General features: G+C 50.5%; 1 protein-coding gene across 2 annotated transcripts; it reads right to left on the bottom strand.

Moving 5' to 3' along the window:
- Nucleotides 1-14,415: 14,415 nt before the first annotated feature.
- Nucleotides 14,416-55,149, bottom strand: TMEM121 (transmembrane protein 121). 2 transcript variants are annotated; one of them, XM_064664396.1, is made up of 2 exons: nt 55,070-55,149; nt 14,416-21,364 (listed from the first exon to the last, which is right to left on the bottom strand). In XM_064664396.1, exon 2 carries the CDS (start codon nt 20,721-20,723, stop codon nt 19,785-19,787), a length of 939 nt encoding a protein of 312 aa, XP_064520466.1. In that variant the 5' UTR covers nt 20,724-21,364; nt 55,070-55,149; the 3' UTR covers nt 14,416-19,784. The 2 variants fall into 2 exon arrangements, with proteins under 2 accessions (XP_064520466.1, XP_064520465.1); XM_064664395.1 differs by lacking the exon at nt 55,070-55,149 and adding an exon at nt 54,609-54,722.
- Between the last annotated feature and the right edge of the window lie 1,936 nt (nt 55,150-57,085).

Here is a 57,085-nt window from a genome sequence, read left to right as displayed (position 1 = left end):
CTTCTTTACCCAGCACTTTAATAAGCTAAACAGCTTGAGCTCCTTAAATCACTCTTTAGTGTAAAGGCATTTGAAGAGCTAATTACCTTGGAGGCAGGATGTGGGACAAAAAGAGTTTGAACACAGCTTGGCAGAAGTGACTTTTATCCTGGCTTCCTATGGAAACCAGCATCAATATACCCACACTGCCTATTAGTTGTCTGTCAGTCCCATCATATCCTGTCCTCGTCATCTCAACTTATTGCAACCCTATTTTTCAGAGGGACATAGTGCCAGAGAAAGCCATGCAGGAAACCTCCTGGCTGCCTGGCAGAGAGACCTGGCAGTTGTAGCCCCCCAGGTGTAATGGGGGGGACCTCATGTCCCAAGGACTGTGGTTATCCGTGGTTTCATTGTCTGCCCCTCACAGCACTGAGAGCACAAGGGCACCCTGCCCAGAGAGGCATAGATTAACTGACTGCAGCTAGGCTGAGGTGAGCACATCTTGGAGTGTGGCTAACTGCTAGCCCAGCTCCAGAGAGCAACTTGGTAGAAAGATGAAGCCTCCTCAGATCCTCCCGGGACCCCAACTGGTATGAGAGAATGGCTCTGGGCTGAACATCTTCCCAACTGCACTTCACTGCACCGACCAGTGTTCCAGTCACACCAGAAGGACCCCTGATTTCCCTGCTGCCTTGGCCAAAGACCAGGTTTGCCTGCTCCAGCCCTACCAACACCAGTGGAGGGTGTGGACACACCAATGTCCAGTGTCTGTGGTGCAGCATCATCTCCATGTGGTCTCTGGCCTGTCACTGGGTGAGGAAAGCTTTGGGAGGAATCTCCCTGCTGCAATTTCCTGTGGGCTACCTGGCCAGCAGCAGATGAGGGGGTGAGAGGGAACATCTTGGCTCAGAATTCCTGCTCTCCCAGAGGGACACTCCCCTGCCTGACATGGCAGGAGTGCAGCTGCAGCTGGAGAGAGTCTCGCTGCCGGTAATCCGTCCCTCCCTGTGGGATGTATCTCAGCTTAGCCTGGCATTGTGACACTGCAAAAACCTTCTGCCAAAGCCAGCTTGTGCCAGAGCCGAGAGGGGGTTAAAAATAACCTTGCATCCATGGGACTGAGGCAGGAAACTGCTCCTGGGCAAAGCATGGCTGTGCTTCCAAGGGATCGCAAGGGAGGACGTGTGCACCAGAGGCCAGGCCAGCTTTTGGAAATGTTACTTGGATTTGCCATGTTGGTCTCTGGGCCAAGATTTCATCCCAAGAGCTGGGGCTGGCAGGCTCTCTCCTGCCATGCAAAATGGGTGTTTGTCCAGCAGATAGAGTTGGCATCACTGCCCCAGCTTCCCAGGTGGCACATGCAAGCAGAGCCAGCACAAGGGTCAAGGGCAGGACACTTCTTTTGCTCCCACAGCTTGGCCTGAGTTTGAATTTGTGTTTGTTTCAATTTTGACCATCCAAATCTATTTTAATTGTCAGCCCACCTCAGTGGGTACTCAGCGGAAGCTGCCCCAGCTGGGTAATTTGATCCCTTGTTGCTGCTTGGGACGTGGGGGTGATGCAGGACAAGGCAATGGGTCCCACAGTGCCTGGGGGAAAGGACAGCTCTTACCAGAGCTTGGTCTCAGCAGGGCAAGCAATGCTGCACTTCCACCCCATTGCTGGAAATTTAAATATTTCATTATGCAGTTCTTATAATTTAGTCTCAAGCTAGCCAAGTGTGTTATGAGTTGTACCAGCACTGACAAAGGGAAAGGTGTCTTCTGCTTGTCATTGGCTGTTCACCACCCCCTGTGTCCTCAGGTGATGAGACTGCCCTTAATAGGCAGGGACACCTTGCTGCCTGGTGATCTCTCTAAGGACAGAGCCACTGGCCATCAGGCTTGGGACTACCAGTGCTAGCACAGGACATATGAGAACTGCTGGCAGTGGGCAGGGGATGGCCACAGTGTGGGAATGGGCAGAGAGAGCAGCTCTAGGGGTGATAGGGTCTCACCATCACCCTTCCAGATGGCAGGCAAGCAATGGCACAGTCAGAGCTACAAAAGTCACCAGGACACTCAAAAGCCATGCTGCAGTGCCCAGGAGATGCTCCCTGGGGAGCCCATTGTCCTCCTCATCAATCTCTGAACCCCAAACAGAGCCCCTGGGGTGGTGATTGCACTTCAGGGCTCTCATGTGCCCTATCAAAAATTGGAGGGCAGTGAGAGCCTCTGGACAGCATCTTTTGGGGATCACAAGGGCAGAGGCAGTCTTTTGAAACAGCTTGCTGCTGTCCCCAGGCAATGTTCATGGCCCAATCCTGGGAAGCTAGCAAGTGCACAGGGGGAGGGAGGTGAGAACCTGGGCATTGCTGCATGTCCATCGTTTTGCCTGTGCCCAGGTATCACTCCCCATGGCCATTGCCACTCTGAGTGCTATCCAGGAGACATCTACTTCTCCTCTTCCTTCACTGCAGGAAAAAAGCATTGGAAGTAGGGGTGGTATCCCACATAGAAATGTTGTTCTTCAGGACAGGATGCTCTAGGGCATGGTTTCTGTGCCTGTCCCTCTGGTGCCAGGCTGCCAGGTCTCTCCATCATTTCATGAAGCACCAAACTGGAACCACTGCCTGGATAGTGTTGGCGTGCAGGGAGGTGGTGACACTTCCCACAACACCATCCCCCCCCTCGGATTTGGAGCATCACCCCAAAATCTGTTTTGGGGACTGTCCAGTTTGGATTATTTTCATCCAGGCTTGATAATGCAATTAATTCCAATTGCTGATTCATGATGTCTGCTTCCTGAACCATAAGAGCTTTAATATTTCATTTTATGTGGCTTTCAGTGTTACACAGTTTATTCCACAAACAAGAGGTTGGGACAGTCATTACCTTGTGAAATCAGAAATGCATGCATCAGTAACTATGGCAACTCTGAGAGAACAGCAGCTTCCAGTAAAACCAAGAGTTAAGCTTACATGGAAATGCTGAAGTAGGAGAGATCCTATCTGCTGAGGGCTTAGCATACGTTTATAAAAGAAAGGAAAGTTCTAAAATACTCAAGTGAACTGGACCCACCCTAACTCCAGACCAGAGGCTTTCCTGTAATCTGGTCGTGCTGGTGCATCCCTGTAAAAGGATGAGCCTACTCGCATCCGAACAATAGATGCAGGTAACTACTGGGCCCATCAGCCTTAACCAAAGACCCCCCCGTGCTGACCTTGTACCCCTCCCCCTGTTCATGGGGTCTGTCTTTCCCTGGAGCAAGCCGATGTAGTAGGGTAGCTCACAGACCAGCATAGCTTAAAGCAGAGGGTGTCTGCCAGGGGATGCTTGGAGCAGCATCCATAATTAATGCTGTAAAAACAACACTGCTATTTTGGGCCCTCTCCTAATCTTTGGTGTCAGATGCCAATGAAGCTGCTTGCCATACAGCTTGTAGATACGGTGGTTTGCTGCACTCTGTGCTGGTGTCACAGAGCTCCCCCTAAATAATTCAGGCCATCTTTTTGACAACTTCAGTGTGTAAGGGCTTTTCCTCGCCACAATAAAGAAAGTCTTTTCTTTGTTCTCCTGAAAGCTCATTGCCACAGAATTTCCCTTCCCTGTTACGTACTTGGGTACACATTAACAAACTAACAGCACCAGTGAGAAGTTCTGAGGCATCATCCCCTCTGTGGAGCAGTGAGGGCTGAGCCCTGTCTGTGAGGGCTGGTGAGGTGACACCTGTGACAGGTTGCCGTTAATCTCTGAGCAACTAGGTGCCAAGTCCAGCTGCTGCTCTGTGGACAGCATCTGCTTGAACTGAGCAGGGATTTTAATACCAAACAAGGTGCTATAAATACATCAGCAGCCCAGCAAAAAGCAGGAATTAAAAGAAACTAAGTCTTTTGGGACAGGCTGCTTTTTCAGAGCCTGATTTAATGATGCTCATACTGCTACCTGTGATTATGTTTCCCCTATTCCCAGTTGCTTTTCCAGTGTAATCAGCCTCGAAGCGTTCAAATGGAAATCTTTCCTGCTGCTTTCCGCTTCACATTGATTTGGGAGCAGGAGAGGGAAGGAAAGAGCTGCTGGCTGATGGGGGCCATGGGGAAATCAGGAATGGTGTTGGCAGGTGGCAGGTGAGCAGCAGAGGATGCAAGGTGAGCAGCACACAAGGGGAACAGCCTACCCACAGCAGGACCCGGCCCGTGCTCACCCTGGTACATGCTCTGGTATCAGGATGTTGCACATGCTGGTGTCAGGATGCTGAATGAATGCCTGCTTAGTCCTTAAAAAAAATCTATATATGAAACAGAGCTCTGAAGAAGTGACCCTGCCTGTTTCTATCACATTACAGCTGACACGACACAGGCCTTTCCTGGCTGCAGCGGATGACTTTTCCATTGGCTTTTCTCTCTGAGCCAGGAGACACAGCTCTGCACCCAAGGGACTTTCTTCCAGCCCAAGCTTGTTGAGGACCACATCACCCACCATGGTCCATGTGCAGACAGTGAGTATGGGATTGCCCAGACTGGCCCAGCAAGCACCTGGCATGCAGACCAGCTTCCAGATGCCTTTGCCCGAGGGTTGACATGGTCAGACTGCGTGGTCTCCATCTTCTGAAGCACCAGAAGCTTGTGAACTGCCTTCTCCATAAATGCACTGCCAATTTTCATCCCCAGACATATTTTCAGGTATGGACCCCAGGATGCCCCAGCATGGTGGACGCTCAGAAAGAAATCACAGGGACTTAGCACAGTGGCCTTGCACTCCAAGAGATCAAGCTTTTAAAAAGAACTTGTATATTTGAGCTGAAAAATATTCAGGAAATATTCTGATGGTGAAAACTGTAAATTCCTTTGAACCCTTGAGATTCAGACATCCACAACCCATTTGTTGTGCTCATCAGAAAGGCGGTACCACGCGCATGGACTGCACTTTGCAAAGGCACTTAGCATGAGCTTGAAACCCTGACCCAAATCCAAATTAAATATTTTTCCCGCAAAAGAGGTTTATTTTAGATGAGTTTTTATCCTTACTGAGAGCACCTTGTCCTCTGCAAATTATCTGCAGGCTGGAAGTCTGTACAATTATTGTACTTATAATAAAAGGAGCTTTTGCAAATGGCAGGAAAATTTCTTCCCTGTTTTTTTGCTCTTAGATGTGGTGCATTTCCTTTTCACCAACGTCACAATAAGCTGATATTTTTGAGCATTAACAAAGAAAAAGGGTCATAAGTACTGAATAGACAAAGCAGCTGTGTTCCTTTGCAATAATATTGCTCAAGTAGGCAGGAGCACCCCAGCTGCCCAATGCCTTCACTCTCTGACAGAGGAAGGAAGCTCAGAGGTCTCTTATTTTTGCGGGATTAACTCCTCACTTGTCCTTGGCCCTGGGAGACATCTCTTGCTCTCCTGTTTTGCTGGATCTGTGGTGGCAGAGGTTGCCCTCACTCGCTTTGTGCCTTGGGCAGGAAGAACCCAGTGTGATGGGCAGGAGAAAGTGATAAAAAATAGATTCTCTTTGGATCCATGCCCAGTGGCCTACGAAGGCTCCTTTCTCCCCCCACTGTTTTCTCCTTTGATGTGGTTGCTTTGATTTGCACTGCAGAGGCCATAGGAGAGCCCTCCAGGCTGAAAGGGAGACAGGGTTTAGGGGAAGAGAATTGCCCTGCAGCACGGCCCGACCTGCTCTCTCTCCTTCTGCAGCATCCCACTGAGAAATGGATGCTGCAGGCAGCAGCTCGAGGGGAGAATAAATGTGGAGCTCCAGAGAGCAGCTCTCAGCCTGCTCCTCTTTTATTTAAAATTACATTACGCCTCACTTTGAATTATTTCAATAAGAAAATAATGCAGGAGAAGACTGGTATCTGTGAGGTGCCATGGACTTACCCACATTCGGTAAAGCTTGTGGATTCCCAGGTATTTTGGGATCTATGAGTCTATTTTCAGACTATAAACTGCACACATTCATGCCTCGTGTATTAATCTTGATGATGAGTGATACCATGGCAGATGCTCATGTGTAATGTCAAAACAGTTACTTTTATCAATCAAGCTTGTATCTACATGGAAAAAAACCCCCAACATGCAGGGTTTGAGAGGCTTGATTTTTCATTTAAAGCTCCAGACTGGAAATAATTTTCCAGTAAAGCATATGGACCACTGGCCAGGGTGCTCTCACATGCTTTGCAAGCTGCTCTGCCCATTGCTGGCATTCATCCTGCTATGGCTACTCCCTCCTTCTAGCCTGTCATTCTTGTCTCCTAGGGACATAGCTGTGAAACTGCTTTTACAGAGAACTGATCAGATTCTTCAGGCATGTCAGGTGGAGAGGCTGTCACATAGCCAGTCTGTGTGACAGCAGCAGAAGGCACCTTTATCCCAGATGTCTTCCTTCATCATCCCCAGCTAGGGAAAATGACTTGAAAAGTGACTGACAGCTCTGGAAAGAAATCCCATTTGGAGAAAATTTGGCATCTGCTTCATGAGTTTGCTTAATTTTCCCGCACCCCAGTTGTGCATGTTAACATGGAATAAGAGTCTTTGTCATCAGCTCATCAATGCCAATTATTGACTGTTCTACTCATGACAGCGTTTGATGGGGGGCTGTAGCAGCAGAGACCAGCCCGAAGCTGCAAAACCCCATATGTGGTCCATGCCCCACTGGCAGATCTGCCACAAAGCTCCAGAGATGGAGCTGAAATAATTCTCAGTGTGTAACCTCCTCCTTGGTATGACTCAGGATCTCAGTGTGTCCCCTGAAAGTGGCAGGGTGAAGTCAGCAGAGGTGGAGTGCAAAAGCAGAGGGTTTGGAGAATGCAACCCACTCACTGATTGCAGCCTGTCCGAGCTGTGAGTGACAGACAGCCCAGTCAGTCTGACACAGATGGCTTTCTTGGGAGGTAATGTGACTCTGCTTCCTGGGCAGGAGAATGGCAGCATGATGCTGAGAGCCCAGGAAGGGGGTGTTTTGCAGAGGGAATGAATAGCTGCGTTGGGAAGCTGGTATTGGCCTCAAATTAAATGGAAAGATGACTCTGTGTCTCAACACCTATATGGATTGGATGGAATGTTAAATGAAGAAGAATTTTAATGCAACATCAGGGTTCTGAGTTTAAGGTGAGAAGCACAAGCCCAGGGAACTGGGAAGGGCACTTCTGGGAGCTGGTCTCTGAGCTCCATGGCAGAGGACAAGCCAGAGACTGCCAGTAGCATCTTCCCAATAGGGAGAGGCTCATCATGCCTTGAATTTCAGGTAGCTGTAAAGCCTGCAAGATTAAGATTTAGTACCTAGAAAAACTGCACTTTGTGAAGCCTGGAGACTGAGCACTCTGGGCTTGCAGCTGGACTTTTGAGGAGCAGACTCTGCATTCGTCAGGGAGATGCTGATGCTCACGAGGAGAGGTGAGAGCCCATGATGAGCACAGCAAATGTACTGTGAGAACGGACAACGTGGCCCTCTGTGTGAACACCAGTGTGCTGGAGGCTGCCTGTGGAATAAAGCAGATAAAATTTCAGAGCTCTATTTTCATGATCTGAAAGGCAAGCATGTCTCCCCTCTCCAAATGAGGACTGCTGGCCAGCCCTGCAAGCGTTGATGGCCCAGAAAAATCTCACTTGTAAGGGTAGATGCAGCAGGAGCAGCAGGGAGGTGATGCTGTGAGATGTTGGTGATCACTTGAAGGACAAGCAGCCGGATGCTGCACTCCATAATTTAGCTGGGGAAAGCCCAGCTCAGAGAAAATCCCTCATCCCCGGGATGGGAGAAAGGAAGACGGAAGCCTGGGGGTGAGCAAGGAAGAGCTTGTACCCAATCTGCAGGGACAGGCCTGCGTGGGTCCTGTACTAGGTGGATACCAGATGAGGGCTTTTGCTGGCTCCCTGCAGCATGAACACCCCTCTTCTGTATGCACCCGAAGCTTGTGCAAGCTGCCTCTCTCCTCAGAGATTTCTGCCCAGTTTTCTCCCTGGAGAGTGCTACAGCTAACATGTCTTTAAGGAAAGCAACAGCTCATGTTCCCTGATCTTGCCAGGTCCTTTGCAAACCCTCTGGGACAGCAGACTGTGCAGTGAATACTGCTGGCTGTTGCAGGGCCAGAGGGGTTTTCCTGTTGGCTGGCAGGTAGGAGCAGGGACAGGAGTTCTTTGCTGGTGCTGCAGCATCAGGAGTTCCTTGGGGAGCTCAGCCAGCTGCAGCAGCTCCGGATTCTCCAGACTGGAAGGCCTTTCAGTGCCTTTGCCCAGGGACAGAGGACAGATCTTTCAGGAGCACCTAAATATCTCAGGAGCCTGTGTGCCCTTGGCAGCCCTCGTGATGCCCCCAGTCTCACAAGCACCCCACAGCACCAGTGGCAGGTGGTGGGACCCGAGCAGGCTCCAAAGCCTGCCATCCCTCCTTCCCCTCTCAAGGAAGGCAAGGCAGTGGCCACTGCGGCTGCAGCAACTCTGTCAGGCTGTGAGATGCCAGAGTCCTGTCTCTCTTCATTTCCTTCCTCAGCATGACCGACATCCTCTATAGGTTTTCCAACACCTCTCCAGCTCTGGCACTTAGTTTCCCTTGAAAGAAACAATCCTCCTGCTCAGGATAACTTTCATAGTAGACCAGCTGGATTGTTCCATGCTGACAAAGCTATGCAGAGCCCTGATGTGAAATACTGGAGATCATTATCTATCTTCCCAAGTAGAATGAACTACGGAGAGCTCCCAGATATGTTTTAGCTCCTTGTCAGCTTCAGCAGAGGAGACCAACCTTAGCCTGGGAGACTGGGGGACTATTTATCAGCCCACCGACTGATCCTGTCTCTGTTTGTCGTAGTTCAGGGAGAAAACACAGCATCCAGACTGCTCCAGCAGCCAAGAATTGCCTCAAGAATGCAGCCCACAGGTGGAAAACAGGACACAGTACTTCTTTGTGTACAGAAGTACTCCTTTTTTAATTCGGGGGCATTCTGGGGAATTCTGACATTGCCGCTGTGAGAGGAAATGCAGTGTTTTATTTGATAGTTTGCCAAGAAGACATATATCTCTGAGAAATCCATGCCCTCTCCTGTGCCTCCAGCTGGACCCTTTAAACACATGATGTAGAGCCAGCCCTGTGCTTCTCTTCTTCTTACCTGCTTACAGTGAGGAAGAGAAGAAGGATTTGGGCTGGATTCTGTGTTTCCACTGCCTGCTTTTCCCTGACTTTGCAGAAACATGAGCCCCTGAAAAACCCAGCAGACAGAAGAGTGTAATTAAGGAAAGGAGGAGCTCCAGATGACGTTGGCACTTGAGATTGGTGCTTTCGCCTCCCTCTTGGTGCTTATTTACTGCATCACTCTCTTGCTGGGGGCATGAGTCACATTGGGTCTGGTGATGGATGAAATTAGCTCCAATGTGAAACGGGAAATAAAAAGCCATTCACCAAAAAGACAGCTGCACAGGCACGAGGCTCATGGCAATGATCCTCTCTGCCTTTTTCTGCTCTTGCGCTTTTCGCAAGCAGCTCCCTTTTAATTAGATGGTCAGCAGTTCTAAGTCAACTTATAAATGATACCATCAGACTAATAGAATGTGACCATATCCTGGCTTTTATCGGTCTGGGAGCTGCTGCTGGCTGCCATGGGAACTGTATTTTTCACATAACTCCTCAGCTCTGGCTTTTAGGCATCAGAAGGAGGGCAGGGAAGAGGTAATGTGAGTGTAGCACAGAGCCCCAGCTGGGCTGTCCCCAGGACCAAGGCTTGGCCTCACCTTGCTCTCCCCTTCTTCTAGGATTTCAATTGCTCTAAAGAAAACCTACCTTGAGCAGAAGGGGTTTGTTCTAACAGGCTGAAAGTCTTCTTCTCTGCCTACTCACCCCTGCTTCTTGATGTCCCTTTGTCCCCTTTGATGTGTCCGTGCTCTGTTAATGAAGGCAGTGAGTGTGAAGTCCCAGGCCCTGCTGAGATCTCAAACCACCCCCCTGCTGCATTGATTTTTTTACATGGGACTAATTTATTAAATCAGAGTGATGTAGGACACGATCAGAAGCAATTAAAGGCTGTCAGATTAATTAGTGTCAATCAGCACAGTTTATGGGTATTTGCTGTGTCAATCAAACTTGATATTGTATATTTATAGGATTGCTTTTGGATCTCAAAGCTAATGCTTTGCAGAGAGCTTTTCTTTCCTGAGATGCTTATTAAAATAGTACAAGTCCTTTAGAAGCAAGTTAAATGACATATTTAATTGTCCTTTAGGCACTGACAGTTACGGATAGATCCTTTGCGAAATCCTTCCTGGTGCTACAGCACATTAAATACCAAACTTGCTCCCATGCTCCTGAGAACTGTGCTGGATTGCATTCCACCCCTCCTGGGGCTGTCCTGTTCATGAGTATGTGTCTGCAAAGGCTGGGGCTGAAGGACATGAGTATGGCAAGATGCTCAACCCAGGAAAGGAGGGATTAAATTGTCACCATGGCAAGGCTTAAGAAGGGCAAGGGCAGGATTTCTTCCAAGGACAGACTGGAAATCTGATGTGGGTCATTGAGTGGTGTTCAGTGGGATGTCTGGGAAAAAGAGAAAGAAGCAGAAACCTGTTGTAAGCTTGATCCTGACAAAAGCAAATGCCAAGGGTACACCCCTTGGAAAGGTTTGGTTTGGAGGCAAGGAGATCTGCTGCAGCCAGGGCATCCAAAGCACCTCTGCTGATGTCTCCACAGGGCTCCAGATATTAGATGGCTGTGGGCATTGGCAACCTTTCCAGCATCCCATATGAACCCATGGAAGAAGATCAGTGCCAGCCATCCCTTGCAAGTCCATATGCCCTGAACATCGTGCTGCTCTTGTTAGTACAAAAAAACCCAAGGAGTATGTGTTAGGATGGCACAGACACAGCTGCTATGAGCAAACACCACCTTTTAAATCCAGCGCCCCACAGCACTTGTGTTCTTTGCACTTGATAGTACTACTTTTAAGAAAAATAAATAAAGGAAGAATTCCATCAGTCACAGCCCCTGGAAAGTGCCTGATAGAGGTGTGAGGTAAAAGAGAGAGAAACGTGCCAGGCAGAGCCAGCCAGGGAAGCAATGCTCAGAATTCCCAGCAGCCCAAAGCAGGGATGGCACAGGCTGCAGGGTACACCAGCTTGATGGCACTGCCTTCCCAGCAGAAAACACCTGGCCTGTTGACAGTTTTGTGTTGGCAACATGTAAGACTCATGGGAGCACCATGCCAGCTCCTCCCTACACAGAGCTGGAGAAGGCTGAAACACTGATCTCTGTCCCACTGACTTTTAAAGTCCTCCTGAGTCTGAGAAAGACTGGTGTATTATTCAGCAGCCTCGTCAAATATTACAGTTCAGCCAGCAAGTCTGTAAGTGGTCACCATTAAATTTGTCTGCGTGATTGCCAGGGTTCATATTATTAAACTTTCAAGCTGTATAATTTCATCCTTTCTGAAAGGCTCACAGTCCTTTACCACAGCCTGTCAGGTGGAGATGCCTGAAGGACCATGGCAAGATTAACTCAGCGAGCTGGGAAGTGGAGTCATAGAATGTTTCCCAGCTCCAACACGCAGGGAATTGGTCTCCGTGCTGTGAATTGCCAGGAATGAGGAGAGGGCAGCCATTACATGGGATTAGAGAGATTTTTGTGACACACTTATTTCTGTAGTACAAAATCATGTCTTAACATCATGGTGGGAGATCCTTTGCCAAGGTACTGCTTGAAGGCATACATTTTATCTAAGGAAATGCTTAATTGCTCCTCACTGGACAGTGGTCACGGGATATTAGGCACCAATAAAAGATGACTTAAAATACGGGCTGAACACTGTTTCCAGCACAACCTGGTGGTTATGGTCACAGAACAGATTTGCTTCAGTGCATTTTTATTTTTTCCTTAATTTCCTATTTGAGGAAAGTGCGTGGTACGTCTACCATAAGCACATCCCTTCTTCCCAGCCCCAGCCTTTGCCCTGTAGCTTTCCTGATGCAAAATGCCCCATCTCCAAGGGGGCCACTGCAGATAGAGCCACACATTTTATTCCTAGCTGACATGGGAAGAGCGTGGCCCTGACAGATAAAATGAGGCTGCATGATGCTCACCAAGAGCATGGAGATGCCAGTTGCTCTGAGGAAATGGATGCTGGAGGAAGCATTAATATTCCAGGCCACCATGTCTCCCTGCCATCTGTTGTACCAAAAAAGGATGCCGAAATACACTTCAAAATCCCCTGCAAGGGAGAAATCTCTGGATGCTATTTCTACAGCAAGCTGTTAGAGACTTGCTAAATCATCTTTCTCCCTTCCAAACAAACCATTTTCCAGAGCTGCCGTGCCTTGAGGAGATGGGTTTGGTAGCTGTGAGGCGCATAGGACTGTGATTATATGTGCTGGAGGTGCCTGGTGTGCTCCAGCACACCTAGCCCAGCTACTGCTGCAGAGAAGGATGAGATGGAAACCGCGCGCTCTCCAAAGCAGCAAGACGGGATGAGGCAGGGATCTGCAAGCTGGCAGTCCTTGTGGAGCAGTTTGCTCCTGAGCAGGTAGTAACATTTAAAGCTTTTGTCATTTCCTGAAATGTCTGATGGAAAAGATGCAGACATCTTTTTCAGCAAAAAGCACCTGCAGACTGCTGGAGGCCCCTGTGCTGCCCTTTCTCCTGCTAAAAGCCCTTCCACCAAGGAGCCATCTCCTCCAAATGCTGATGTCCTCTTGACAGAAGGAGATCAGGAGGAAAATATTATGAGATTTCCTCTTTATTTGGCATTGGGGAGTCTCCCAGTATAACACGCTTTCTGACGATGGCCCATTGCCCTGTCTCCTACTATGTGCAGGTAAAGATTTATGCAATTCCAGGTGCCAGCCTCACTGAAGAGATTAATGAGAGATAATGTCTTACAAAGAGGTTTATTGAGTTCTCTGAGTTCATTCACCAGCTGTGAAGTGAAACATCTGAAAACAGTTTTTGAATACTAAGTTCTCCCTGGCACTAGTGAAGAAAAAGGAAACAGTGCCTTTTTCTGCTCAAGGTATTTATTCTGCTGGACAGAGCAGGATTCATGTGCAGAGCCCTGGGAGATGAGATGCTGGGTTATTAAATGCCTGCTGGCATGGCCCACCTGGGGTGCGGGAGAATGTGCTTGGTGGCAGTCCAAGGTGCTGAACTCTGGTTCTCAGCATCCTCAGCCCCTCAAGGTCCTGCGAGTGATGGCTTGTTATTTCATGGCAGATTTGAAGAAGCAGGGGAGCCCTGGAGAGCAAGGCAAGAGTGATCACTCACCTGTAGCGATGTAAAGGCACTAGGAAATGGATTTGTGGCTACAGCACCCTGGAGACCTTGCTTCTGCTGGCCTTATGGCATGAAATGTTGATTTGGTGAGGCAGTATGTCTTCTGCCTCATTATGCTTCAAGGGTGGAGAAGGAAGGTCCTTCCTTGGACCTCAGTCTGTGCCTGGCACCTCATTACATGGGTCTTCTTGACTTGGTTCTTGGGACACAAGGAAGCTTCTTGCTCCTTCCCTCTGCCCTACCCAAAAGCCAAGCAGGAGCCCGGTGCTGCTTCCTGCACCTGCGTGCTGGGCTGGTGCAGAGGCCAGAGCCCTCACTGGCATCACCCAGCAAAATACCATGGAGCCACACAGACAGAGAGGCTGCTGGTTTGCACTGGTTTTTTACCTCAGTGCATGGCTTCTTTGAACAGAAGGCACCCTTGCTTGGGTTGGAGGAAATGGGTTGCAATCAGTAAAATGTCTTTTAAAAAAATCTTCCCCCCCATTAGCAATTGGGCAGGTGGTTGTGCAGGGGCCTCTGGGGTACATCTCTGTATGCAAATACTAGTCATGAGGCAATAATTATGCTCCTCTCCCATCTCAGGCGCATTCCTACCCTGCCAATGGATCATTCTACTAATTTTCACCTCTGTTGCTCTTAGTGTACCATGCCCATAATGTGTTTGTGTTTCTGCACAGACATTGGGGTGCATTATCTGGGAAGAGTCAAGCGAGAAACCCACAGCTGTAAGGATGGATTTTGGCAGATTATTTATCATTTCCCATGTTACAGCAAGTCCCCAATGAGGCATGTGGGCTTTTCCTCTGGGATACACCACTGGGAAGGATCTGGGCATTTTCATCCCTTATTTTTTTATTTACACTTTGACATCCTTTCCTTGGAGGTGACTTCAGTACTATGTGCAGCAGTTTTCCTTCAAAATCGCCCTCCTGACAGCATCCCAGCAAGAGGACTGCTGCTTCTTCACATCCTGATGAAGAACTTGCAAGAAATTTTTTTGCAAATGCCTTTTGCTGTAACATCAGCAGAGCTCACATAAAAACCATCTACAACACTCGCTCTTTCCTATGACTGGTCTATGTCTTCCAGCAGCTATAAAAGAGGGCAATCAATATACCTTGCCAGGGTTTTTTTAATGCTTCTTGAGCCCTTATGGTCATAATGCTTCTTCAGGCTGCAGTGTCAATACACTTGAGACATGAACATGTCAAAACCACATAAAATCTTTATTAAGGTGAAGTTAAATGAGCAAGCCCAAATCAGTAACTTAAATGGATATTATCCTTCAAGGATGCCAGACCTAAAAACCAGACACAGCTGAAAAATCCAGGGCATTCAAAGTTAGGATTGTAATTGATGAGAAACTTTAACTTTTGCCAGAGAGCCTGGGCAGGAGGAATTTAGGAGGATGGGAATTGCTGTCAATGTGCTCTGGACACTTGCCCTTTGTTTTCTATTGCAGCATTGGCCTGAAATAAAAAAAGTGCAGCAAATCTGGGGCAGGCACGAGGAAAGCAGTTACTATTCAGTCTCTCTCTGCTTAACAAATAAACCCAGACTGAAGACAAAAAAATTACTTATTTATATATGGTTTGAGGTGACAGTGCATGGAGCTGCACCAGGTGGCACCAGGATGCACGGCATCCCATGGGGAGAGCATATGAGTTTCACGAGGGGGAATGGAGAGCCTCTCTGCCCTGCCCAGTGAAACACAACCTGACAGCCTCGATCCCTTCAGTGTGGTGCTCCTGCAGCTGGGCTGTGCACACAAGCACACGGTGCACTTGAGGGGGGAAGCAGAGCAGTGCAGGTTAGGAGGCAAAGTATCCCCCTGCTCCACCCCCCATGGGACAGCATTTCCCTGTGCCTTGCTGGGGTTTCCTGTAGGTAAGGCAGCCTCTGCCCCCCACTCTTTCCTGGGGCTGCTTTAGAAGGTGATGCTCTCAGGTACCTGCAGTGTTTGTCTGGGGTTAGGGCTCTAACTGCTCCCCTAACTACTCCCCTGGCACCCGTGAGCAGTTGTGCCCCGGGTCTTCAGTGGAGGCTGGGCTCTGGAAGTTCCAGGGTGGGAGTGGTAATTAAACTTCAGGAAACAGAAGCAGATGTTGGGCTGGGAGAGCAGCCTGTCCCAAGGCACCCTGCTCTTGATGTGTGGTTTGCAAAGTCTTACCCTGCAGAGAGCCTTGCAGGGCTATCCTTGTGCTGCATCGCCCTGGGGGGTGTATTTCTTCTCCAAAACTCTCCCACGCACTTTCAGGCCCAGCAAAGTCACCAGTGCCAGGCCCACGTGGAGAATTTGGCTGCAGGACTGTAGGGTGCTTTTGGCTCAGTGCCTGGTACCCTCCTCCAGTCTTGCACGGGGCTGCAGCATCAGATATTTTCATCTGCCAAAAGGAGACTTTCAGAGGACAAGAAGGACATGTGAGAGCTGCCAGTACCCCAGGAAAGGAAAGCTACAGCTCGAGCCCCAGTCGGCATCCTTGCCTTGTGGAGCAGGCCAGCACACAGGTCAGTGGAGCATCAAGGGGCTTGGGCTGCTGTGGGCTGGATGTGAGCTCCCAGGAGGATAAAATATCTTGTTATTCAGCCTGAGGCAGTGAGGAGGTAATGCAGGTACCATGAGGCTGTTGGGACACAAGAGCTGGGTCCAGGCTCTTCTCAGATGGTGTCAGGCTTGCAGCAGTACAAGCCCATTGCTGCCTCTTCGTCCAAATGTTGGACAGGGGGACAGAACCCAGCTGGATTTGTCTGGGCTTGATGTGTCACAACAGCCTCCATGGCTTGCTTTGCTCCACTTACTTGTGAGCTCTTGTTTTGCAGTTCTGCAATGGTTGGGACGTGAATGGGTACAGTGCAGCCCACTGCCACCGCCCAGGGATCATCTGTGGCTGTGCAGGACTGAGACAATTTGCTGACCTTTGAGAGCAGTCCAACAGGAAGGCTCAGACAGGCTTGAGTTTTGAATCTCCAAAGGTTGCCATCGCTCAGTGTCCACTGCAAGCTACGGGGTGGACCTGGCTCCTTCAGGAGTTGTCACTTGGCTTGGAAGGATGTGTAGCTTCAACACTACCCAGTGAGTCAGTGACAGGTAGGAGAGCACCATTTGGGCCTCCAAAGCACCACTGGCCTCCCCCCACCAAGGGCTCCCTTGTACTCATGGGCTGTTTTTGAATGGCAGCGAGGGATCCTGCCCCCTTGGATTTTCCACCGGAGGGCTGGGAATTTGCATCCCTTCTGCATTATTAATTTTCTGCTTTTGCTTCAGCAGGTGGGATTCTATAGCTTGCCAGGAGGATTTCGTTTTTCACAAAGGAGCTCCTTTGCCAACACACCTCCTCAGTGGAAAGCTGAAAAATTGCTTGGTTCCAGCCTATTTAGTTTTAATTGTTACCTTTAGTTCTCATTGCCCATGGCAAAATATCACCTTCCCCTAACAACCAGCCAGGCTGGGAGCCAGTCACCCTGCCCAGCCACCATGCCATCCCTCCTGCTGGTCCCTCGGCTTCCAGAGGTCTTTTCTCTTCTGGCAGGGGTGGATTTCAGGGAGGAGGCATCACCCTCAGAAAACACCGGGCAGGGAACAGTTGCACTGCTGCCACTCCTGTGCTCTCTCCACGTCTCCGAGGTCTTTTCTGGCTGCTCTGACTCTCCCCCCTGCTCACAGATAATTTCCATGCTGCCTTTCCCAACTAGCTCGCCTCTCTCCTGGTTCCCATCCTTCCTCCAGCAGCTGCTGTGGAGGGGCCAGCTTGGAACTCTTCCTTCCAAGAAGGCTTTGAAAAGAAAGTGTTGTGTTGCTGAGTAAGAACACGCACAGAGCCCCTGGGGACGCTGAACAGCAGAAGATGAGAAAAGCCTCTTCTCCCTCCCCTCACCACAGAGCTCATGGGCTTTGAGCACCTGTGAGCTCAGATGCCTTTATGGGAACAATGCCATGCACAGCATCCCAGGTGAGCATCACCTCCAGGACCTCTGCTCTCACTTCTGCTTCTAATGCAGCCCTTCCCCAGGGACACCCCTCTCCACAAAGACAACAACCCCATGTCAGCAATGGAAAGCAGGGTCTTGCAACCCCAGGGAAAATCTTGAGGGGACTCCTAAGCCTTCCTGGAGGTTACGGTACGAGGAGGATAAAGCACTATTCCCTTTCCACACAGGCTCCACTCAGGGGGCACAGTCAGACATCCCCCCAAGCAACCTTAGCAATAGATCAGGCTCAAGGAATAATATATTTGAATATATTATTATAATATATATTATTCAAATATAATTGGAATATATAATAATAATAATATATAATAATATATTATTCCACTATAAGGCATGGATGCAGAGCTAGATATCAGGGTGAGACAGAACAAAAATACACACAGTGACCTGTCACAGTAACCCCCAACATAACTGATTTTATCCCCAGGATAAAACACCACTGTATCAGGGTGGAGCCTAACGCTGGGCACTGCCTGAGCTGGCACATCCCAGACAAGGGCTGCACGGCACCATGCCAGAGATTTTCCTGAGGGTTTTCCTCTGCTCAGTTCTGGGGACGAGCTATAAAACAAAAGCTCATAAATTAATGACCTAAAGAGCAGCAGAATGCTATTAGATACTAGGGAGTTAATTGCACCAATGCTAATCACATGTATTTTAATGGAATCAGTAGAGATGTAATATGTAATTCCACAGGTATTCCAGAATAATTTAGCAATTTAATTAATTCCTGCTAATACCTTTTAAATCACCTACCCTCTTCCTCTCATGTTCTCTGAGGAAAACAGAGAAGAAACTTTTCCAGTTGGCTAAATCTATTGCAATCTCACTATTATTGGTAAAGATATAATTTTATTTCTCAGTGGATTTCTTACCACTAGAGTCATCCCTGGGTGACAGGGAGGCCAAGCAGGACTGTGATAGTCTGGTCCTAAATTTGGAAGTCTTGATAAGGGCTGGTTGAAATGTTTTGGACAGATCATGATGCGCTGAAAAGATGGAAACAAAAATGACTTGTGGATTTAGGTCAAATTCAATGAGCAGAGCCAAGTGAAAATATGGAAGAGAAATGTAAACAGCACCAGGCATTTTATTCCATCTCCTCAATATGAAATGTTTGGTTTAGAAAAAGCAAAAATATCCCACTTCAGCATGTTTGAGATGCAAGTTTTCTGCTTGTCTCTTTGTGCCTCCCCCCAGGCTCAGGCAGCTGCGAGGCACCCAGCCCCAGGGCAGCATTTCAGCTGGAAAAATTATTTATTTCCTTTTTGCACTCACCACTCAATGACTTCAGGGCACAGCACCTTGTGACAGCACTTGGTGGTCCAGGGGAGATGGATAGAGGAGGAGATAAGTGATTTGGGTTGCATGGGAGCTGCCCCCATCCCTCCCCACACTGGCAGGAAAGAGACCACCAGAAGCCATTGCTCTCATGGGGCTTTTATTATCTGTCTGGCCCTCACCTCCCACCCAGCTGCTCGTGGCCGGTTGAGCCCATCAGCACCACCCATGCCAGCAGAGGAGACCCCAGCTCGGCCATCCCCAATCCCAGCCACCTGCTCAGGGCACCACATCCTTCCAGGCTCTTTTTTTTGGGGATTTTTTTTTTTTCCAAATATTTATTTTAAAAATATAGTAGCTGTGGAAAGCAGCCCTCTTTAAAAACGCTCAATGCCGGAGTGAAATGCATCATTGCCATCCTTATTACTAAGCCCTCCTGGGTGCCCGTTCCTGCCAGCAGCAGTGCTGGGGGTCTGGAGCATCTGCACCGGCTGCTGCAGGCAGGGAGGCTCACGATGGCAGGGAGACAGAGAGGGACCCTTCTGAAAATAGAAATATTGTGCTGAGTTGTTTGGAGTCAATGAAATACATAAATCACCAGCATTAGATTAGCTCCAGCTTGTCAAATATTGCTCCCATCAGAGTCGGCGTAGTGCGCCAGTGGAGGCACGGTCCCCCTCATCCCAGGGCAGGAGAGCCACGCCAGCCTCCCGCCCTGCTCCCCACTGCAGGGCTTCCTGCTCTTGCCCACCACAAGGACACCAGCCCCCAGGGCAGCCCAGGACCCCCGGGGCCCATATAAATAGGAAACTGTAAACACAACCATTGGAGATAAGAGACAGCTACGATCACAGGGTTTACTGCTTCAAATGTCCCCCCCTTCCCCCCCCCAATCCACACCCCTATGCCCCTGTCCCCACTCCATAAAAAGGACTCCAGTTACAAAATCTTCGATCCAGGCTTGGAGTAAAGGTGAGGTGCTCGGGGAGTAAAAAGGGACGTTGGAACCTTAGCGGTCTTTGCTCGGGAGGGGAGATTGTGGCAGGAGGGAGAAAGAGGGTTAGCTGGTTCAGGTCCTTTGCAAGTACATTTGGTTTGTCTGGAGGACTCCTAGGGTTATACCTGAGATGAAGACGTCTAGAGGACACTCCACAGCTCAATTAAAACGCGGTTGGTGTTTCTGTGCCCAGAAGAGCCCTCCCTGCCGGGACGTGTCGGTCGTGCTCGCACCAGGCAGCAAGAAAGCAGCATCCCTCCTCTGCTCAGCACGGGGCTATCTGAACCAGCGCTTGGCTGGGGCATCCCTCATGTGTCGAGGATCTCGCTGGTGGGCGACGGCTCGTGAGGGATGCCCTGCGCGCTGTGGATGGTCTGGTTGTGCGAGAGGGAATTCTGCTGGAGCTCCAGGGCAATGGCATTCTGGGGGAACTCCTTCACCTGCCGCTTGTACTCCAGGAAAGTGCACGCCTTGGTGGCAATTGCGATGATGTTCTTGCCAATAAAGATAGTGGAGACCCTGCTGTCCTGGAACAAGATCATGTTGATGGCCCGGATGAAGATGGTGACAATGTTAATGGTGACCAGGCTGAGGACGGGGTAGAGCATCATTTTTTGTGGGGCAATGTGCTCCCCTTGCATGCTGATCTCACTGAGGGACACGCAAGGCAGGATCAGGAGGAGTATGTAGCAGTAGAAAAACATGAGCCCCTCTGCCCAGATGGGCAGGCCAGTCCTTTGTGGCTCCCACAGATTGGCCTGTATGTCCAAGATATCCAGCAGGTCAAGGGCCACCCAGAAGAGGCGCCCCCGCAAGTCCTCTTTCTTCCGAAAGGTCCGTATGTATTCCATGCTGTCCAAGGCCACCAGCACCAGGTAGAGCCCTGGCACACAGATGGAGAGCAGTAGGGTCAGGGCTTTCCTGGCCACTGTCTCCAGGTTCTTCTTGTCTGCTTTGTAATTCTGAAAGATGAAATACAGCTTGATCTCCAGCACGAAGATGTAGAGGAACCACAGGATCATGGCGTAGCCGCGCTTGGCTGTCTTCACCTCGGCCCCCACCCACACGGCCACGTAGCGCAGCACGATGAGGAAGCAGATGTCCCCCACCAGCACGATGATGCAGACACCGATCTTGCGGGGCCCCTGGTTCTGCTCCACCAGGTAGGCGTCCATGAAGGCCATGCTGGTCATGATGACGATGGTGGTCAGACAGACGTGGCGCTTGTCAGGTGGTGGCAGCACCATGGTGAGGCGAGCGGCCCTCCGTCCCTCTGCACCGGCACTAGGGGAGCGATCCTGCCGGCGGTGCACGGAGGGACATCCACGGTGAGCCCAGGGACCAAGGGTCGCTGAGTCCCCCACCCCCACCCCAGGAAGAGGTGCCTGGAGGAGCAGTGGCTCTGCTGGCAGCCCCGGTCTCCCAGGGCTCGGGCCTGTCCCTGCAGACCCTACCCCAGCTCTTCGCCCTTCGCTGGCTGTGCCCTGCAAGCACCGCGGCTCTGCCCCCAGCCCAGGGCTGGGTGAGCAGCCCAGCCCCAGGCACCCTCCGCCACCAGCAGCCAGGGCTCACGGACGTGCAGGCCCTCCTGAAGGAATGTCCCTCCTCTGTAGTGCATCCCCCATCGCTGTCAGGCTCTTCAGCAATCCTATGGTACTAATATTCTTCCAGGCTCCAAGCCCTAAATCCTTGTATAAATCCCTGGAAACACAGTAGGTGAATGGGCAGCAGGCAGAGAGGAGCTCTCCCTCTTCCCAGCAAGACTCCACGTTCCTCCAGGGCCTTGGGAGGTCCCACTGTGTCCTCACAGGGAACCACCTTCACGCCTACCCCCACAGGGCTGTGCTGGGCTCCTGCTGCTCTGACCTGTACACGCATCCCTCCATCCCTGGAAAAGACAGAGAATGAGTGTTAGGGTCCCTCTGCGTGCTGAGCATGGGATGGTGAGGATGACATCCCCCTCAGCTCCCAGCACACCTTGGCACGAACTGGGCTCCCACTAGGTACCATCCCACCGCAGGGGTACCCACCACTGTGCCCTGTGTGTGACGATGCAGAACAGCTCTTTATTGAGTATGAACACAGCACAGGGTGTCCTGCATGGAAACACAGCATGCTGCCCTTACACAGGTACTCTCTGTCCAAGCTCATGCTCTGGGTGCTCCTGCTGTCTCTGCAGGAGACACACGAAACCACAATGCCAGTGGAGACAGGCAGGCTCACAGCACCCCAGCTCCAGGTATCCCAGCCCAGCCATGTCTCAGCTGCAGTGCAGAGAGAGGCTCAAGTGCTCTGCAGAGGTCCCAGGCTGGGGACAGTTCTGCTAAATTATGGCCATGGCATTCCAGTTACTGAGCAGCTCACAGGGTGTGGGGCCATCCCTCCTCAATTAAGGGTGAGGTTAGGGCTGGCACATGGGGGACGAAGCAAATCTGTCCCAATGGTGGCATGAGGTCCCAGCAGCTTTCTGGACTGGTTCACGGCCACAGCTCCTTTTCACCATGCTGCACTTGGCTAATTAACTTGTTAATCTTTTCTGTGGAGGGAATACACTCCCAGAAGTGAACAGGGCCAGTGCACTCAAGAGTGCTACCAAACTGCTCAAACAGAGATAGATCATGATCACAGCCAGAGATGCCCATCACATGCCATGTGACAGCTAGTCCCTATGTGCATAGCAGCTCCTGGGAAGCGTGTGACCCCACAGATCCCCCTAGAAATCCCCCCCAACTCATCCTGTGGGACCTGGCCGCTGTGGTTGTGTACTCCCATGGATCCTCATCTCTCATGCAACTTGCACCTTGCCAGTCCTCCATACCACACCCACTGGTGGAAAGGCTGCCAGGCTGCTGGGTCTGTGAGCACTCCCTGCCCAGCCTGCTGGGGTTAGGCTGAGTCTTGACCTGGATTTGGAGGGCTGCAAAGGTGCCAACCTGAACCCTGAACATTCCTTGGGGCTCAGGAGCATCCCTTCTTACAGGAGGGGAACCAGGACCTGCTGAGAGCCCTGGGAGCTGCCAGAGATACTCAGTGGCACTGCTCCTGCTCCCCACCACCAGCTTACCAAGGACACTCACAAACCTGAGAACTCTCATCTTTTAGGTGGTGGTGGAGATAGAAGGGAAGAAGCCAAGCCCAAGGAGATGTAAGCCATTAAAAACCTGCCCTACTTTGCAGCTGCTTATGTTTATGGAGGCTCATTTAAATTAAAGCTGGATTCTCTCCTGCTTCAGGGAGAAAAAAAGAACAAAGAAGAGAAAGTGGGAAGCCAGATGAGTCAGAGCCAGCCCTGCCGTGTGCCTGAGTAGGTGGACAGCAGGGAAGTGTGTACCTGTGCCCTTGTTCCCAAAGGATGTGGCAGGAGAGGATGCGGTGCTCAGTAAACGTCACAGCACGGGACTTAAATACACTGCCCCAGCCAGGACCTTCAGTTGCTCTTCTGCCGCCCTACTCATGCCCAGCAGAAAAAACTGGTGTGTTAAAACAATTTCTCAAGCAGGAATTGCTCAGAAAGAAGCCTAAAATGATGTGGGAAGTCATGACTACCGCTACACGGTGCTTCCCAGGCAAGGCATTCCCTGCAGCCCCGCTCTCACCAGCGCAGTTCTCTGCAACGTCTCGTAGCTGCTGTTTGGGGCTTCAGTTTGTTCTTTCTTGAGCTTTCGGATAAAAATATACAGCCATTGCTGTAACTGCTTTGAAACTCATGCCAAGTTTTACAGGGGATTTATAGCCAAGGATGGATAATTCCAGATAAATTAGGTCTTTCAGGAGGGAATGGTGGGTTTTTTCTTTCACCCTGCAAGTATTTATGCCTTCAAAAGACAGCAGTTATTTAAAGGGCAGTGGGTTGCAGCACAGCACGGTAAGGTTAGGAAGCAGCTTGCTGGTAAATTCTGCTCTCTGCCCTGTGCGTTACTCGTGTGGTCTGGGAAGCTCGGGGAAGGCACAGCTCCCAGTCCAAGCTCTCCTCATGCCTTCATGAAAGCAGACTCAAAACCCCTTCCTGCCTCTCAGCAAATACCCAGGGCGTTGAACGGTGTTAATTCACCGTGTTTACAACAGCAGCCAACAAGTCTTTAACCACCGGTGCTGAGGAGATCACATGGCAGATTCTTCCCTCGCATCTGCTCCTGAACGATTCACGGCAGCTCGGGATGGGTTTGATAAACATGTCCCTTTGTTGTGGTGACCTTTTGGAGCAGAGGAAGGGGATGGAAGGGCTGAGATGAATCACAGGGCTCGAGAGCTGCTTCCTCTTGGGTTAAATCGTACCTCACCCAGGGTGAGCACCTCTCTTGCCTTTTGCAAACAGTTTCTAAGCACTTGCTGTGGTGCAAGCCCTTCTTATTTTCCAGCTGTGCAATAGCTGTTTTCCCCACCTCCTGGGAAATATGTCTCTGCCCATCCATGGAGCAGATCTTGCCCATTTGATTGATGTGTGACCATCCTACCAGGGAGGGGGCACGTAAAACTCTCAGAGGGCTATTAGAGAAAAGTAGATAGTTTTTAAACAACCATTACTCCAGGAAATCCTGATTTATAACTTTTAAATGACTGCATCCGACAATACATTCAGAAACTGAAAACTGTGCTGGATAAACAAGACAATAAGCATTACAGAGAGCCACAAGAGCACATCTGAGGCAAATATTTGCTTAGACAAGTAATCTCAAAACTTTCTTCCTGCAGAAATTCTTGTAAATAAAAGGCAGCTCACCTGAACATAACAAGCTTGGAGCGTTATGCCAGTGAGCCAAGCTGGCAGCTTCCTCTGGGATAGGATCTAACAGCCTATGTATCCTGCTTGGTGCCAGTACCCCCACAAGCAAGTACTGCAGCGATGCTTCAGTCTTGGCAACCATGGGCCTCCTTACCAGGACAAAATTCAATCCCTAATTGCATATTCTCCTCTAATTCTACCCTACACAAACAGCTCCATTGCACTGGAGCGAGCAAATGCCCTCAATAACACCCACAGCATCGTGGGACCAGCTGACGAGGCTCAGCCCAAGAGCAGCATCCAGTCTCACCAGTGAAGACCAGCAGCATGGCATGGGGATAGGCAGCATCATGTCCCTTCTCCATTTCTGGGGTGTGCTTGGGGGTTCCCCATTTCCCAGCCCAGCCTGCCCTTTCCCAGCTTCCCCGAAGGATGGGAGAGGCTTCAGTGGGAATGGGGGAGCTGTGATTTCCTGGAAAGATTCAGGGGTCCTGCAGATGGGTTCAAACATAACTGAAGGGCAGGGTTTGCACTCTCATTTCTGCCCTGTTTCCTCTGGCACTGAGGGAAAGTGAGCAGCATCAGAGCAAGCCAGCCCCTCCCCTATTACTCTGGTGCCTCTGCTCTGGCTGAGGAATTATTTCTTGGTCTTGCACCAATTTTTCCAGCCTTCCCGGACACTATAAAGCACCTGTGGTTACCCAAGGATGTGCAGTCACAGCCTTACTTCACCACCAGCCCAGGCAGTTTGCAAGAAAATTAAACTGTGCTTTTTCCTGCAATGCTGGTGGCTCATTGCAGTGTGTGATTAATTACTACCAGCTCTGCCCTTACCGGTGTCTGCAACCCGCAGACACCCATCACAGTGCCCTCCTGCACCCTCTCCTGCCTCTGCCCACTGCCTGTGCCCAGCACCACTGGCACAGCACCAGACACTGCACCCAAGAGCGGTGGGGGTGCAGGGACATGCCAGCATCCCCATGCACCTGCACAAATCCCATCTCCCTGTTTGGGGAGCAAGGGGCCACAGACAAGCCTGGAGGCCTTGTGGAGCCATTGGCAAAACAGTCTCATTAATGCCAGCAGGCACTTCCCAAACGCTGGCTCTACCCGGCAAATTAATTTAAATTATTTAGGTAATTTGAATTCTGTCTATAAAAAAAAAACGGGGGAGTGAGACAGAAGTACACACAACACACTTCCCAGGTAGTTAGGATGCCGCATTGCTTAAGGCTTCATTTGCACTTTAATTGCTTTGATTTATTCCAGCTTTCCTGAGTGTAAATCTGAAGCTCCCCCTCGCTCAGTCCTTCAGCCCCCTGGAGAGCTGCTGCTCCACCGAGCCCTTTTGCTGGCTGCCATGCCCTGTCCCCAGTGTGAGGCAGGAGGAGGACTTGCTGGGGACTAGGGGGCAGCTGCAGCAGAGCCACCAAGGCCATGGCATTGCTCTCTGGCAGTCGGCTGTGCTCCAGGGAGCAGCTGAATTGCAGCCAAGCGATCTGCTCTTGGCAGAGGTCAGGGCAAGGAAGCCTGTTCAAGGCTGTACATCTCTTTCATGATTTGTGACCCCAGAATTATTTGTGAGCTTCACGCACGATGTAAGGATGGGGCTTACAGGTGGGGCAAATTCTCCTCTGACTGAGAAAAAACTATAAACTATGTCATCTCCATGCCATTGCATGTTCCTGGTTCACCTCACTGACAGTCAGTGCTGGTGGGTGTTTGGTTCAGCCTCACTGACCTGCAGGCTGAGATTTCACCTGCCTCCCCCCCCAGCAGTCCCTGGGGACTGGCAGAAGGAGGATGCTCATACCCTGTGGGAGGTTGCTGCTGGGCAGCGGCTGCACCCTGCCCCCTCCAAGGCATCCGGGATCTCAAGTGCATCCTGTGAAGGAAATGAGATTGAGGAAGATTTTTCCGGACCCTGCCCACTAATTGTGTCTGAAGGAGGAAACAGCCCACTTGCTAATGATTACAGATAGTTTACTGTGTAGGCACATTAAGAAATGGGGAAAGAGCTGCAAACTGTTCCCAGAACCTGCCCAAAATAAACAATGCAATGTCAGACAAAACCAGCTCCTGCTTACACCAGTGAGTGCATCAGCTGTGCTCTCATGCTGCAAACACCCTCAGTCCCCTTTGGGGTTCACTTCACCCCCCTTTCCCAAAAACAAATCGATAGCAGAAGTATCAGAACTGTTCCCCAAGTCGAGAAAAAATAAAACCACCCTCTCGGTTGAGATCATTTTGGTGATGGGGTGGGGAACTGCTGCCTGCCCAAAGCAGAGCCCTGCACAGAACAGATGGATGGCCTTTTTGTTCCCAGTCCTGTCCCCCGCAGCCATCCTGGTCAGGGCTCTCCCACCAACACAGGCAGCTGCAGCTGCCGGGAACATCTCCCCATTCACAAACACACTGAGTTTGACAATATTTGACAGATGTGTCACAAAAAAAAAAAGGCTTTTCAGATGTTTCAGGTGTTTAAAAATAGTTAAAGAAGGTAAATGATTCTGACTTGTATGTAAAATGTGAAATTATAATATTATGTTTTGACTCTACCAAAACAATTTACCATTTTCTAAGTAAAATGTTTCTGTAGAGGAATTTCTTGGTGTTTCCAAGTTGGATGCATTTTTAAGATTTTGTTCTGATCTGGATCAAACCCCAGATTTAAAAGTGTCAAAATCTCCCACAGTTTGTTGCTTTCTTGCCAAAAGGGGCATGTTTGGCCAACATCTGTCTGCATGTGCGTTTGCCACAGTGGGAGATGCACGTGGACCTCAGTGCCTGTGGAGTGCAGGTCCTGATTTTGGAGTTGTCCCCATCCTCTTCTCCCTACTGCAGGCTCCTTCCACCCTCTGCTCTCCCTTCAGCAGAGCTTTCCTCACCGGTTCTGGGGCATTTCCCTCTCTGCTACCTTGGGGGTCCTTCTGAGCCTTTTGCTCCTCTGCCAAAGTCCTTCAGCACTTTCCCCAAGCCCCTGCACTCCCAGCCCCAGTGCTCCTGCAAATGCTGTGCTCAGCACTGGCTCTCTCAGTGGTGTCAGACTTGCCCCTGCCAGGAGATTTTGACCCAACTATATCATTTTTTGTTTGTTTGTTTGCTTGTTTTTTCCCAGGCTTTTTCTCCACTTTTTTTGAGATGCTGTTGGATTTTAGGTATTTCCTCCAGTACGCTTCCAGCCCACCCTACAGTGTGCTGCCAGTAGGTATAGCAAACAACCTCACTGGTTCCCTAGCCAGATCACTTGTGACAGTGCCAGCTCCCCAAGCAGCTCCTGTCCCCTGCCTAGGAAACTATTTTGCTTTCATCTGAAGATGCTGTGCCATCCTTGTGCTGGGAACAAAGGCACTCAGTGCACAGAAGCCTTCCTCCTCCAGGCATGGCAGGGCTGACAGTGCACCTGCAACTTGCATTTGCACAAGTCATGTCACTAAAATACAGCAACACATCAGCAGCTTTGACCTCTGCTGGTACCTTCCTGGATAGAAAGGCCTCACCCAAGTGGTCACCAAGTTTCACCTGCACACAAAGACCACAGGTTGGATTTTCCCTGTGCTATCAACAGGCAGGAACACAAACACCACAAGCAAGCCAGGCCAGGAGCATAAAACTTGGATCTGATGTCAGTAGCCTGAGGATGTACTTCTGCATGTGACTTGCTGCCATGTCCTCAAATAACCTCACACTCTCAGTACTGGGGGAAAGGAAAACATGGAGCCAGAGCACAGTCCTCACACAGATGCTTTCCTGCACTGCATGCTGGAAAACACCCCCATCCCTGCTTTTGCTCATCCTTGTCCTCACTCTCCTGGGTGCTGGCGCAGAGGCACAGACTTTCCTGGGAGTGCTGCTCCCAGCATCCTCATTTAATGCACCAGGTGCCTGAGAGCCAGGTGGGAGAGGGAGTCAGCTAATTAAAATAAAATGGAAGCTGGTGTGTGAAGCTATAAATAGCAAAGCGCTGGGAGCTTCCTGGTGCTAAAAGCATGCTTATAGGGAAGGAGCTGCTGGGAGCTCTGGGGCAGAACTCCACAGATCTACTGGGGAAGATGCACCTGAAATCCACAGGCATTTCCTGCCTCTGTAAGAGGGTGTTCAGACAGGGATGACTCTGAAGTAGGTGGCTGAAGGGATGAGGGGCTGGCTTGCAGGCTCTTCTAGAGACCTGGGCAGAGAGTCATCTGCTGGCTCCTTTGATCTGGGGCCAGGCTGGCTGTCAGACTTAAGGCAGCAAGTGAGGCACCTCTCCACTTATCTCCTCCCTCACCCACACCACAGAAGGAAGGGGTGTAGGAGGAAAATGCCTGATGCATGTAAAGCAGGGCAAGCTCTAAAGGGAAAAGTTGGGAGGATAGAGGTGTCTGACTCTTTTGAGTCCCTCCCTGGGAGCTGCCTCCAGCTTGTCCCTGTCGCCAGGCTGCGGTGGCACATTGCAGCTGGGCAGCAATCGCAGAGAAACAACTATGCTCCTGTTATTATTCCCTCTCTGTCCTGAGCACAGCATTAGCAGAGGTGAGATGAGCTGGGCAGGCTGCTACTGCTGCCATCGGTCTGGCCTTTGATTAAGACTGATTGTTCTGCTCTTAATTAACAGGAGACAGCTGTTGGCTGCTCTGGTGGAATGGAGGAGCAGAGCCCAGTGGCTGTGATAAAAGGAGATTGTGTCTGCTGGTTCCTGCTGAGCCTGGCAAGGCCACCCTCTGCCCAGCCATGCACAGGGCTGTGGGCAGTGCCACTGCCAAACCTCACCGAGGACCCCAAACACAGAGAGGGGGACTCTGTCCCTCCAGCAACCACCAGGGTTCAGCCTCTGTGTGAACTGCCAGCAGAGATGGGGGAATCTGGATAATCCCTGGGATGATTTTGTTGCTGGCTGTTTCCAAGCCACCCTAAGGTGGTACTGCTGGCTGGTCCCCCCAGGGTTTATTCCCCTATCTCTACTCCTCAGAGACCTTCCTGAGACAGAGCCTCTCCTGTGACAGCAGGTCTCATCTTCTGGTGACACCTGCCACGCTGCTGCTCCCGCAGGTCTATCCAGCCATCTGGCCTAGCCTGCACAAGGTGATGGGCTCCCCTGAGAGGAGGTGTGGAGCTGCTCAGCCTGTCACACTGACAGCTGATCCAGTTCCCCATGAGATGAGAAGGCAGCTCGGCTACTTCTGCTCCCTAGTGAAGTGACTTGTGAGCAGGCAGCAGGGCATGGGTGTATCCCAGTAAAGCTTCACTATTGTGCCACTTTTCTGAGTTCAAGTGCTGCAAAGTTCACCTCAAATCTTCATAACACTGGGACAGAATGCAAGAAAGAAGTGTTGGGTAATTTGCAAAATCAAGGAACCTTTGCCCTGCCATGCAGTCAATGAATTTATTTGGGCAAGGCTGGTCCAATGTTAATTACTGATGACAATAACTCAATGTTGTTTATCATGAAACCTTAGCAGGATGAGAACCTGGTGGTGCATCTTCCAGCAGACAGCTATTAACCTGTTTTAAATCACAGTTGAGTCACAGTAGGGGGCTGATGATGCCACAGGCTGGAGATGGGCCTCAGTTCTACACTTGTGCTCCACCATTTAAGTCCATGCCACTGCCAGATCCTTCTGGAACAGGTTTTCTGGCACCAAGCTTGGGGTTACCCTCCCCATTCTGTGCATGCCTCAGCCTCTGGGGTGGAGGCAATGGTGGCATCTGCTGCTCTGGCATCACTTGGGAGAAGAGCATTGCACCCACCTGACACAGTGCAAGAAAAATAACACCAGCCCGGAGGTTGCTGGGGAGACATTTCTCTTCCTCTAGCTTCTAGCCTTCTCTCTACTAGTCATCTAATAAATCTAATAAAATCTGTATTGGTGGTGTTGAATTCAATTCCAGCACCCAGAGACCAGGCTTCTTATGTCACTCACAGACCGAACCAGCTCCATCCTTGGCATACAAGCCAGACCAAGGGGCTGCTACAGGCTCCTCCAAAAGAGAGCAACTACCTAGGATCAGGACTCACTCTCCCAATGAATTATATGCTTATAGGTTTTCCTTGGGTCACACCTACTTGAATTATTTAGATATTTGAACACAACGGTCAGAAGCAGCTGTTGACTTCTAGACTGAAATCTGAGCACTAAATGAAGTGCCTTGAGTTTCACCTCAAAGACGATTCACCACAGCCCCTTCTGTTCACACCCTCAGGCAGCACCAGCAGTTTGCAATATGTTCAGCCTAATGCCACCTTCAGCGAGTAGCTGGGCTTTGATGCCTACTCTAAAGGAAAATGGCTTCAAGGTCACACAGAACTGTGACCAAGCCTAGTTCCCCAACTTTGCTCCAGAACCTGGAAACGCAGATGGCGGCTCTGCTCTGTGGTGCATTTTCTGGTCGCTGACCTCAGTGGTTCATCAGTGCTGGGAGGGTCACAGAGCCAGGGCTGCAAATGCCCTGATCTGAGCTTCGAGGAGTGCATCTGATGAAGGCTTCTGGTCCCATCATCTTTAAAAGTGGGGTCGCCCATGCGGTGTGACAAACTGCTAAGGAACCACTGCAGAGCTCCCAGCAGGAGTGATTTGGGTTTCCACAGTGCTGCCCTCCCAGAGGTTCTCCATGTGCCTCCCAGGCAGCGACACAGTGATGCTGGATGACTGGAGAGGTGCTGGGAACTGCCCACAGCCCTTTGCATGGGCACCAGCCAGCACACAAGCAGGAAGCGACTGGGGTGGTTGAGACGAGCGTGACCCCAGGGATTTGAGGTAACAACCTGTGTATCTCAGTCAAGATCTCTGGTACCCTCTCCTTTGCATCTGTCCTGCGGTGCCAGCCAACCGGGGACACTTCCATGGACCCTGTGCAGCTCAGACCACCAGCGATCCAGCTAAAACAACTTCAGGGTGCCCCTGCAAGGATCTGAGCTGTTGGTTAGGCAGCACCCTGGGGTGCAGAGGTGTTTGCTGCTCATTGGGATTAAGCCGTTACTTCGCACGAACTGTGGGTTTTTCGGGCTTTCCTTGCTAATGAAATTCTTTCCCTCCTGAGAAATAAGAAAAAAAAAAAATCATCGATCCCTGTAGAAGATTCATGCTTGGAAGGATCTGTTTGTCATGCTGGCCCGTGGAGCAGTGTGAGATGGGGAGGGCAAGCAGACAGGAGCAGGAGCCTGTCCCTAATGTGGGGAAGCTCCTGTGCTCCTCACTGCCAGGTCCCTGGTGAGGAGGGTGCTCAGTGCAGAGGCAGCATGGAAATTGGGAGATGCTGCAGCTTCCCCATCCAACAGCACAAGCAGGCATCCTCTCCCCCAGGAGGATGTGACAATTTGCTGTGCTGGAGCTCATTGCCAAAGAGATAAAATATTTATGGCTGCTCTCTCTTGCTTCCTGTTTCAAGCCACCGTGACTTACTTGTTCCAAATTTACATGCATGTTTAAAGTCATCTTTACATTCCTTCTAAGTATAAAAGGTTTATTTTCCCATGTAGCGTTTTGCCAGTCAGAATCAGCCACCCCATCTACTATGTGACTGCATTTGTGCCTGGCTTCAGTGCTCATTTTCCTCTTGGTAATGATTATCATTATATGAAGAAAAATGGGTCATTTAGAGCAGTTTCTCCCCAAATGAAAGGCTGTGGGATACAGGATATCATTAAAATTCTAAACCTGACTTCCAACCTCAAAGGCAGGCTCTTGCTATTCGGTATCTCTGTGGAGGGAGGGAGGGAGGGAGGGGGAGAGAGAGAGGGCGCACGATGAATGTGCTTTGGCCGTGAAATGACTGGCTGAGTCCGGACGGCCGCTGCTGCCGACATCCGCACTGGCATTAAGGCCCCCAGGCTGAGGTTATCGCCTGTGCTGATCACACACGGACTCCCTGCCCAGCAGGGGAGGGCAGAGGATGCCTCCCAGCCTCTCCAAGGCTTTCTTCTGGCCAGCACATCCCCAGGACTCCCACTGCACCCGCTCCCAGCCACGGTGTGCGTGGGACAGTACAGCCAGAGGAGGCGATGGGAGCTAATTCCTACCATAAAAAGAGCAATTTAGCTCCTGCCAGGAGGATGTGGCCGGGTGAGGTCCCCTGTAGAAGGGGAGGCTGGCAAGCTTAAAAGCTGGTGCTTGGACAAAGGAAGAAAGCAGGCTGAAGTGCTCAGACGCAGCATCCCTGGAGGCAGCGCTTGCCTTGCCCTTACCCACTGCTAAAGTAACCCCCATCTGAGAGTGTCAGTGCTGTCCCACGGGCCAGCTGGCTGAGGCTAGGACCTGCCACCAGTCCCTCTGACACCCCTGTACCCACAGCTACAGGGGCCCAGAGGAGGAGGAGATGCTTGCCCAGGGTCTCTCTTCACTTCCTCAGCCCTGAATCCAAGCTCCCAGCATCAGGGTCCCCTCCAGGCTTTGGGCTCACTCCTTCCCTCCTCATTCCTGCTGACAGGGAAGTGTGCTCTGCACACATTCAGTGCTAGCTTTGTACGTGACAGCAGAGGTCCCACTGCCTGGTGTTCTCTGCTTCCCTGCTCCGCAGCACGCTGCTGCCTCAGAGTCTCATTTCTATCTTTTGGTATCCCCAGAAGGGGCTTCACAAGAAATACTTTGCGTGGAAAGGCTATGCAACTTCTGTGCAAGCCTGAAATTGCTGTGTACAGAGCTGTAAGGCAAAGCTAATCCATTTTGCAGCTTAGCCTGCTGCTGAAAGATGCTATTTAAGAGTGAGGAACTGCTGCTTTTCTCCCCTTCATGAAATGGGAGGGACAAGAGGATGAGAGATGGAGACTGACCCAAAATGGCTAATTTAGAATCGTCTTTTAAGAAAGGAGACTTGCCCTGAATTGTCAACTTTTGAAGTTGTTCCTTTCTAACTGTGCTCAGAATGGACTAATTTTTCATTCTCTTTTTTTCACATTTTAAATCAAAATGTGCATGGAAGGCTCTCTTGCTGCTGATCCCAGCCTAGCAAATGCACCATGGCTAACACCACGCCTCATCATGGGATTTGGGAACAACCACTCCAGCCCATCCTGGTGACTACATTAAACCAGCTCCACGTGGGTTTTTAAGCAAAATAAAAAAATTACAAAGAATGGTTAGGAGCCCACTTAAGACGCTTTGTTCAGCCTCAGAAATGCATCCATTCTCTCCAGGGTTATTTTACCCTCCACCTCCCCTTCCCTCTGCTGATAACTTTAGATTGACTTTGAAATAGCAAATGGTTTGAACTTTTCAGGAACAATGAATATAGTTTGCTAGAAAACACAGTTCCAGGGGAAGATGATTAGGATTCAAACCTCATTCCCAACTGATGTCAGGCAAAGGCAAGAGCAATAAAACCTCCTTCTATCCATTAATGGCTACAAAGTCATCATGCACCTTCTCCCCTGGTGGAAGGGAAGCTCATCCCTTGGGAACTGGGAATAAAGTGTGGAATGGAGCTGATATTTCCCAGTTTTTCAGAGAAATAACATGAAACACAGTAAATGTCTTTCTGGCAGGTGTTTCTCACTGAATTGTCAAATCTAAGAGGCACAGGAAAACTGGTGTTTGCAGGGCAACAGGCATCCCTCCTGTACAATGATGAAACCCTGCTAAGGTGAGATTCAGGGAGACCGGGGGAGACTGGGAGAGAATGGGACCACCAGTGCTCTCCCACGGTATCTCCTGCAGCCTGATCTGTCTCACTAGGCAACCATTTCTCAGTAGGATTCCTGGAAGCCCACCTCCCCGCATGGGGGACCCAGGGGATCCTCCACCACCGCAGCTCCGGGGGTACCTGTCTGCTCTGACGCCCCATGTGCTACAACAGCACTTCCCGGTATTTACACATTTGCATGAAGTAAGGACGGCCCCACTCTGGGTGGTCAATTCCTGTGCAATTAGGTAGCAAACATCTGCCACAGTGCCCGCATGAAGCCTGCATCTTGTAGCCACCACCACCAGGCAGCTTAGCTCCTGCCTGTAGGGATGTACCCATGTCCCACACAGACACTGCTCTCTGGGCTGGTTATGAGCACAGAGGACAAATACGGGACAGAAAATCATGAATTTCTGTTGTCTGAGGGATGCAGCAGAAATTGAGTTGGGGGGGGATGCTCACACCCCCTGGTCCTCACCTAGTGCCTGGCTGTCCTGGTGGAGTAGGTTTTGAGGCAGGGTACAGGCACCAGGCAAAGACTCAGCTCACCACAAAACCATATGAGAAGCGTTCCCACCACGGAAACAAGCTGTGCTAAGCTTTCCAACACAAAACCCGCTACAGCCGACCTCTTCCAGGGAAAGTACCAGAAGCTTCCTGCTCTCTCCAGACTTGGAGCATTTCTAGCACCCTGGGGACTGATTTCAATGCGATTTCTGTTATTTCAGGCCTTGGTGAACCAACTAAGCACAGAATGGCAGCTGGGTTGTTTGCTCCTGCTGTGCACCATGAGGGTGCACTGTCTGGGGGTGATGGTGCTCCCCGTTGTGGTGCTTGCCCACCATGGCTGGGGCCTGGATGCTCTGCTAAGGGGAGCTCTGCTTTTGGGATGGAGCTGCCCCGCTCCCCAGTCAAGCAGCACCCACCACCAGTACAGTGGGGTAGGACACGGGGATGGTGGGACCCTCCTTTCTCCTTGCACCGTGTCCTACAGAGCCCTGCCCCACTCCCGAGGAGAGCACAGCTTGAGCTGTTCAGTACTTTGCTGTTTTCTGCTTACTCAACTGTGGGCTCCTGCCAAAGGAGGGACTGTCCTCCCAGACTGCGTCTGGCTGACACCACAGCACTTGTGCTTCCTTCCCAGGGGACATCCATTAGTGCCATTAGCTCTGTCCCACTCTGCTGCTCTCCCTGACAAGTGCTGGCCCGGGGATGGGACATCACTCAGAGGAGACCTTGGCCAGCAGGGTATCTCTTCTTCTGTGAGATGCTCTTTGGGCTGCTTCCCCCAGTATTTTGCTTCAGCTTAATTTCTGGGTGTTTATTCCTGCCTTGGGAGCCCTAGAGCCCTTCTCTAGACTCCCTTCTTTCAAACCCTCTCTTCCAGCCTCCTTTGTGTAGCACAGCCATCACTCTACTCCTGTGTGATGGTGGCTGTCCATCTTGCCTGTAGTGACAATTGGGTGTTTCTAACCATGTAGCTAAACTCTGCAGTCCTCCTGCAGGAACAGAGTGAGCTGACCTGGGCAGGGCTTGCTCCCTGTCCCCAGAGGGGCAGCTCCAGCTTGCAGTGTGAGCTGGGGGGGATACAATCCCCCCCTGGTGCTCAGTCCTGCTTCCTGCTTGGGGTGGTGGGTCCTCTGACCCTCCAAATCTCCCCTCTTCCTGGAGGGATGAGGACCACGCTGATTTGAGTGTTCTTACATGAGTACTGAGCCAGCTGTGGCTTTTTGGGTGCACCTTTGTGTTCCATTCCTGTGGAAAGCTGATTTCTTTGTGTTGTACTTCAAAATAGCTCCAGTGTACTTGTAGGAGAGATTGTGGAGAGCTGGCTTTTCTTTTCTCTGTGCTGGAACACAAGTGACACTCTGCACGATGTTCGTGTGAGCTATACCCTGCAGGATACCCTGTAAGCCTCAGGCCCTGGGCTATGGCAGGATGGGGAGAGCACAGCTAGATTCAGGCTTGCACTAATTTGATCTCAGTTCAGCTTTAAACTGATTAGGGCACATACAGTGCCAATCCTGAATTACTCCAGTTTATACCTGAATAACTATACACAGCTTTCCACTGAATGAACTGCATGTGTATAAACATACCCCTTCTGTAAATTTAAACAAGGTCTTGAAGCACAACTAACCATTTTTCACCACACAGATCTGCCACTGTCAGATTGCTCCTAATGCTGGGATCCCCTTCTCTGCTGAGCAACAAGCCAGCCCTGCAGTTAGTCCATGATTTGGCCTACAGCACCCAGCTAAGCATCTTCAGTAAGAAAACAATGCAGATAAAGAGGAAGGAAAGAGTGAACCTTGCACAATAAACAAAGGGCACATCTGTCCCCTCCCTGCTAGCTGATAGACATGCTATACCAAACACCAGCTCCTAGGAAGTCATCACTTATCCCTGTGTCTTGCCAGACAGCATCTGCTACAGGTGAGATTATGGATGGACTGTTAGAAGTGATTGTAGATGCTAAGATCCCATTACAGGTGTCATTTCATCTGTCAACACATGGGGAGCTTATATCTGCAACTTCTGTTGGGTGATGGTGAGCTCCAGCGACAAGGAGGCTCCTCAGTGTCAAGCAATACATGTTTCTGTGGGCTGGAGATAACCCATAGCAGCAGTAAGTGTTTTGGGACTCCGCAGCCAAAAGCAGCATTACTCATTTTGGGCAGTCCCTGGAAAAGTCTCCATTCTTGGTACGAACACTACATACCAGGAACATGGAAAAGAATCATGAAGTCCAAGCTGAGTGAGGCCACTCCACCTTTCCTTCCCCTACTGCACTAAAAGTAGTAGAAAACAGCTTTTTTTTTTTTTCATTATCTAGTTGGAAAAAACCCTAAAAACTAAACAATCCATGGTATGGTCATGTTCAGCTGTAAGCTCTGAACCTGACCCTTGCACTGCATCCCCAATTTACCCAAGAACCAGCTCATTGCCTGAGAGAGCCCAGCAGCCGACGGGGTTTTGCTGGCAGCTGCTTCCTCTGGCTCTCTATATCCATGCATACTAATATGAAGGAAAATGGGATGGTAATTTAATCCTATGCCACTAGAAGCAAAGCATCACACAAGCCTGCTCATCCTCTCCTCTAAGTTTAGCCCAACAGTGTATTAAAAAGCTGCTACTGGATTCTCGCCAGCCCCTACTTAGCTAAACTACCTGACTCTGCAAAATAGCAGAAAATTCTCCATTCTGTGTTATTTCTGATCCTTGGGAGAACAACCCACATCTATCAGGGAACTTGACCCCCTGGGCCTTCAGGAAGCCAGTGTAATTTGGGAAAATGGGTGGAGCGACAAAGGTTTTCTTGTGACATTGGGCATGTTTCCTTCTGCCTGGAGCTGAGCTGCTGGAATCTCAGCTCAGGGCTCCTTCCATCCCTCCACTGCAAGCCCATACACAGTAATGAATAAATCTGCCCCTACTCACTTATAAATAGTTTATAAAAGGTTCATAAATAATTTCTAGATGTTTTAATGAATAGTTAATCAATTGTTGCAGGGCCCAACAGGTCAGCAGATTGCTTATTGTCATCAATTACAATAACTGCTGATGAGCTTATAAGCACCAGTAGGACTCTACTGATGTCTGTGACAGGCTTGCAAGCATCTATAAAGAGTTAATAAATAATTAATAAATGATGCAAGTGCTTTTAATTAAAAGCTGTAGAAGGCCATTGAAAAATGCATTCTTGGAAAGCTATGGGCAACATGAGTAAGCAAACATCTGGACCTGGATTTGCATCCCTGCCTCCAAGAAGCAAAGCTGGCAGAGAGGTGCCAGCTCGGCCCAGCAGGCAATCCGGCTGCCTGAAGAGCAGCAAATTTCCTTTGTTCAAGGCAATCCAGCAGATTCCAGAGAAGCTCTGTGCCTGCCATGTGCTGGACCAAAGCAGACTGTTCCTGGTCCCCTCTCTGAGCCTGGTGCCTGGACCAGGGGGCTCTGCCACCTCATCCAGTTGCTCCAGAAGCATTCTTGGTGCACTGGTGCCAGGGGTAAGGTACCAGAAAGGCAGGAAACACGGATGCTAGAGAAACCAAGACAATTCCCATTTTAAAGGTCTTTGGTCCTAGCCTCTGGAAAAGGGCTCTTCCCTTCTGGGTGGTTTGTGGTGAGCTGCTGCTCCCCTGGGCTCAGCATCCCCCTCTGCCCAGGGTGGTGGGTGACACACGACGTGCTGTACCGAGGAGCTGTGCACTGGAGCACCATGAGGCAATAATGGCTGTGGTGTTTGGCCTCCTTAACAGACACTCTTTATTATCATTAAACGCTGAATATTTCTGGATGATAAAAGCAATTAAGTGTAAAAAAAGGTAATGATCCATTCCATATTGCATCCAAAAGATATGAAAATCCCTCATAAAATTATCACCCTAGCACAGAATTGGACCTAAATATCTTTATAATGTAACACGGAGAACTTTGCTTACAGTCAGAACATTTATAAGGCATTCAATTAGCCACCAGAGGGTTTCTTAGTGTTACCCAATTCTCCACGAGTGCAGAGGCAATTACAGGAGATTCTAACTTTTTAAATTAAAGACAAAAGACAGGAGAATTTGGATAAAACCTGTTCGCAGGTTCACCCTGGAACGTACATGTGGAGGAAATTTCATGCAGATCAGGCTTAATTTACTGCACAATTTAGCTCAGAGCCAGAGCAAGACTCTTTTCTGTTTGTTTGCCAGAAGATCCTTCTGTGTGGGAAGGGGACTGGTACATGATGTACTGCTCTGTGAGCAGGTCCTGAGTATGCTCCCCTGAGTGGCTGGGGCAGGGTACCATCCCTTTTCCCTCTCCTGCAGACCCCACCACCCTTGTAAAGTCCCAGAGCCCTTCAGCAGGGGTCCCATCTCCAGCTGCTCTGGGAGTATCCATCACGGGGACTCACATCCCCCTTGCTCCTGGCCCATGGGTGCTGGCAGCAGCCACACAAGCATGCCAGTAGGTGTCCATGCCTTCAGCCCGTGCTCCCCTCCTGCCACTCAACCCCTGCACACTCCTCCATGCATCATTACATGATGCTGCCATGCCCAGGGGCTAATTTAGGTTGGAAATAAGGTGCATATCTGTAACAGGCAGTTAATGGGGAGGGTAATCAATCACAGCAGCAGATTAGTGAGCGACATGATGGATTTCCTGATTCTGACATCTTTAAATCACAATCAGTTTCTCCTTCCAGAACTGCTCGGGCTGAGCCAGAAGTGATGGGCTCAGTGATGCATCACCCAGTCAAACCTCCCCACAAACTGGTGTTGCGGTGGGAGCCCACATTCACAATCCACTCTGTCCACATCCACCTGCCAGCAGGTACTGGGGCTCTCCTACCCTGGGAGAGGGCAGCAGGGGGAGGAGAAACTCTCCCTGCACCGGGGGCTTTGATCGCTGCCTCCTGATTTATATTTTCAGAACGTTTCAATGGATCAAGGTGTCAGATCTGTAGTGCTGCCAGAAAACACCATTTTCTTTTAATAAGCAGAGAGCAGCAGGTCATTTCATCTCCTATACCTGCTCTGCTCCTCCAGTGGCGGGGCTAGGACTGCACCTTCCCAGGGCAGCAGCACCTCTCTTCTCCTTTCAGGATGGCTCTAGCAGCCTTTTCTCCATCACTAGAAGGGCAGTACCCCAGCACAGCCCTTCCTGGCAGCTTCTGGGGATCCACACACCCCTACACATTCCCATAGGTGTTTCCTTCTCCGGAGCTACTCCACACCACCACGGCTTCACATAAGCACCAGTAGCTGCTTCCAAGCATTTGGGCTTCCCACAACAGTCTTGTTGTGAGAGGCTTTACAGTCAGAGCAGTACTCTGTAAAGGAATCCAAAAACTTTGCTTTTGGCTCCCAAGCCTGCAAGCCTGGCTTGGCTCACAGGCAGAGCCTTATATCCAGCCACCAGCGTTAGACACTTCACACTGGCTCCCAGTGTGATCCAAAATCCTCCTTGCAGCCTCCTTCCCAGGCAGCAAGGATCACAAGGCTCTTAGTGCAACCATGGGGGTTATAAGCCCCACACCCCAGCCCTGAAGGACTCGGGCAGGCAGAAGCATCACGGGGAGAGGCTGTGTGAGCCCCAGCATGGCTGTGGTCTGCAGGCTGTCCCCAGGCCCCCTCGGAGCTGGCTGGCTCAGACTGCTGTGTGAATCACTGCGTGGTTGGGGAGGAACGAGATGGGCTTCTCCTGATGCCATCCCACTGCTGGACATCCAAACCCTTCCTACAAAACCATCTCTGCTCAAGGAGTCTGGGCTGTTCACAGGAAAAAGTGTGTGGGCGAAGGAAGCCCCACGGAAAGGTGAAGTGAAAGTTAATATAGCTGCATAAACAAACTACGACACAGCACGGGGAGGATGCAGGAAAGCATGATGCTGGAAAGTACTTTTATTCTTATGCTGAAAAGCAAAACTCTCTGCTACCTTTTCCAAAGCACTGGAGCATATTCTAACTCCCCCCGGGCATTCCCTCACAACCTTTGGCGTTCCCCATGCTCTCTCTCCAGACAAAGGGCATGCACTCTGTTCAATCCCATGCTGCAATTTTGATGGTGCTGTTTTGCCAGCGCTGAGATCACTACAGCGGGGCCAGCTGTGGCCAGTGACGGAGGCAGGGCTGCAGGCAGCATCCCCTGCCAGCATCTCCTGGGCCTGACGCCCATCAGCCTTTCCTTTTACCCAACTGATCACAGCAATGCTGGAAATCAGCACTAAAGCCATGCTTTGGCGTTTCCCAGCTGCTGCTGCTCAGAGAAATCACACTGTGTGTTAACATGGCAGGGCTGGGTGCCCGTGCTGCCTTCCCTGTGCCCAGGTGAGGGAGAGAAGGATTGCGAGTGTGCAGAGAGAGCCTCCGCTGAGAGAACAAGTCTTGGCTCTTGGGGCACTTACATTCAGCAAAAAAATAGGGGGGAAAGGAGCATGTATACAAATATATATATTCATACCTATATGTATGTCATTATGCAAAGTCGAGGTGAGACAAAGTGGATCAGCTACAGTTTTGATGTGCTAAAATTAGGTTTTATGTAAAATAAGTATTTCCTTCATGTAGGGCATGTTGGTATTAAGATTTATTTTCATCTTGACTTGTATTACTGCTTCATATGATTGGGCAAAGCCCAGGGCACATGCATATAGTTTCCATTCATAACATATACATGGATTCATGACCTAGCTAGCAAGCTGAATTGCCTTGCAATCTTTTTTCCACTGAATAAAGCTTAATAACCGTATAAGTCTTAGAGCAAAAAGAGACCCCATGTATTTGCTCTGCAAGAAGAGCTCTTGAACGGAGTTGTAGGAGGCAGAGAAAGCATCGCACCAACTGCCTAACATTCATTACCCACATGGGTTCGTTTCTACAAGCAGGTCCCATCATGTCTGTGGGACTAACAGTGGATGTCAGGGCAGTAAATTATTGTGGTTGGGAGTGGTTGTATAAGCTGCAGGACAGCCCCTGACTTTCCCAGAAAAAACAAAATTCCTGGTGAGTTTATTTACTTCAACTCTTTACCAAATGCCTTTGGCAAAGGCACGTTACTGTTATGAAGAAAGCATAAATTGAATGTTTACAAACGTGTATGTGAGAGCCCCCATGCTCCTGCAGGAACAGAAATACTGTTACCATCAACAGGTGGAAACAGTGAGTTTAATAATGACTTTTATGTCCCCTGGGGCTTTCCTGACACAGTGAGGAACGTGTCCTCACTACAGCTCAGGTGCAGGGCTTGGAGCAGTTAGAGCCCAGGGGTGGCTGTCATGGGGAAACAGCACTTATTTAGTGGAAACAAAAGGTCCATCACTAACAGCAGCCAGGGAACTAAGGCTGCCTGTAGAGAGCAAGGAGAGGAGACATGAACAGAAGGAGAAGAATCACCTGCTTACCTGCATAGGAGGGGAATACAGCATAGTTTGGCTGCTGTTGCAGAGGAGCAGGGATGACAGGAAAGACACCATGCACGACAGGGACACTGATGAGAAACTACCCTCTTGAAGAGACCTCCTCCTGTCCTTAGAGAAAAAACTCCTGACAAAATAAGGGAAAGCCACAGCTAGCTAAGGAGAAGGAAGATGTAGGTTTATAGCAAGCTTTTCTCAGAGGGAGAGAGAGATCCATGAAGGACTGGCTTAAAGTCTTCAGTTTCTAGGGTCACAGCTGAGCTGTGACACGCTGATGCAAGCGAGAAGACAAAGATGTATTCAGTGAAAGAGCCTGACCATGTATTTAGAGGAATTGGGATTACTGGCCCACCTAAAAGGTCAGGTGGTTTTGTAATAGAAGGACCACGTTGAGGGTGTGCTATACGTCTCCCTGAGAGTAATTTTGGAGCACCGCTGCTGGAGACAGCACTGCTGCTGGGACTGATAACAGTTTTGCAAGAGGCTGCTTTCCAGGTGGAGGCTGAGGTGCAGATGCTCAAACCAGCTCTGCCTGGATGTGGCTGGAGCAAGCTTTTTATGTGCCAGTTATGGAACTGACATGAGGAGATGCTGCTTTTGTTCGCTTTTTAAGAAGAAAGAATGTTATAAAAAAGCCAGCTGTAGAAAGCAAGCCTCTATCAGACACTAGCAGAGCAATGACCACTGGCTTCAGTATAATTAAACAGAAAGGTATGAAAAACAGGCTGGTAATGAGTGCTTCACCCTGAAGAGGAGAAATTGGATGAAGGCATTTCCATCCTCCTCTTCTACATGGGTACTTTTGGCCCCTTTAGCTTATTCCCAGCTTTCCCAAGGAGATGTCAGGATGCATCACTCAGGGCACCAAAGCTGTGGGCTCTACAACCCCGGAAGCCCTCAGCCCACAGACCTGCTATCACCTGCCATGTCCCCTTCCCCACCCATCCCACTGTCCCGAGGCTAGGGCCTCCCTGCAGGACACCACAGCCTTGCCTCCCAGCTCCACGGGAACACATAAGCATGGCTTCATTTCACACACTTGGCTTTCTAAAAACATATGTGGCACTCCCGTACAACTGTCAGCATCGACCTTCGTAGCTGCCATGGTGATGAGCATCACAGAGAAGCCTATAAATAACATCAATGTGCCACACGCTGGCCCTTTTATGAGCCCCACTCTTTTTGATTTACTTATATGCAAGATATTTTACAGGACAACCCAATTAAGCTTGACAGCCGGCTGACGATGAATTCCTTCTCAGCAACGACTTGAAAATACTTTGTTTTAAACTCGGTAACATGATGCAGAAGATCAGTTGAAGCTATTGGTAGGATTTTGCATTACCTTATGACCTTTACAGCAACAGCCACTGAAGAACATCCCAGTGCAGGAGACGGGCAGAGCTTGCCCCATCCAGTGCTGAGCAGCAGCATGACACCAGGCTGCAGGTTTTAGGAGGGCTCCTTAATTCCCTCACTCAGGTACAGGGTCTCACCAAGTTTAGGGAATGCTACAAGAACACTGCATGCCTGATCTCATACATTTTGTCTATGACTTTCTCTGACCAGGTTGCTCTGCTGTCAATGTAATGCAGAGGTGTGGTCAGTCCCACTGCGCTGTAGAGTGGCCATGAATTTTGTAGGAGGCCACCATGGAACCGAAAGGCCTTGATCAGGGATGCCTTGGTGGCATCAGCACCCACGGTGACTCCCTCAGTCACTTTGCCTGCACCCAGGCTGCTCACCTTGGCTTCCACCACACCTTCCAAGACGGGCACTCCTCACCACATCCATCACAACTAATGCCTCACTTGGCAGTTTTCATCTGATACCCCTGTCATTCCAGCAGTAATTCCTATATTCCAGATGAGCAACACATAAAAAAACCAGAAGACCCAGGGTTTGCATGTCTCTCTCAGCCCCAGGGTTTGCGTGTCTCTCTCAGCCCCTGACAAGTCGAGCTATTCTGGGAAAGCCTCATTCACTCTCTGGACCCACTTCCACTTTCCCTCACAAACAAATAAACAGCCATGATGGACAATCCTCATCCCAGAGCTACTCGAGCCGGATGGCTTTCCCAGTTTGATGGTGTCTTTCTTACTCTCTCCCTGCACATTCTCTACCGCTGAGGCAAGGGAGAGCATCCCCTGCTTGAGACAGATGAAAAACAAGGTTATTCACTGAAGTTGCTTTCTATGTTGCTCTCTGGGCAAGACAACACCTGAATCCTGCCCCAGCTCTCTGGGGAGGCAGGGGGAAGAAAGCCCCCATGGCGCAGGGGGAAAAACACAGGCTCCTCACTTATAAATAAACACTGCGGCATTTTTTCAGCTCTTTTCAGCTGGAGCCCAGAGCTGAGTTTTCAGGCCCAAATATCCATTTTCAATTTTTTGATATTGAATGATTTAACAATATTGAGGAAGGCAAGGGCCTCTTAAAATGACATTCAGCCACTTGAAAACCCAATTTCCCTGCAATTTTTCAAACTGAGAAAATTTTGATCAGCTGCAGTTTGATGTTGAGCTGACATCTGAACTCAGGTGGCTGGAAGGTTAATGAAGAACAATGAGTCCCAATAGTCACTTAAGCTGCCCAAACTCTGTGATTACTTGGCTTCAGGTTTATAAATTCCCCACAAATCCACAGTGTCAGTGCCTGTTCTCCCCTCTCCATCATTTTCTTTGTTTATGTCTGCTGCATTTTTTTCTACTCTTTCTTCCTTCTCTCCTGCATTGTTTTATTTTTCCTTTGCCATGGAAATCGAGCACAATGCAACTTTGCAAAGTTCTTTTGCAGCTATAAACTTCCTACACTCCCCCTTGCTAGACTTAGGTGTGAAGAAGGAGTTCAAAGCAATGCTACTCTTGTGAACCCATCAATTTGAGGCAAGATCTGTGTAGGACTGCATGGATTCATTGCCAAAGCCTGGTCACACAGGAGGACAAAATTAATTACAAAGCGATTAAGCCCTACCATGACCTCCATCCTGAGCGAGGGAGGCACAAGCACTGCCCAAGCTCTGAGGGCACACCATGCTACATGAGGTGAAAAAATGTGCTGGTTATTAGTTTGGATGAGCTGTGTAGCTGCAGAAAAAGTGAGAAGATCAGAAAAGTCAAGATATCAAAGGAGACACCAAAGAAAACATGAGATTGATTTCTATCAGGGAAATGAGAGCTGAGCAAGCCAGTGATTATATCGCTGGAACTGCAGAGGGATGGGGAGGAGTGGAAGGAAGAGGCTCCCCTTCCCGGGGAGCCCAAGGTGCTTGCTGCTGTGCTGCATCCTGAAAACGAGCGGTCATGCTCCACGAAATTCAAGATACATCAAGGGAATTCAAACAAGAGTAAACCAGAAGCTGGATATTTTGCAAAGGGATTAAAAGAAAGCTTTAAAACAGGAGCCAATAACTCCGCAGGTAAACTAATTATGTGGAAGCTGCCCAGGAAAAGAATGTGTAGCAGCAGCATGAGCTTTGGTAGCAGTACCAGCAGACTGAGGAGCCGAAGTGCTGGCATGAAGATGGCACAGGGCAAGGGGAGGTATTGGTCAGCAGAACCACGACACAGCAGGTTCTCCTGGAAATGCAGACAACCAGGGAAGCTGCTGCCTGCCAGGATCCTGCTTGCAAAGGCAAACTTCAGCAGGAGCTTAAAATCCAGCTCTAGAAGAGAATCACAAGGTTACAGTCCACAGCAGGGAGCAGTTGCTTGGACAAAGAACTTGCCCAGCCTTAGAATGAGGAAAGCTGACAGTTCTACAGGAATTTCTAATGCTTTTTAAATGCAGGCACGCAAGTCCACAAGGGTTAGCCCAGGCTGACCTAACTTTAATAACATAACAACTCAGTATCTTTAATAATAAAGTTGCTATCACACCGCACTTTAACCTTGCCGTGTAAATGATGGGCAAGGGCAGGGGGTAGCTATAAAAGAGTGAACCTGCACTGCCTGGCTCTGCTGCTGTTGCAGAAATGAATGCACAGGGAAGAGAAAAGCCATCCCAGAGCAGCAGCAGTGGCAGCTGGAGCTATTTGCTAATTGCTAAGGACAAGCAGGGACCTGCCATTTGTTTGCTGCCTTGCTGGGTCTGGTGTGTGGGAAGGTGAGGGCACGCTCGCACGCTGCCTGGTTTGCAAACAGCACGGCGGGAAAAGTTCAGCCGGAATGCTCGAGTTGGGAAAAAGGAGCCACATACAAGGATTAATAGCACAGCTTTCTTCTTAACTGGAGCTACTACCAAGACTCCAGAGATGTGCTTGCTTAAGCAGGGAATGCCATGAACCATTTAATGGGGCTGGCCCAGAAGCAACTACCTGGAGCCTGTAACATGATGGAGAGTAAGCAAGGCCAGAGTGCCTCCAGCACACACAGCCCCTGCTCCCAGCTATTCCAACAGACAGGATATAAACATCAGGAGTACAACATGGCCTGAAAACGCACAAGTCTCCATCTACTTGTGCAACAGCTCTTGCAATGGTGGGACATGGAGAAACTTCTTTCATTTGGGGGGCTACAGTGTTTCTCTGACCCTTCCGGCCCTGAGACCATGAGAAGTTTGGATGTTTCCAAGGTGCTCATCTGTTTGCTCCCTCCAGGCTCATGACCCAAGGAAGAACCCCCTGGTCCCAGGGAAGCTGAGGATTTGTCTCCTCCATGGGTGCAGGGACCTGGATCCACTTCAGATGCTTCCTCTGGGAGAAGGAAAAGATGTGATGGGCTCATGGGAAAGGATGAAATTTTCCTTATGTATCCCAAGCATCAAACCCATGTTCAAAGCAGGTTCTCTGTGGATGCACAGCTGGGCTCTCACATGTGTTTGTCTGCAGAGCTATCACCGTCTGAGCCTCAGATTTGCAGCCAGATTTTTGTATTCTGTGCTGAATTTCCAAGGGTCTTCATTTGGACTTATCCTCCCCACAGGGGTCAATAAGACTGCAGCTGCTGTCCTAGCATCTGCAGCCAGCTTTGCTGAGCAGCAGTGTGGTCTGCCGGATAAAGCAGGGGCTGTGAGCCAGGAGCACTGAAAGCCAGCCCAGCCCTGCCAGGAGCCTCCACTGAGGGCTCAGTCAAGAGCATCAGTGTATTCAGAGACATCTAAGGCATGTCCCAAGCCAAGCATTAACACTGGTGAAAAACACAGGGAAAGCACTAAGACACCCTGTGGGTCCTGCAGGAAGAAGAGATCAGACTGTGGTCCACACCCTCCACATCCCGCCCCAGCCCTTCCCTCTGCAGTTGGCTCTGACTTGTGAAGCTGAATGCTGAAAGTCTACAGCATCCACGTCCAGGATCAAGTGAGAGGAACATAGTTAAAATAGCCAGTGTAGTCCTGCATTGTGGCAGTGGGAAGGTGGCTGGAGACGTGTAGGACCCTCTGCCTGAGCTCCATGCTTTTGGAGATGCCTGGGAAGAAGTCCTTCTGCAGAGAAACCTTTCCAGTCTCCCTGTGTGCTTCTGGCCTTTGCCAAACTCTTCTTTCTAAAAACCTGTGGAACTACAGGTCCATCAGCAGGCTGGAACAGACCCACAGCTGTGGGCTAAAATCTTGTATAGCATCAGCTGCAATCCCTTTCGTGGTGATCCTGTGATCCGCAACTAATCCACACTTCGTGTTTTGACACCACCTCCCAAATATCTGTGTTAATGCCAGGCATAACCCACGTGCCTTCCTTCAGTCTTTGCTCTGTGATCACTGTGCTCAGATGTGCAATACAAGCATTGCCCACATTCAAGGCTGATTAGCAGCAGCAAAAGCTCTGTTAATATAATGATGCCATCTTAGTCCCTTTGATCTGGAGGAGCTAGACCCTCAGGAAAGCACCCTTGTCCCCCTGATCACTGCACAGAGCCGCAAGCTCAACAACATTGGCCGCTGCTGGAGCCAGGCCTGACCCACCCAGCACATTTCCCTGCTACATACTCCTTCATCTGTAATAAAGCTCCAGGGGAAAAATTAAGGCTGCGTTTTGTCAGGTGTCTGTGTATGCAGTGATGGATTCTGCATCTAGTTATTAACCTCTTTGAAAAGCTCAGTGTTATCTTGTATGGAAGTAATATTAGGTTAAACAGCTGTTGATAACTTATCTCCCATTATCAGCAAGTTCATTCAAGGCCAATATTTACTCATATCCAAGAAACGTTGCTGTATTCCCAATGGCATTCTTTATGGAGTCAAATGACAGCAATTTTTAATAGATTTTGGGTACTTAGGGGGCCTCCTAATCCTGAATATGCAACACAAGAAAACTCTGCAGAGGGGACAAAACCCGAACACAGCACCCAATTTCCAGAGGAAACCTAATCTGGGGGGAGAAACCTAATCTGGGGGATGAAACCTAACTTGGAGATCACCTCCTGCAGACACAAAGGTGCTGACCCAAATTTCCCACCTCCTGCCTTCTGCACAACCACTTGCCATGCTGCTCCTTCACACCCTTCCTCCCTCAGAAGGCAGGTCAGCCATGGGCTAGCAGGTCCATGTGACCCTTTCCCTCCCCTTTTTCATTCTGTAATCACAGCCCTTCAACCAAGAGATCAGAAGAGACATCTCCTGCCACTTCACTCCATCATTCAGAGTAGTGTAGGTAGGTTCCTCTTAGCTGAAAAAAATAAGTCTTTGTGCTTTCGCTGTGGACACTGTCAAGAAAGTGTCAGTGTTTTGCTTCCTGGTAATTTTCCAGGGGGCCCATTCTCTTCTTTATTACTTTTGCTGATGCTATAACAGTGTTGTAAAGCCTTAGGCAGGGACTGAGACCCTGCTGTGCTGGACATGGCAGAAGCAGAGATCAGAGAACAAAATTTGCATCCAAAAAAATGAGATCTCTGCGGTATAACTTCTCCCACCACTATTTATGGGATTGAGATGGGGACTGGGTGTTTTGGGATCTGATCCCAGGCATTTCCCATCTGCACAGGTGCTGCCATGCACACAGCAGAGCTTATGCTGTCCCTGCCTGAAGTTACCAGGCATGAAGGCAGTTTCCCTGGGAGCTACACAGCCTGGGTTCCACTCACAACCTCTTCTCTCCTTCACACCACCACTGGTCCACACTGCAGTGAGAAATCGGACCTTGGCGATCACTGGGCTGTTTTATGATGCCACTGCAGCTGGTGGAGTCAGCAGAGCTCAACCCCTGAGCTGTAAGCAAGCAGCAGCCCTTGGAATGGCCAGGGGCTGGTGAGAGACCGTAGCTAATGCTTAGCCTAAGCTGCAAGTGGCAGGTACATTGTAAGTGTGTCCCCTGACTCAGTACCCAACCGTGGTGAGTTTATAGCCTTTGATATTGTTGCATTAATCATAAGGAATCTCCCAGTTCCTTGGAAATACAGCAATGAGCTCTCCAGGGCTGGTTTCAGTACTTTTATTCCTAGGTAATAGCCCTCTCCCGCATTTATAGCTATGTCTAGACACAAAGTGAGGAAGGTGCTATAAACATTTGATGGAAAAACCCCGTCTACCTCCTAATTCCTGCATTTCACTTCCCAACTGTGCATGAATGCACAGGTATAAAGCCTGTGCTCGCACACCTTCCCATGCCACCAGCCCTGAACGACAGCAGCTTGCTGTCCACGGCACTGGAGCACGGCTGGTCCCCAGGGGCAACCCAGAGGGTTCCCAGGGGCGGAAAGCTGTTTGCTCAAGTCCTACAATCTGCCTCGAGAAAACGGCCAAGTGGGAAGGAAAGAAGGAAGGAGTGCTGCAAATCCTCTTGGGAAGATGCTGTAGGAGCAGCTCAGCTCCTGGTGGCATTTCACAGCGCTGCCCTTCCAGGCAACCTCTGACAAGGCAGGACAGTGTGAAGAGGAAGAAATCAAACTGACACATAAACAAGAGGAAAGAAAGGAGTTATTTAACTCTTTTTGGGGGTTGCTAATTATTAATCAAAACCAAGAAAATTAGCATAATGGGATGAAATCCTGTAATGTTCAAGGCCTCTATGGATGTCAAAAAAGCATTTACTAAGTTAAAATACTGTCTTTAATGCACCCCTAGTTCCAGTGGCACCACCCAAGTTATACCTTGTACAGAGGGAGTCTGTCTACCTCTTTTATATCTCCCCAGGGCACTTGAAATAACTGGGACCTCTGAGGCAGACAGAGGAGTGTGGGAGTGGCTGGGAGGAATACATGCTGAAGCCTGGAGATGACCCAACATCACTGAGACTGGACACATCACTGGCAAGGACAATTAAATCACATCTCCCATGGGAGATGAGGGTGCTACTGCCTGGAACCAAGCGCACAAGGGAAGGGACTTGGGATGGGGCTGATTAGCAACAACATATCTTGGCCATGGAATTGTAGAATCACGGAATCATTTAGGTTGTACGACTGCTAGGATCATACAGTCCAGCCACTAACTGAACACTGCCAAATCCATCACTAAACCATGTCCCTAGGTGCCCCACCTACACATCTTTTAAATCCCTCCAGGGATGGTGACTCAACCACTTCTCCGTGCAGCATGTTCCAATGCTTGACAACCCTTTCAGTGAAGAAACTTTTCCTGATATCCAACCCAAACCTCCTCTGGTGAACCTTGAGGCCATTTCCTCTTGTCCTGTCACTTGTTACCTGGAAGAACAGGCCAACCCCCACCTTGCTACAATGTCCTTTCAGGTGATTGTAGAGAGAAATAAGGTCTCCCCTGAGTCTCCTTTTCTCCAGTCTAAACACCCCAAGCTCCCTCAGCTAGCCCTCATATAACTTGTGCTTCAAACCCCTCACCAGCTTGGTTGCCCTTCTCTGGGCATGCTCCAGCACCTCAATGTCCTTCTTGGAGGCAGAGGCCCTAAACTGAATTCAAAGTGAAGAGGCAGTCAGGGACTGATGGCAAGTGAGCCTGTGACCTGCCTGGGGTGACTCTGTACCAGCAAAGGTGGTGACGCTAGTTGTCGATTATTTTTCAGCTCCTGTGTGTATTCATGCACTGCACAGCACTTGGAGTGTTCAAGATGAAAGGTACTTTCACCAGCACTTCAGTGGTTTGTTTCCTATTATAGGTCTAGTTTTGACACTCCTCCACCCTCTTATCTAACTTTCTCTACAAAGCTCTTCTCACTTTTTCATCTTTCTTCTGTGGTCCCTAGCCAAGGTAAAAGCAAAACAACAAAACCAAAACCAAAACCATATTTATTTCCTTTTTGGAAAGCTTGAGATTAATCAGCCACACTGATCTGGAGACAGGAGACTTTCACAAAAGCGATTCTTTAAAAAAAAGTCTGCATACTTTGCTGTAAACTCCTCTCTTCAAAATGTCTTGGTACTCAAAGAAGAAAGGCCTTTGTTTTTTTTCTTTTTTTTTTTTGTTTTTAACGAGCCTAGTGGATGTTTTAATTAAGTTGGATAGAAATTTTCACAGTTACTTGATGTGAAAATGTGAGCCTATAAGAGCCGCCTTTGATGCTTGAGTTATGTTTTAAACACTTGATGACTCCTGCACAGCTGTTAATCCTTTTAGCATAGCTAATAGCTATTGCTAGAGTGCTCATGAAATCCTGTTTTGTTTGTGCCTCTGCTGGGCTGGAGGCTTCCTCCGGAATGGCAGCTGTTTGCAGCTCCCAGCCCCAGCAGACCCATACACCACTAAGGACTCCTGGGGACCCCAACACCGGCAGATCTTAGATGGGAGCCACAGGAGTCTTCCCACACATCTAAGCAGGGCTAGACAGCTCCAGCATCCACCTGCAGGAACACATACATGCTGGTGGCATTGCAGAGTTGTGGCAGGGGGAGGTCAGAGGAATTCATGAGTGTCCCGTCCACCCCTCCCTCTGCAGTCACCCTCCCACATGAAGAGCTCAGAAACGATCCCCTGACCCTACACTCAATAGTGAGGCACACCGCAGTCTGTGTGTGCCATCCTCTGCTGTGTTCAGTGTTGCTACCTTAAAATAAGATCTTTCAATTCTCAAATATTTTGAGTTCAGCTCTCTTCAGATTTGGAGAGCCACCCCACACCTTGTAAACAGGCTTTCCTTTGCTCTGTAGCTCTGGATTTGCTTGAAGGATAGGTAGTGAACTGACTTTGGGGAAATGCAAATGCCTTCCACAAAGGATGCTGCAGGGAGAGATGAAAGCCAACTCCATTTGCATTAGTTCTGTAACTCTGGATGTTTTCCCTCTCCCGTTTAGACTGGAGTTCACACACACACACACACACACACACACACACACACACACAGGTTTTTTGCCACTCTGAGCTATTTGTTGCCAGCTGCTCCTCCCAGGAGTTTTGAAGAAATCCCCATTTACACACAAAGCTACTTGTCAGAGCACCAGGAGCAAGCTGCACAGGCAAAGGGAGCACCCTGGAAGCTGGGAATCAGCAGAGCCCTGCTGTGGCCTTTCAGGCCAGTGCTAGCTTGCTCTGTACCCCTGTGCACAAAGCAAGAGACCCCAAGCCTGCAGCAGGACCTGCAGGACTCTCCTGCCACCACTCCTTGGCAGAATTACAGTCTCAGTAGCTACAAGAAAACCAGCAAGATGATGAGCTCCAACACAGTGTACAGGCGGTGCTTTTAGGTGGCCCATAGCAAAATAGCAATCTATCAGTTTGTTAAAGCAGAAAAACAGACACAGGAAAGCACTCTCTCTCTGGATCCATGTGCTAAATAACAGAATAAGCCAGGATGTCTCCCAGGTCAGTATGTGTTCACGGCACTCCTGGGGATGGATATCTATCCCACTGCTGCTGCTGCCTCTCCACGGCAAGGGCCCAGATCCTCCACTGGGTTTCCTTTGAAGAGCTCCTTGGGGTGCCTGCAGTGCACAGCAAGGCACCCAGAGCCAGATGGGGACACAGGGAAGCAGCGTTGGGGACTCAGTGCCAGACTAGAGCTCCAAGTGAGACACTGTGCCAAGCCACGCTCGCTTTCTCGGCTCATCACTCCGAGGAAATGCTCCTCAGCTCCTCACTTCCTCAGCTCACTGCTCCTCCACCATTTGCACATCTTTTTGTATTTTATATTATTTTCTAAAGGGAACAGGGAGATACCTCTCTGATAGTAACCAGAGGAGTTTAAGAACAGTGATGCTCAGCCAGCCCTTGAAGTCACAGGTAAATGGGATGGGGCTGGAGATCCTCATACTGCTAGTGTCCTAACCAGAGGTATTTTTGTGTAAAACTGGCTTAAACAGGCAGCTAAACATCTGTTTTCATTCTGACAGAAATAGCTTTGCATTGGGAAACAGATAAAAACCTAGTGAAACATAAAAACACGGCTTATATTCAGCTCGATCTACTGTTGTTAGAGAGCCCTAAAATTGCAGGATCTGTGCTTATTTCATCTTATGTCAGCAACACTGGGGAGAAAGAGATTTCTGGAGGAGGATTTTGCACGCAGTGATCAGAGTCTTGCACTCCCATCCATTCTTGCAGATAAACCCAGAGCACCCTCTGCACACAACAGGAATCCAAGGGAGAAGCCAAGTGCTACCTGTGACATGTGGCCACAGCTTGGACATCCCGCGTCCTGAATGCAGCCCAGCACAGCATCAACGCTGGCAGATTAAGGAGCCACCCAGGACCCGTGGGGCTCAGCAAGCTTGGGAGGTATGGAGGGGATGGTACCAGGACCGGGCATTACTGTCAGCCCATGTGAAAGTGGCTCCAGATTCCCAGCATAAACCACCACGGGACATCTAAACCCTCATGCCAGCAGCCCAGCTGCCCGATGAGAAGTATGACAGTGACATGTCCCAGGAGAGGACTCCAGATCTGACCTCCTTCCAGATGAGCACAGAATCAGGCTCCCCAGGCGATGTGCCAGGCGGAGGGCACCTTCCGCAGGGCAGAGCTGCAGATCGATACCCCACGCCCACAGCAAGTCACAGCTCAGCTGCACAGCCCATCTGCACGATGGTGACAGTCTGCCACCGAGCAGAAAAAAGAAAGAAAAGGCTGCAAACAGGGATTTTCCACACGCAGGAAAGCCCCGCAGTAAAATCCACGCCAAACAGCACTGGCGAGGCAGGACCCCCCAGGAGCACCCACATCCCTCAGTGCACATCAGATCTGCAGGTGTGCAGCGCCTCTGCTAGCAGGGTAGGAGAGGGACAGGTTCCCCTTAGAACATGTTCAGCATCCCCAGGGAGACCTGATCCCCTCCTCGTGCCCATGGCTGTGCCACCTCTACCACGGGCTATGACACCTCTCCCACACTCGCTTTCTGTGGTCGACTGCAAAGGGGATGTGTTTCCAAGGTGGAGACGGGAACATCCCGCGCCTCCCAGCACTCAGCCCTGCTGCCAGAAGGTTGGAGGGAGTTCGTGTTCCCTGCGGAGGACCGAGCTCCAATACGGTGCTCGCATTCTCTGGCCAAGGCCTAGCGGAGAGCATCCCCAGGAGCCGGACGGACCCCGTGGGGCGAGGCACCCGCACCCTGCGCAGCAGTAGGCTCTGGGCATGCCCTTCGGGGCTCTCCAGTCCCACGGTCCCTCCCGGGGCTCTCACCCTTAGAGCAGGTTCCCCGCAGCCAAGTTTGGTCTAAGAGCAACAGAGGCTTCTCCCGCACCACCCCGAGCAGCCGGCTATGCTCTCCCCCCGCCCCTGGCCGCAGCCCCCGGTGCCCCCACTGCGGCCGGTCCCGAGCGCAACCCCGGGACACGCCGCTGCCCCACCGGGGGGGCTCGGAGGATGCGGAGCGAAGCGGGGAGTGGAGGGGAGGACAAGCAGCCGGCGGGGGGGTGCAGTCCGGGGCAGCTCCATCCCTGCAGCACCCGATGGCGGAGCGGCGGGGGGGTAGCGGGCAGGAGCCGGTGGGACCGGTGGGACCGCAACGGGGGAAACTTGCGCCGCGTCGGGAGCCCGGCGAGTCGATAACGCGGCAGATAAGAGAGGATGCTCGGCGCCGAGCAGCGGGGGTGGCGGGGCCGCCGGGTGCTGCCGGTGGTGCCTTACCTGCTGGACAGCCCCGGAGGCTGCGGTCCGCGCCGTAAATCCGCGTGGCGGGTGCGGTGCCGTGTGCGGCGCCGGGAGGGCGGGCGGGTGCCCCCCCCCCGGGGCCGCGGAGCCCCGGCCGCCCGCCGCTCAGCCCCGCGGCGCCCGCCGCCCCCGCCGCCCCGCCTCGCCGCCCGCCGCCCCGCTTCGCCGCATCGCCGCCGCTGCCGTCGGGGGCTGCGGGCCGCCCCGCCGCCGCTCGCCGCCCCGCGCCGGCCCCGCGGCCCCGCGCCGCGCTCCGCCGTCCGCGGGAGGCGCGCTGGGGGCGGGCGGCGGGGCGGTGCGGAGAGCGGGGCCGTGCCCACCGCCCCTCCGCCCCGCGCCGCCGGGGGGGTGCCGGCCGCCGCGGGGAGTGCCCCCCGGAGCCCGCCGCTCCGCCCGCAGGACACGAGCACAGCCCCGTCCCGTGGGACCTCTGTCACCTGGAGCCGAGATTTCCGCCACCGCCATCCCGGCGGCCGGTGTCCCCCATCCCCGTTCTTGGCACCCGGGAGCAATCCGTCCTCTGAGATCCAGTCCCTGTATCGCTGGGGTCTGGGATTGGTCCCAGACCTCGGGACAGGTGTTCCCATCCCTGGGACCGAAGAAAGACACCGGAATCCAGACCCCCTGCCTCCTTCACCCCGCCTCCATCCCCGGGCACTGCTGTCAGTTCGTGAGCCACCGAGTCCTCAGACACTACTTCTGGAGCTGATCCCGCTGCCAGCGCCCAGGACTCCCTTTCACCACCCTGGGGAGCTGTGGTCAGCCCCAGAGCCCCGGACACTGTCCTTAAGCTCCTCTCCTGGCTGTACCCCGGGTGTGGCTCAGCAGCTCTAAGGTGAAATGGGAAGAGGGCTGCCTAGTCTTTTCCCCCACCCCGTAGCCTGTCTTGCCATGACAAGAGGTCCTGCACCATCCCACGGGGTGCCAAGGCTCTTGCCCTATCTCAATATCCATTTTGCAATTCCCCTCCTGCCATTGCTCTCTGCCTTCCTACCTCTCCAAGCCCTGCCCAGCCACAGGTACGATGCTTCACTGCTGTGGCAGCTCCAACCCAAACAGCATTGAAGGCACCCTGCCATATGTGGTCTTTGTGTGGGGGTTACAGGGATGGGAACTGATGCCACTATAAACTTTTTAACTCCACAGACCTTGGCTTTTGAGAGTGGCGACTGAAGTGTGGTGAGTCCTGTCTTTTAGACATCCAGTCTCAGTTTGAGTGTTTCCTGGGATGCAGAACCAGTGATCCAGGACAAGTTGCTCCTTGGTTAGCTGTCCTCATCGCCGTGGACGTGCAGCACTGAAAGGTATAGGGCAGAGGGGCACTGGACTGCAAGCCCTGCTCACACCTTCCCACCCACAGGCTCGCAGCACTTTGCAGAGAGGGAACAGTTGCACCTTCACACTTTGCAAAGGAAAGCACTGTCCCTTCGTAGTAAGAATGAGAGACCCTTGTGGAATGCAGAATCGGCTGGCCCAGAGTTTCTCACTCCTCTCAAGCTGCAGTTGCCCCTCTCATGGCTGACTGACAGGTCCCTGATGTGACTATGATTTGTCTCTGCTGGTATGAAACTACAGGAGAATTAGTGAACCCAGACAAACCAAGAGCTTCTGGAGGTAAAGCCAGGAGACTGCTCTGCACCAGGTCATCACACAGAAGGCGGATGTCTTCACAGACTTTTGCCTGTAACCAAAGCTGCTCCAAATGAAGGAAACCTATGGAGTGATGGATGGGACTATGTGAGATGGGAGCCCTCCCAGGCAGCGGAATGAAAGCAGATTAAGGCAGCAAGTGTATTGAGATGAATATGAGCTTAATCCACTAACCAGATCAATCAAAGCTGCAAGTGATGCTTTTCCTCTGGACTGCCTTTCTATTCCTGTGCCTGTTCCTACATCACTGCAGGCAAAGAAGCTCTGCCTGGCATGTACAGCAGTTGCCCTCCTGCATCTGGACCTGCTTTATCTGTGCAGGCCAGCCACAACCCTAATTTCCAACCATATTAACAAGCAGTACTGTAGATTACCATGAGAGATCTGTGTCCATGCCAAGTATGGCAGGAAGGCCTCAATTCTGAGTTGGAGCACCAGCATGGTTGGAATGGGAAGACTTGCAAAGCAGGGCAATTTGGAGATAGCTCTGCAGTTCTGGTCACTTATCACAGTTACCCTGAATTATGCTTCACTTACACAACCTCTAATGTTGTTACTCTAGCAAGGCAGAGGCAGCTCTTATGCTAATTCGACTATTTGTTAGTCTAATAACTCTTACTTACATTTACTGCGCAGCTTAATATTGTCAACACTCCTTAATTTTGGTGTGTGAATGCTTTTACAGTGAATTATAACACTAGAGGTTAATTTGCACAAATGCAGCTTTCCAGCAGGCCCATATCTGTGGAGTTTATAGCTGTAGAGATTTGTATGTCATCACACTTGATCTTATGCACACCACA

The sequence above is a fragment of the Pseudopipra pipra genome, chromosome 9, assembly GCF_036250125.1.
Source record: "Pseudopipra pipra isolate bDixPip1 chromosome 9, bDixPip1.hap1, whole genome shotgun sequence".
In the NCBI taxonomy this organism is placed as follows: Eukaryota; Metazoa; Chordata; class Aves; order Passeriformes; family Pipridae; genus Pseudopipra; species Pseudopipra pipra.
The sequence above is the reverse complement of the archived record's forward strand: the minus strand, read 5'-3'. Positions and strand labels throughout refer to the sequence as shown.

What these genes read in the sequence shown, in the direction of transcription:
- TMEM121 (XM_064664396.1), bottom strand. Translation starts at nt 20,723, where the DNA reads ATGGTGCTGCCACCACCTGACAAGCGCCACGTCTGTCTGACCACCATC.